Source organism: Anas platyrhynchos, chromosome 13, assembly GCF_047663525.1.
Source record: "Anas platyrhynchos isolate ZD024472 breed Pekin duck chromosome 13, IASCAAS_PekinDuck_T2T, whole genome shotgun sequence".
NCBI lineage: Eukaryota > Metazoa > Chordata > Aves > Anseriformes > Anatidae > Anas > Anas platyrhynchos.
Window position 1 is genome coordinate 24478012 of NC_092599.1, and position 71711 is coordinate 24549722.

Sequence of the window (71711 nt, forward strand, 5' to 3'; positions counted from 1 at the left end):
GACTGTGTGGATTCGATGGCCTGGCACATCACGCGCACAGAAGTATAAGGCTTTAGTAGACACCGGTGCACAATGTACTATAATGCCATCGAGCTATAAAGGACCAGAGCCCATCTATATTTGTGGAGTGACAGGAGGATCTCAGCAGTTGACTGTATTGGAGGCTGAAGTGAGTCTGACTGGGAATGAGTGGGAAAAGCACCGTATTGTGACTGGCCCGGATGCTCCATGTATCCTTGGCATAGACTATCTTAGAAGAGGATATTGCAAGGACCCAAAAGGGTTCCGGTGGGCTTTTGGTATAGCTGCCTTAGAGACAGAGGGCATTAAACAATTATCTACCTTGCCTGGTCTCTCAGAGGACCCCTCTGTTGTGGGGTTGCTGAGGGTCGAAGAACAGCAAGTGCCAATCGCTACCACAACTGTGCACCGGCGGCAATATCGCACTAACCGAGACTCCCTGATTCCCATCCATAAGCTAATTCGTCAATTGGAGAGCCAAGGAGTGATCAGCAAGACCCATTCACCTTTCAATAGCCCCATATGGCCAGTGCGAAAGTCTAATGGCGAGTGGAGACTAACAGTGGACTATCGTGGCCTGAACGAAGTCACGCCACCACTGAGTGCTGCAGTGCCGGACATGCTGGAACTTCAGTATGAACTTGAATCGAGGGCAGCCAAGTGGTACGCCACAATTGATATCGCTAATGCATTTTTCTCCATCCCTCTAGCAGCAGAGTGCAGGCCACAATTTGCCTTCACTTGGAGGGGAGTCCAATATACTTGGAATAGGCTGCCCCAGGGGTGGAAACACAGCCCTACCATTTGCCATGGGCTGATCCAGTCTGCGCTAGAGCAGGGGGAAGCTCCTGAACACCTGCAGTACATCGATGACATTATTGTGTGGGGTGACACAGCAGAAGAAGTTTTCGAGAAAGGGAAGAAAATAGTCCAAATCCTTCTGAAAGCCGGTTTTGCCATAAAACAGAATAAAGTCAAAGGACCTGCACGAGAGATCCAGTTTTTAGGAATAAAATGGCAAGATGGACGTCGTCAAATCCCAATGGATGTGATCAACAAAATAACAGCTATGTCTCCACCAACTAACAAAAAAGAAACACAGACTTTCCTAGGTGTTGTGGGGTTTTGGAGAATGCACATCCCAAATTACAGTCTGATTGTAAACCCGCTCTACCAAGTAACCCGTAAGAAGAATGAGTTTGAATGGGGCCCTGAACAACGACAAGCCTTTGAACAAATCAAGCAGGAAATAGTCCATGCAGTAGCCCTTGGGCCAGTTCGAACAGGACCAGATGTAAAGAATGTGCTCTACACTGCAGCCGGGGAGAACGGCCCCACCTGGAGCCTCTGGCAGAAAGAACCTGGGGAAACTCGAGGTCGGCCCCTGGGGTTTTGGAGTCGGGGATACAGAGGATCTGAGGCCCGCTATACTCCAACTGAAAAGGAGATATTGGCAGCATATGAAGGAGTTCGATCTGCTTCGGAGGTGGTCGGTACTGAAGCTCAGCTCCTCCTAGCACCCCGATTGCCGGTACTAGGCTGGATGTTCAAGGGAAGGGTCCCCTCTACGCATCATGCAACTGATGCTACATGGAGCAAGTGGGTTGCACTGATTACTCAGCGGGCTCGAATAGGAAACCCCAGTCGCCCAGGAATATTGGAAGTGATCATGGACTGGCCAGAAGGCAAATACTTTGGGATATCATCAGAGGAGGAGGTGGGTCGTGCTGAAGAAGCCCCACTGTACAACCAGTTGCCAGAGAATGAAAAGAAATATGCCCTGTTCACTGATGGGTCCTGTCGTATTGTGGGGAAGCATCGGAGATGGAAGGCTGCTGTATGGAGTCCTACGCGACGAGTTGCAGAAGCTGCTGAGGGAGAAGGTGAATCGAGTCAGTTTGCAGAAGTGAAAGCCATTCAGCTGGCTTTAGACATTGCTGAACGAGAAAAATGGCCAGTTCTCTATCTCTACACCGATTCATGGATGGTAGCAAATGCCCTGTGGGGATGGTTACAGCAATGGAAGCAAAACAACTGGCAGCGTAGGGGCAAACCCATCTGGGCTGCTGCATTGTGGCAAGATATTGCTGCTCGGGTAGAGAACCTGGCTGTGAAAGTACGCCACGTAGATGCTCATGTGCCCAAAAATCGGGCTACTGAAGAACATCAAAACAACCAGCAGGTGGATCAGGCTGCTAAGATTGAAGTAGCTCAGGTGGACTTGGATTGGCAGCATAAAGGTGAATTATTTATAGCCCGATGGGCCCATGACACCTCAGGCCATCAAGGCAGAGACGCAACATACAGATGGGCTCGTGATCGAGGGGTGGACTTGACCATGGACGCTATAGCACAGGTTATTCATGACTGTGAAACATGTGCTGCAATCAAGCAAGCCAAACGGTCAAAGCCTCTTTGGTATGGAGGACGATGGCTGAAATATAAATATGGAGAGGCCTGGCAGATTGATTACATCACACTCCCTCAAACTCGCAATGGCAAGCGCCACGTACTTACAATGGTGGAAGCAACCACCGGATGGCTGGAAACATATCCTGTGCCTCATGCCACCGCCCGGAACACCATCCTGGGCCTTGAAAAGCAAGTCCTATGGCGACATGGCACCCCAGAAAGAATAGAATCAGACAATGGGACTCACTTCCGAAACAACCTTATAGACACTTGGGCCAAAGAACATGGTATTGAATGGGTGTATCACATCCCCTATCATGCACCAGCCTCCGGGAAAGTTGAACGATACAATGGCCTGTTAAAGACTACCTTGAAAGCAATGGGCGCTGGGACGTTCAAAAACTGGGATACGCATTTAGCAAAGGCCACTTGGTTAGTCAATACTAGGGGATCTACCAACCGAGCTGGACCTGCCCAATCAAACCTGTTACGTACTGTAGATGGGGATAAAGTTCCTGTAGTGCATGTAAAAAATATGCTGGGTAAAACAGTCTGGGCTACTCCTGCCTCAGGAAAAGGCAAACCTATTCGTGGAATTGTTTTCGCTCAGGGACCTGGATACACTTGGTGGGTGATGCAAAAGAACGGAGAGGTCCGGTGTGTACCTCAAGGAGATTTAATACTGGGTGAGAATAGCCCATGAACTGAATTGTACCATGTTAAATAGTATATTATACTGTATGTTATCACTACCATGATTACTATAGGTGACTAATTAGAATGTATGGAAAAGAGTGTAACCTGAGCATGACATAAATGGTATGGAATAAGGGGTGGATAGATGTCCTGGTTTCATTTAGCACAGAATTAATTTTCTTCCTAGTAGCTGGTGGAATGCTGTGTTTTGGCTTAGGATGAGAAGAGTGCTGATAACACCCCGATGCTTTAATTGTTGCAGAGCAGTGCTTATACTAAGCCAAGGACATCTCAGCCTTTTGCTCTGTCCTGCCAACGGGCAGGCTGGGGGTGCAGTAAGAGCTGGGAGGGGACAGACCCAGGACAGGTGACCCAAACTAGCCAAAGGGGTATTCCATACCATCTGACGTCATGCTAAACAATATATAGGGGTGGCTAGCTGGGGGGGAAGGGGCCGGACTGCTCGGGGTTAGGCTGGGCATCGGTCAGCGAGTGGTGAGCAATTGCATTGTGCATCACTTGTTTGTACATACTATTATTACTTTCCTATTATCACCATTGTATTATTATTGTTATTATTTTTATTATTATTTTGTTATTATTATTTTCCTGTCTTATTAAACTGTCTTTATCTCAACTCACGGGCTTCACTTTCCATTTCTCTCCCCCGTCCCAGAGAGGGAGGGGGGAGGGTGAGCGAACGGCTGCGTGGTGTTTAGCTGCCGGCCGGGTTAAACCACGACATGAGGTCACAATGCTGAGGTCACAATGCTGAGGTCCTATTGCTGAGGTCCTATTGCTGAGGTCACAATGCTGAGGTCCTATTGCTGAGGTCCTATTGCTGAGGTCCTATTGCTGAGGTCCTATTGCTGAGGTCCTATTGCTGAGGTCCTATTGCTGAGTTCACAATGCTGAGATCACAATGCTGAGGTCCTATTACTGAGGTCACAATGCGGAGATCATATTGCTGAGGTGCTATTCCTGAGGTCCTATTCCTGAGGTAACAATGCTGAGGTCCTATTGCTGAGGTCACAATGCTGAGGTGACAATGCTGTGGTCCTATTGCTGAAGTCACAATGCTGAGGTCCTATTGCTGAGGTCCTATTGCTGAGGTCCTATTGCTGAGGTCCTATTGCTGAGGTCCTATTGCCGAGGACACAATTCTGAGGTCACAATGCTGAGGTCCTACTGCTGAGGTCCTACTGCTGAGGTCTTATTGCTGAGGTCCTATTGCTGAGGTCCTATTGCTGAGGTCCTATTGCTGAGGTCACAATGCTGAGGTCCTATTGCTGAGGTCACAATGCTGAGGTCCTATTGCTGAGGTCCTATTGCTGAGGTTCTATTGCTGAGGTCACAATGCTGAGGTCCTATTGCTGATGTCCTATTGCTGAGGTCACAATGCACAGGTCCAATTGCTGATGTCCTATTGCTGAGGTCCTATTGCTGAGGTCCTATTGCTGAGGTCCTATTGCTGAGGTCCTATTTTTGAGGTCCTATTGCTGAGGTCCTATTGCTGAGGTCCTATTGCTGAGGTCCTATTGCTGAGGTCACAATGCTGAGGTCCATTTGCTGAGGTCTCAATGCTGAGGTCCTATTGCTGAGGTCCTATTGCTGAGGTCCTATTGCTGAGGTCCTATTGCTGAGGTCACAATGCTGAGGTTCTATTGCTGAGGTCACAATGCTGAGGTCACAATGCTGAGGTCCTATTGCTGAGGTCCTATTCCTGAGGTCACAATGCTGAGGTCCTATTGCTGAGGTCCTATTGCTGAGGTCACAATGCTGAGGTCGTATTGCTGAGGTCGTATTGCTGAGGTCGTATTGCTGAGGTCACAATGCTGAGGTCCTATTGCTGAGGTCCTACTGCTGAGGTCACAATGTTGAGGTCACAATGTTGAGGTCACAATTCTGAGGTCCTATTGCTGAGGTCAGAATGCTGAGGTCCTATTGCTGAGGTCCTATTGCTGAGGTCCTATTGCTGAGGTCCTATGGCTGAGGTTCTATTGCTGAGGTCACAATGCTGAGGTCCTATTGCTGAGGTCACAATGCAGAGGTCCAATTGATGAGGTCCTATTGCTGATGTCCTATTGCTGAGGTCCTTTTGCTGATGTCCTATTGCTGAGGTCCTATTATTGAGGTCCTATTGCTGAGGTTGCAATGCTGAGGTCCTAGTGCTGAGGTCCTAGTGCTGAGGTCCTATTGCTGAGGTCCTATTGCTGAGGTCCTATTGCTGAGGTCACAATGCTGAGGTCCTATTGCTGAGGTCCTATTGCTGAGGTCACAATGCGGAGATCCTATTGCTGAGGTCCTATTGCTGAGGTCCTATTGCTGAGGTCACAATGCTGAGGTCCTACTGCTGAGGTCACAATGCTGAGGTCCTGTTGCTGAGGTCACAATGCTGAGGTCCTATTGCTGAAGTCACAATGCTGAGGTCCTATTGCTGAGGTCCTATTGCTGAGGTCCTATTGCTGAGGTCACAATGTTCAGGTCACAATGCTGAGGTCACAATTCTGAGGTCCTATAGCTGAGGTCCTATTGCTCAGGTCCTATTGCTGAGGTCACAATGCTGAGGTCACAATGCTGAGGCCACAATGCTGAGGTCACAATGCTGAGGTCACAATGCTGAGGTCCTATTGCCGAGGTCCTATTGCTGAGGTCTTATTGCTGAGGTCCTATTTCTTCGGTGACAATGCTGAGGTCCTATTGCTGAGGTCCTATTTCTGAGGTCCTATTTCCGAGGTCCTATTGCTGAGGTCACGTTGCTGAGGTCCTATTTCTTCGGTGACAATGCTGAGGTCCTATTGCTGAGGTCACAGTGCTGAGGTCACAATGCTGAGGTCCTATTACTGAGGTCACAATGCGTAGGTCCTATTGCTGAGGTACTGTTGCTGAGCTCACAATGCTGAGGTCCTATTGCTGAGGTCACAATGCTGAGGTCCTATTGCTGAGGTCCTATTTCTGAGGTCACAATGCTGAGGTCACAATGCTGAGGTCCTATTGCTGAGGTCACAATGCGGAGATCCTATTGCTGAGGTTCTATTCCTGAGGTCCTACTGCTGAGGTCACAATGCTGAGGTCCTATTGCTGAGGTCACAATGCTGAGGTCCTGTTGCTGAGGTCCTACTGCTGAGGTCACAATGCTGAGGTCCTGTTACTGAGGTCCTATTGCTGAGGTCCTATTGCTGAGGTTTTATTGCTGAGGTCCTATTGCTGAGGTCCTATTGCTGAGGTCCTATTGCTGAGGTCCTATTGCTGAGGTCACAATGCTGAGGTCCTATTGCTGAGGTCACAATGCTGAGGTCACAATGCTGAGGCCACAATGCTGAGGTCACAATGCTGAGGTCACAATGCTGAGGTCCTATTGCCGTGGTCCTATTGCTGAGGTCACGTTGCTGAGGTCCTATTTCTGCGGTGACAATGCTGAGGTCCTATTGCTGAGGTCCTATTGCTGAGGTCCTATTGCTGAGGTCCTATTGCTGAGGTCACAGTGCTGAGGTCACAATGCTGAGGTCCTATTGCTGAGGTCACAATGCTGAGGTCCTATTGCTGAGGTACTATTGCTGAGGTCACAATGCTGAGGTCACAATGCTGAGGTCCTATTACTGAGGTCACAATGCTTAGGTCCTATTGCTGAGGTACTGTTGCTGAGCTCACAATGCTGAGGTCCTATTGCTGAGGTCCTATTGCTGAGGTCACAATGCTGAGGTCCTTTTGCTGAGGTCCTATTTCTGAGGACCTATTCCTGAGGTTCTATTGCTGAGGTCACAATGCTGAGGTAACAATAATGAGGTCCTATTGCTGAGGTCCTATTGCTGAGGTTTCAATGCTGAGGTCACAATGATGAGGTCCTATTGCTGAGGTCACAATGCTGAGATCCTATTGCTGAGGTCCTATTGCTGAGGTCACAATGCTGAGATCACAATGCTGAGGTCCTATTGCTGAGGTCCTATTGCTGAGGTCACAATGCTGAGGTCACAATGCTGAGGTCCTATTGCTGAGGTCACAATGCTGAGATCACAATGCTGAGGTCCTATTGCTGAGGTCCTATTGCTGAGGTCACAATGCTGAGGTCCTATTGCTGAGGTGCTATTGCTGAGGTCACAATGCTGAGGTCACAATGCTGAGGTCACAATGCTGAGGTCAAAATGCTGAGGTCCTATTCCTGAGGTAAAAATACTGAGGTCCTACTGCTGAGGTCCTACTGCTGAGGTCCTACTGCTGAGGTCCTATTGCTTAGGTCACAATGCTGAGGTCCTATTGCTGAGGTCCTATTGCTGATTTCCTATTGCTGAGGTCACAATGCTGAGGTCCTATTGCTGAGGTCCTACAGCTGAGGTCTTATTGCTGAGGTCACAATGCTGAGGTCCTATTGCTGAGGTCCTATTGCTGAGGTCACAATGCTGAGATCACAAGGCTGAGGTCCTATTGCTGATTTCCTATTGCTGAGGTCACAATGCTGAGGTCCTATTGCTGAGGTCCTACAGCTGAGGTCTTATTGCTGAGGTCACAATGCTGAGGTCCTATTGCTGAGGTCCTACTGCTGAGGTCCCAATGCTGAAGTCTTATTGCTGAGGTCACAATGCTGAGGTCACAATGCTGAGGTCCTTTTGCTGAGGTCACAGTGTTGAGGAACTATTGCTGAGGTAACAATGCTGAGGTGACAATGATGAGGTCCTATTCCTGAGGTCATAATGCTGAGGTTACAATGCTGAGGTGTCCTGGTTTCATTTAGCACAGAATTAATTTTCTTCCTAGTAGCTGGTGGAATGCTGTGTTTTGGCTTAGGATGAGAAGAGTGCTGATAACACCCCGATGCTTTAATTGTTGCAGAGCAGTGCTTATACTAAGCCAAGGACATCTCAGCCTTTTGCTCTGTCCTGCCAACGGGCAGGCTGGGGGTGCAGTAAGAGCTGGGAGGGGACAGACCCAGGACAGGTGACCCAAACTAGCCAAAGGGGTATTCCATACCATCTGACGTCATGCTAAACAATATATAGGGGCGGCTAGCCGGGGGAGGGGGCCTGACTGCTCGGGGTGAGGCTGGGCATCGGTCAGTGAGTGGTGAGCAATTGCATTGTGCATCACTTGTTTGTACATATTATTATTATTTCCCTATTATCACCATTGTATTATTATTGTTATTATTATTTTGTTATTATTATTTTCCTGTCTTATTAAACTGTCTTTATCTCAACTCACGGGCTTCACTTTCCATTTCTCTCCCCCGTCCCAGAGAGGGAGGGGGGAGGGTGAGCGAACGGCTGCGTGGTGTTTAGCTGCCGGCCGGGTTAAACCACGACAGGTCCTATTGCTGAGGTCCTATTGCTGAGGTCACAATGCTGAGGTCACAATGCTGAGGTTCTATTGCTGAGGTCCTACTGCTGAGGTCTCAATGCTGAGGTCAGAATGCGGAGGTCCTATTGCTGAGGTCCTATTGCTGAGGTCCTATTGCTGAGGTCCTATTGCTGAGGTCCTATTGCTGAGGTCACAATGCTGAGGTCACAATGCTGAGGTCCTATTGCTGATGTCCTATTGCTGAGGTCACAAGGCTGAGGTCGTATTGCTGAGGTCACAATGCTGAGGTCACAATGCTGAGGTCCTATTGCTGAGGTCACAATGCTGAGGTCACAATGCTGAGGTCCTATTGCTGAAGTCCTATTGCTGAGGTCCTACTGCTGAGGTCCCAATGCTGAGGTCTTATTGTTGAGGTCCTATTGCTGAGGTCACAATGCTGAGGTCCTCTTGCTGAGGTCCTATTAAAGAGGTCCTATTGCTGAGGTCACAATGCTGAGGTCGTATTGCTGAGGTCCTATTGCTGAGGTCACAGTGCTGAGGTCCTATTGCTGAGGTCACAATGCTGAGGTCCTATTGCTGAGGTCCTATTGCTGAGGTCCTATTGCTGATTTCCTATTGCTGAGGTAAGAATGCTGAGGTCCTATTGCTGAGGTCCTATTGCTGAGGTCCTACTGCTGAGGTCCTGTTGCTGAGGTCACAATGCTGAGGTCCTATTGCTGAGGTCCTATTGCTGAGGTCCTATTCCTGAGGTCCTACTGCTGAGGTCACAATGCTGAGGTCACAAATCTGAGGTCCTATTGCTGAGGTCCTATTGCTGAGGTCCTATTGCTGAGGTCCTATTGCTGAGGTCCTATTGCTGAGGTCCTATTGCTGAGGCCACAATGCTGAGATCACAATTCTAAGGTCCTATTGCTGAGGTCACAATGCTGAGGTCCTATTGCTTAGGTCCTATTGCTGAGGTCACAATGCTGAGATCACAAATCTGAGGTCCTATTGCTGAGGTCCTATTGCTGATGTCCTATTGCTGAGGTCACAATGCTGAGGTCTTATTGCTGAGGTCCTACAGCTGAGGTCCCAATGCTGAGGTCTTATTGCTGAGGTCACAATGCTGAGGTCCTATTGCTGAGGTCACAATGCTGAGATCCTCTTGCTGAGGTCCTCTTGCTGAGGTCCTAGTGCTGAGGTCACAGTGCTGAGGTCACAATGCTGAGGTCACAATGCTGAGGTCACAATGCTGAGGTCCTATTGCTGAGGTCACAATGCGGAGATCCTATTGCTGAGGTGCTCTTCCTGATGTCCTATTGCTGAGGTCACAATGCTGAGGTCCTATTGCTGAGGTCCTATTGCTGAGGTCCTACTGCTGTGGTCACAATGCTGAGGTCCTATTGCTGAGGTCACAATGCTGAGGTCCTATTGCTGAGGTCCTATTGCTGAGGTCCTATTGCTGAGGTCCTATTGCTGAGGTCACAATGCTGAGGTCTTATTGCTGAGGTCCTATTGCTGAGGTCACAATACTGAGGTCACAATTCTGAGGTCCTATTGCTGAGACCCTATTGCTGAGGTCACAATGCTGAGGTCCTATTGCTGAGTTCCTATTGCTGAGGTCCTATTGCTGAGGTCACAATGCTGAGGTCCTATTGCTGAGTTCCTATTGCTGAGGTCCTATTGCTGAGGTCACAATGCTGAGGTCACAATGATGAGGTCCTATTGCTGAGGTCCTATTGCTGAGGTCACAATGCTGACGTCCTATTGTTGAGGTCCTATTGCTGAGGTCACAATGTTGAGGTCACAATGCTGAGGTCACAATTCTGAGGTCCTATTGCTGAGGACCTATTGCTGAGGTCCTATTGCTGAGGTCACAATGCTGAGGTTACAATGCTGAGGTCACAATGCTGAGGTCCTATTGCTGAGGTCCTATTGCTGAGGTCACAATGCTGAGGTCACAATGCTGAGGTCACAATGCTGAGGTCCTATTGCTGAGGTCACAATGCCGAGATCCTATTGCTGAGGTTCTATTCCTGAGGTCCTATTGCTGAGGTAAGAATGCTGAGGTCCTATTGCTGAGGTCCTACTGCTGAGGTCACAATGCTGAGGTCCTACTGCTGAGGTCACAATGCTGAGGTCCTGTTGCTGAGGTCACAATGCTGAGGTCCTATTGCTGAGGTCCTATTGCTGAGGTCCTATTGCTGAGGTCCTATTGCTGAGGTCCTATTGCTGAGGTCACAATGCTGAGGTCCTATTGCTGAGGTCACAATGCTGAGGTCACAATGCTGAGGTCTTATTGCTGAGGTCCTATTGCTGAGGTCCTATTGCTGAGGTCCTATTGCTGAGGTCCTATTGCTGAGGTCACAATGCTGAGGTCACAATGCTGGGGTCACAAATCTGAGGTCCTATTGCTGAGGTCCTATTGCTGAGGTCCTATTGCTGAGGCCACAATGCTGAGATCACAATTCTGAGGTCCTATTGCTGAGGTCCTATTGCTTAGGTCCTATTGCTGAGGTCACAATGCTGAGGTCACAATGATGAGGTCCTATTGCTGAGGTCCTATTGCTGAGGTCCTATTGCTGAGGTCCTATTGCTGAGGTCCTATTGCTGAGGTCCTATTGCTGAGGTCACAATGCTGAGGTCACAATGCTGAGGTCAAAATGCTGAGGTCCTATTCCTGAGGTAAAAATACTGAGGTCACAATGCTGAGGTCCTACTGCTGAGGTCCTATTGCTGAGGTCCTATGCTGAGGTCCGATTGCTGAGGTCACAATGCTGAGATCACAAATCTGAGGTCCTATTGCTGAGGTCCTATTGCTGATGTCCTATTGCTGAGGTCACAATGCTGAGGTCTTATTGCTGAGGTCCTACAGCTGAGGTCCCAATGCTGAGGTCTTATTGCTGAGGTCACAATGCTGAGGTCACAATGCTGAGGTCCTATTGCTGAGGTCACAATGCTGAGGTCCTATTGCTGAGGTCCTATTGCTGAGGTCCTATTGCTGAGGTCCTATTGCTGAGGTCACAATGCTGAGGTCACAATGCTGAGGTCACAATGCTGAGGTCCTATTGCTGAGGTCACAATGCGGAGATCCTATTGCTGAGGTGCTCTTCCTGATGTCCTATTGCTGAGGTCACAATGCTGAGGTCCTATTGCTGAGGTCCTACTGCTGTGGTCACAATGCTGAGGTCCTATTGCTGAGGTCACAGTGCTGAGGTCCTATTGCTGAGGTCCTATTGCTGAGGTCACAATGCTGAGGTCACAATGCTGAGGTCCTATTGCTGAGGTCACAATACTGAGGTCACAATACTGAGGTCACAATACTGAGGTCCTATTGCTGAGACCCTATTGCTGAGGTCACAATGCTGAGGTCCTATTGCTGAGTTCCTATTGCTGAGGTCCTATTTCTGAGGTCCTATTGCTGAGGTCCTATTGCTGAGGTCCTATTGCTGAGTTCCTATTGCTGAGGTCCTATTGCTGAGGTCACAATGCTGAGGTCACAATGATGAGGTGCTATTGCTGAGGTCCTATTGCTGAGGTCACAATGCTGAGGTCCTATTGCTGAGGTCCTATTGCTGAGGTCACAATGTTGAGGTCACAATGCTGAGGTCACAATTCTGAGGTCCCATTGCTGAGGACCTATTGCTGAGGTCCTATTGCTGAGGTCACAATGCTGAGGTTACAATGCTGAGGTCCTATTGCTGAGGTCCTATTGCTGAGGTCCTATTGCTGAGGTCACAATGCTGAGGTCACAATGCTGAGGTCACAATGCTGAGGTCACAATGCTGAGGTCCTATTGCTGAGGTCACAATGCCGAGATCCTATTGCTGAGGTTCTATTCCTGAGGTCCTATTGCTGAGGTAAGAATGCTGAGGTCCTATTGCTGAGGTCCTATTGCTGAGGTCCTATTGCTGAGGTCACAATGCTGAGGTCCTGTTGCTGAGGTCACAATGCTGAGGTCCTATTGCTGAGGTCCTATTGCTGAGGTCCTATTGCTGAGGTCCTATTGCTGAGGTCACAATGCTGAGGTCACAATGCTGAGGTCACAATGCTGAGGTCACAATGCTGAGGTCCTATTGCTGAGGTCACAATGCCGAGATCCTATTGCTGAGGTTCTATTCCTGAGGTCCTATTGCTGAGGTAAGAATGCTGAGGTCCTATTGCTGAGGTCCTATTGCTGAGGTCCTATTGCTGAGGTCACAATGCTGAGGTCCTGTTGCTGAGGTCACAATGCTGAGGTCCTATTGCTGAGGTCCTACTGCTGAGGTCCTACTGCTGAGGTCCTACTGCTGAGGTCCTATTGCTGAGGTCACAATGCTGAGGTCACAATGCTGAGGTCCTATTGCTGAGGTCCTATTGCTGAGGTCCTACTGCTGAGGTCCTATTGCTGAGGTCACAATGCTGAGGTCACAATGCTGAGGTCCTATTGCTGAGGTCCTATTGCTGAGGTCCTATTGCTGAGGTCCTATTGCTGAGGTCACAATGCTGAGGTCACAATGCTGAGGTCCTATTGCTGAGGTCCTATTGCTGAGGTCCTACTGCTGAGGTCCTATTGCTGAGGTCACAATGCTGAGGTCACAATGCTGAGGTCCTATTGCTGAGGTCCTATTGCTGAGGTCCTATTGCTGAGGTCCTATGCTGAGGTCCTATTGCTGAGGTCACAATGCTGAGATCACAAATCTGAGGTCCTATTGCTGAGGTCCTATTGCTGATGTCCTATTGCTGAGGTCACAATGCTGAGGTCTTATTGCTGAGGTCCTACAGCTGAGGTCCCAATGCTGAGGTCTTATTTTTGAGGTCACAATGCTGAGGTCCTATTGCTGAGGTCCTATTGCTGAGGTCCTAATGCTGAGGTCCTATTGCTGAGGTCCTATTGCTGAGGTCCTATTGCTGAGGTCCTATTGCTGAGGTCACAATGCAGAGGTCACAATGCTGAGGTCCTATTGCTGAGGTCAGAATGCGGAGATCCTATTGCTGAGGTGCTCTTCCTGATGTCCTATTGCTGAGGTCACAATGCTGAGGTCCTATTGCTGAGGTCCTATTGCTGAGGTCCTACTGCTGTGGTCACAATGCTGAGGTCCTATTGCTGAGGTCACAATGCTGAGGTCCTATTGCTGAGGTCCTATTGCTGAGGTCACAATGCTGAGGTCACAATGCTGAGGTCTTATTGCTGAGGTCCTATTGCTGAGGTCACAATACTGAGGTCACAATACTGAGGTCACAATTCTGAGGTCCTATTGCTGAGACCCTATTGCTGAGGTCACAATGCTGAGGTCCTATTGCTGAGTTCCTATTGCTGAGGTCCTATTGCTGAGGTCACAATGCTGAGTTCCTATTGCTGAGTTCCTATTGCTGAGGTCCTATTGCTGAGGTCACAATGCTGAGGTCACAATGATGAGGTCCTATTGCTGAGGTCCTATTGCTGAGGTCACAATGCTGAGGTCCTATTGCTGAGGTCCTATTGCTGAGGTCACAATGTTGAGGTCACAATGCTGAGGTCACAATTCTGAGGTCCTATTGCTGAGGACCTATTGCTGAGGTCCTATTGCTGAGGTCACAAAGCTGAGGTCCTATTGCTGAGGTCACAATGCGGAGATCCTATTGCTGAGGTCCTATTGCTGAGGTCACAATGCTGAGGTCACAATAATGAGGTCCTATTGCTGAGGTTTCAATGCTGAGGTCACAATGATGAAGTCCTATTGCTGAGGTCACAATGCTGAGGTCACAATGCTGAGGTCCTATTGCTGAGGTCCTATTGCTGAGGTCACAATGCTGAGGTCCTATTGCTGAGGTCGTATTGCTGATGTCCTATTGCTGAGGTCACAATGCTGAGGTCCTATTGCTGAGGTCCTACAGCTGAGGTCCCAATGCTGAGGTCTTATTGCTGAGGTCACAATGCCGAGGTCCTTTTGCTGAGGTCCTTTTGCTGATGTCCTATTGCTGAGGTCACAATGCTGAGGTCCTATTGCTGAGGTCACAATGCTGAGGTCACAATGCTGATGTCACAATGCTGAGGTCCTATTGCTGAGGTCCTATTGCTGAGGTCACAATGCTGAGGTCCTATTGCTGAGGTCCTATTGCTGAGGTCACAATGCTGAGGTCCTATTGCTGAGATCCTATTGCTGAGGTCCTACTGCTGAGGTCACAATGCTGAGGTCCTATTGCTGAGGTCCTATTGCTGAGGTCCTATTGCTGAGGTCCTATTGCTGAGGTCCTATTGCTGAGGTCCTATTGCTGAGGTCACAATGCTGAGGTCACAATGCTGAGGTCTTATTGCTGAGGTCCTATTGCTGAGGTCCTATTGCTGAGGTCACAATACTGAGGTCACAATTCTGAGGTCCTATTGCTGAGATCCTATTGCTGAGGTCACAATGCTGAGGTCCTATTGCTGAGTTCCTATTGCTGAGTTCCTATTGCTGAGGTCCTATTGCTGAGGTCACAATGCTGAGTTCCTATTGCTGAGGTCACAATGCTGAGGTCACAATGCTGAGGTCACATTGCTGAGGTCACAATGCTGAGGTCCTATTGCTGAGGTCCTATTTCTGAGGTCACAATGCTGAGGTCACAATGCTGAGGTCCTATTGCTGACGTCACAATGCTGAGGTCCTATTGCTGAGGTCCTATTGCTGAGGTGCTATTGCTGAGGTCACAATGCTGAGGTCCTATTGCTGAGGTCCTATTGCTGAGGTCACAATGCTGAGATCACAATGTTTAGGTCCTATTGCTGAGGTCCTATTGCTGAGGTCCTATTGCTGAGGTCACAATGCTGAGGTCCTATTGCTGAGGTCACAATGCTGAGGTCAAAATGCTGAAGTCCTATTCCTGAGGTAAAAATGCTGAGGTCACAATGCTGAGGTCCTACTGCTGAGGTCCTACTGCTGAGGTCATATTGCTGAGGTCACAAAGCTGAGGTCCAATTGCTGATGTCCTATTGCTGAGGTCTTATTGCTGAGGTCCTATTGCTGATGTCACAATGCTGAGGTCCTTTTGTGGAGGTCACAATACTGATGTCGTATTGCTGAGATCCTATTGCTGAGGTCCTCTTGCTGAGGTCACAATGCTGAGGTCACAATGCTGAGGTCACAAGGCTGAGGTCCTTTTGCTGAGGTCCTATTGCTGAGGTCCTGTTGCTGAGGTCACAATGCTGAGGTCCTATTGCTGAGGTTCTTTTGCTGAGGTCACAATGCTGAGGTCACAATGCCAAGGTCCTATTGCTGAGGTCACAATGCTGAGGTCACAATGCTGAGGTCGTATTGCTGAGGTCACAATGCGGAGGTCCTATTGCTGAGGTTCTACTGCTGAGGTCACAATGCTGAGGTCCTATTGCTGAGGTCACAATGCTGAGGTCCTATTGCTGAGGTTCTACTGCTGAGGTCACAATGCTGAGGTCCTATTGCTGAGGTCACAATGCTGAGGTCCTATTGCTTATGTCCTATTACTGAGGTCCTATTGCTGAGGTCACAATGCTGAGGTCCTATTGCTGAGGTCCTATTGCTGAGGTCCTATTGCTGAGGTTCTTTTGCTGATGTCACAATGCTGAGGTCACAATGCTGAGGTCCTATTGCTGAGGTCCAGTTGCTGAGGTCCTATTGCTGAGGTCCTATTGCTGAGGTCACAAGGCTGAGGTCACAAGGCTGAGGTCACATTGCTGAGGTCCTATTGCTGAGGTCCTATTGCTGAGGTCACAGTGCTGAGGTTCTATTGCTGAGGTCCTACTGCTGAGGTCTCAATGCTGAGGTCAGAATGCGGAGGTCCTATTGCTGAGGTCCTATTGCTGAGGTCCTATTGCTGAGGTCCTATTGCTGAGGTCCTATTGCTGAGGTCCTATTGCTGAGGTCACAATGCTGAGGTCACAATGCTGAGGTCCTATTGCTGAGGTCCTATTGCTGAGGTCACAAGGCTGAGGTCGTATTGCTGAGGTCACAATGCTGAGGTCACAATGCTGAGGTCCTATTGCTGAGGTCACAATGCTGAGGTCACAATGCTGAGGTCCTATTGCTGAAGTCCTATTGCTGAGGTCCTACTGCTGAGGTCCCAATGCTGAGGTCTTATTGTTGAGGTCCTATTGCTGAGGTCACAATGCTGAGGTCCTCTTGCTGAGGTCCTATTAAAGAGGTCCTATTGCTGAGGTCACAATGCTGAGGTCGTATTGCTGAGGTCCTATTGCTGAGGTCACAGTGCTGAGGTCCTATTGCTGAGGTCACAATGCTGAGGTCCTATTGCTGAGGTCCTATTGCTGAGGTCCTATTGCTGAGGTCCTATTGCTGAGGTGTCCTGGTTTCAGTTAGAACAGAATTAATTTTTTTCATAGTAGCTGGTGGAATGCTGTGTTTTGGCTTAGGATGAGAAGAGTGCTGATAACACCCCGATGCTTTAATTGTTGCAGAGCAGTGCTTATACTAAGCCAAGGACATCTCAGCCTTTTGCTCTGTCCTGCCAATCGGCAGGCTGGGGGTGCAGTAAGAGCTGGGAGGGGACATACCCAGGACAGGTGACCCAAACTAGCCAAAGGGGTATTCCATACCATCTGACGTCATGCTAAACAATATATAGGGGCGGCTAGCCGGGGGGAGGGGGCCGGACTGCTCGGGGTTAGGCTGGGCATTGGTCAGCGAGTGGTGTGCAATTGCATTGTGCATCACTTGTTTGTACATACTATTATTACTTTCGTATTATCACTATTGTATCATTATTATTATTATTATTATTATTATTGTTATTATTATTTTCCATCTTATTAAACTGTGTTTATCTCAACTCACGGGCTTCACTTTCCATTTCTCTCCCCCGTCCCAGAGAGGGAGGGGGGAGGGTGAGCGAACGGCTGCGTGGTGTTTAGCTGCCAGCCGGGTTAAACCACGACAGTCTTTTTGATGCCCAACGTGGGGCCCGAAAGGTTGAGATAACGGCAGATCTGACCAGAGTGTGTTAAACTAAAACTGGTGTAAGGATTAGACCTGCTTAATAGTCACTTGTCATAATGCTGATTGCTTTAATCTCAACTCTGCTGCGCCTGTTTTCCAAATTGAGTATTATAGTACATTATTTTCCGTATTTGCTCTCTGTCGTGTTGTTTATCCTCTCCGGGCCCTGGTTTCAGATCATTATGGTACTGTGTGTTGTAGCAATGGCTTATGAGACGATGAAATATGTGGTCATGACTCTAACTTGTTATTTGTATTCAGTAACATCGTCGACTCTGTACTTTGGAAACTGTATCTTGGAAACTATTAGCAATTATTCCTATTGTTTTTTTCCATTAGGGAGTCAATCTGTGGAGGGGAAAGGGGAGGATATTTTTCCTTACTTGCTTACTCTCCCTTTCTCCTTCACCACCCCTGTATCCTCCTGGATCACTCTGCCTTCCTCCTTCACCACCCTCTTATCCCCTGAGCTTGTCACAATAGCTCTCCAAGATACTGAATATTCTTGGGATACTCAGACCACCATAGTCTTGTTGTTCTGCCTCCTGAATGCACTTCAGGTTCTGCTTAAAGTTAAACAATTACTTAGGAAGCTCATCCGGAGATCTGCCCGGAGGCAGTATAGTTGTGGGTTGCAGGGAGTATGGGTGGATATGGGCAGGCATCTAGAGCAGTTGGCACCCCCAGTGTGTTGGAAATTCACCCCTGAACAATGGCAAAATCCTCAAAAACTGGCAGAATGCTTGAAAAAAAGGTGTCATGATTCTGGCAGTTCCAAAGTAACACAAATCATTGTAACGTGCTGGGGCCTGGCTCATGCCTATCGAGCTGCCATTGATACTGCTATCAACTTAGTGACAGACCCTGCGGCCACTCCAAGCCCTGTGACAGATCCAACGGCCACTGTGACCCCTACGGTGGATTCTGCAGCCGCTCCAGTCCCAGCTCCTGCACCCGCTCCAGCTCCAGCTCCTGCACCCGCTCCAGTTCCAGCTCCGGCTGCTACTCCAGTCCCAGTTCCTGCAACTGCTCCAGCCCCAGCTCCTGCAGCCGCTACAGCTCCGGTTCCTGCAACTGCTCCAGCTCCTGCAGCCGCTCCAGCTCCTGTGGCTGTGTCAGAGAAACGAGCTGTAGCAGTGCAAGTTGACCCTGCAGAGGGTATTCCAACCTCTGTGGCAGACCCTGTAACAAAGTCAGAGAAACGAGCAGTAGCAGTGCAAGCTGCCCCTGTAGAGAAGGTGAAAAAATGGTATAGAGAGTCAGGTCGTTTAGAACGCAGAGAGTCTTCTGCCAATCCAGGTGAGGCTTCTGCCAAAACTAGGTATAGAGATGACGAGGATGACGACGATGCTGGGCCATCAAGGATTCAGGAGGAGGAAGATGAGGATGCCGAAAAATCAACAGTAACTACCCGAAGCCTAAACGAGCGCGAGCTACGAGATGTGCGAAAAGATTTTGGTCGCTGTATAGGTGAGCAGCTTGTCACCTGGCTGCTCCGGTGCTGGGACTCTGGAGCCAATTGTGTGGAATTAGACGGCAGGGAAGCCAAGCGGCTGGGATCCCTTGCTCGAGACGCCGGCATTGACAAAGCAATTGCAGATGGAGCACAATCCACCAGCCTCTGGAGGCGTCTCCTCTCAGCTGTGAGGGAAAGGTATCCCTTCAAGGAAGATATTTTATGTCTACCAGGCAAGTGGACCACTATGGAGAAGGGAATCCAGTACCTGAGGGAATTAGCCGTACGGGAAGTGATTTATGAGGATCCAGACCTCAGACAAACATCCAAAGATCCAGATGAAGTCAAGTGTACACGACCCATGTGGCGGAAGTTTGTACGGAGTGCACCATCATCATATGCCAGCTCATTGGCAATAATGGCCTGGAAAGAGGATGAGGAACCCACAGTGGATGAAGTGGCTAAACAACTCCGGCAGTACGAAGAAAGTCTCTCCTCTTCCTTACAGGCCTGCGTCTCAGCTGTGGAGAAACTTTCTGAAAAGGTTCACCAACTTGAAGAGAATCTATCTTCCTCCCCACCTGAACCAACCAGTGTCCAACGACCGAAAGAGAACACCTGGGAGAAAACACTTTCTGAAAAGTTTCACCAACTTGAAGAGAGATTATTCTCCTCTGTACCTGTACAGAGCAGTGTCTCAGCTATCAGGGGTAGGCGTTCATCTACACAAGGAAGACGGTATGGTGGGTACTCACCCCGTGCCACCCTGTGGTTTTACTTACGAGACCATGGAGAGGACATGAGAAAATGGGATGGAAATTCTACCGCGACCCTAGAGGCACGGGTACGTGAGTTGCAAAAGAAAACAATCAGGAAAAAGGGATTCTCTGAAAAGTTTGCTGCTCCAACTTCCAGCAGACAGTCCTTCAAACACAGAAACGAAGAAGATTCTGACCAGGATTAGGGGGGCCCTGCCTCCAGCCAGGGGGAGGAAAGGGACAATCGAGTTTATTGGACTGTGTGGATTCGATGGCCTGGCACGTCACACGCACAGAAGTATAAGGCTTTAGTAGACACCGGTGCACAATGTACTATAATGCCATCGAGCTATAAAGGACCAGAGCCCATCTATATTTGTGGAGTGACAGGGGGATCTCAGCAGTTGACTGTATTGGAGGCTGAAGTGAGTCTGACTGGGAATGAGTGGGAAAAGCACTGCATTGTGACTGGCCCGGATGCTCCATGTATCCTTGGCATAGACTATCTTAGAAGAGGATATTGCAAGGACCCAAAAGGGTTCCGGTGGGCTTTTGGTATAGCTGCCTTAGAGACAGAGGGCATTAAACAATTATCTACCTTGCCTGGTCTCTCAGAGGACCCTTCTGTTGTGGGGTTGCTGAGGGTCGAAGAACAGCAAATGCCAATCGCTACCACAACTGTGCACCGGCGGCAATATCGCACTAACCGAGACTCCCTGATTCCCATCCATAAGCTAATTCGTCAATTGGAGAGCCAAGGAGTGATCAGCAAGACCCATTCACCTTTCAATAGTCCCATATGGCCAGTGCGAAAGTCTAATGGCGAGTGGAGACTAACAGTGGACTATCGTGGCCTGAACGAAGTGACGCCACCACTGAGTGCTGCAGTGCCGGACATGCTGGAACTTCAGTACGAACTTGAGTTGAAGGCAGCCAAGTGGTACGCCACAATTGATATCGCTAATGCATTTTTCTCCATCCCTCTAGCAGCAGAGTGCAGGCCACAATTTGCCTTCACTTGGAGGGGAGTCCAATATACTTGGAATCGGCTGCCCCAGGGGTGGAAACACAGCCCTACCATTTGCCATGGACTGATCCAGTCTGCGCTAGAGCAGGGGGAAGCTCCTGAACACCTGCAGTACATCGATGACATTATTGTGTGGGGTGACACAGCAGAGGAAGTTTTCGAGAAAGGGAAGAAAATAGTCCAAATCCTTCTGAAAGCCGGTTTTGCCATAAAACAAAATAAAGTCAAAGGACCTGCACGAGAGATCCAGTTTTTAGGAATAAAATGGCAAGATGGACGTCGTCAAATCCCAATGGATGTGATCAACAAAAGAACAGCTATGTCTCCACCAACTAACAAAAAAGAAACACAGACTTTTCTAGGTGTTGTGGGGTTTTGGAGAATGCACATCCCAAATTACAGTCTGATTGTAAACCCGCTCTACCAAGTAACCCGTAAGAAGAATGAGTTTGAATGGGGCCCTGAACAACGACAAGCCTTTGAACAAATCAAGCAGGAAATAGTCCATGCAGTAGCCCTTGGGCCAGTTCGAACAGGACCAGATGTAAAGAATGTGCTCTACACTGCAGCCGGGGAGAATGGCCCCACCTGGAGCCTCTGGCAGAAAGAACCTGGGGAAACTCGAGGTCGGCCTCTGGGGTTTTGGAGTCGGGGATACAGAGGATCTGAGGCCTGCTATACTCCAACTGAAAAGGAGATATTGGCAGCATATGAAGGAGTTCGATCTGCTTCGGAGGTGGTCGGTACTGAAGCGCAGCTCCTCCTAGCACCCCGATTGCCAGTACTAGGCTGGATGTTCAAGGGAAGGGTCCCCTCTACGCATCATGCAACTGATGCTACATGGAGCAAGTGGGTTGCACTGATTACTCAGCGGGCTCGAATAGGAAACCCCAGTCGCCCAGGAATATTGGAAGTGATCATGGACTGGCCAGAAGGCAAATACTTTGGGATATCATCAGAGGAGGAGGTGGGTCGTGCTGAAGAAGCCCCGCTGTACAACCAGTTACCAGAGAATGAAAAGAAATATGCCCTGTTCACTGATGGGTCCTGTCGTATTGTGGGGAAGCATCGGAGATGGAAGGCTGCTGTATGGAGTCCTACGCGACGAGTTGCAGAAGCTGCTGAGGGAGAAGGTGAATCGAGTCAGTTTGCAGAAGTGAAAGCCATTCAGCTGGCTTTAGACATTGCTGAACGAGAAAAATGGCCAGTTCTCTATCTCTACACCGATTCATGGATGGTAGCAAATGCCCTGTGGGGATGGTTACAGCAATGGAAGCAAAACAACTGGCAGCGTAGGGGCAAACCCATCTGGGCTGCTGCATTGTGGCAAGATATTGCTGCTCGGGTAGAGAACCTGGCTGTGAAAGTACGCCACGTAGATGCTCATGTGCCCAAGAATTGGGCTACTGAAGAACATCAAAACAACCAGCAGGTGGATCAGGCTGCTAAGATTGAAGTAGCTCAGGTGGACCTGGATTGGCAGCATAAAGGTGAATTATTTATAGCCCGATGGGCCCATGACACCTCAGGCCATCAAGGTAGAGATGCAACATACAGATGGGCTCGTGATCGAGGTGTGGACTTGACCATGGACGCTATAGCACAGGTTATTCATGACTGTGAAACATGTGCTGCAATCAAGCAAGCCAAATGGTCAAAGCCTCTTTGGTATGGAGGACGATGGCTGAAATATAAATATGGAGAGACCTGGCAGATTGATTACATCACACTCCCTCAAACTCGCAATGGCAAGCGCCACGTACTTACAATGGTGGAAGCAACCACCGGATGGCTGGAAACATATCCTGTGCCTCATGCCACCGCCCGGAACACCATCCTGGGCCTTGAAAAGCAAGTCCTATGGCGACATGGCACCCCAGAAAGAATAGAGTCAGACAATGGGACTCACTTCCGAAACAACCTTATAGACACTTGGGCCAAAGAACATGGTATTGAATGGGTGTATCACATCCCCTATCATGCACCAGCCTCCGGGAAAGTTGAACGATACAATGGCCTGTTAAAGACTACCTTGAAAGCAATGGGCGCTGGGACGTTCAAAAACTGGGATACGCATTTGGCAAAGGCCACCTGGTTAGTCAATACTAGGGGATCTACCAACCGAGCTGGACCTGCCCAATCAAACCTGTTACGTACTGTAGATGGGGATAAAGTTCCTGTAGTGCATGTAAAAAATATGCTGGGTAAAACAGTCTGGGCTACTCCTGCCTCAGGAAAAGGCAAACCTATTCGTGGAATTGTTTTCGCTCAGGGACCGGGATACACTTGGTGGGTGATGCAAAAGAACGGAGAGGTCCGGTGTGTACCTCAAGGAGATTTAATACTGGGTGAGAATAGCCCATGAACTGAATTGTACCATGTTAATTAGTATATTATACTGTATGTTATCACTACCATGATTACTATAGGTGACTAATTAGAATGTATGGAAAAGAGTGTAACCTGAGCATGACATAAATGGTATGGAATAAGGGGTGGATAGATGTCCTGGTTTCAGTTAGCACAGAATTAATTTTCTTCCTAGTAGCTGGTGGAATGCTGTGTTTTGGCTTAGGATGAGAAGAGTGCTGATAACACCCCGATGCTTTAATTGTTGCAGAGCAGTGCTTATACTAAGCCAAGGACATCTCAGCCTTTTGCTCTGTCCTGCCAACGGGCAGGCTGGGGGTGCAGTAAGAGCTGGGAGGGGACAGATCCCGGACAGGTGACCCAAACTAGCCAAAGGGGTATTCCATACCATCTGACGTCATGCTAAACAATATATAGGGGCGGCTAGCCGGGGGGAGGGGGCCGGACTGCTCGGGGTGAGGCTGGGCATCGGTCAGTGAGTGGTGAGCAATTGCATTGTGCATCACTTGTTTGTACATATTATTATTATTTCCCTATTATCACCATTGTATTATTATTGTTATTATTATTTTGTTATTATTATTTTCCTGTCTTATTAAACTGTCTTTATCTCAACTCACGGGCTTCACTTTCCATTTCTCTCCCCCGTCCCAGAGAGGGAGGGGGGAGGGTGAGCGAACGGCTGCGTGGTGTTTAACTGCCGGCCGGGTTAAACCACGACATTACTGCATGGGATCAATCATGCACGAGGAAGAGAGATTCCTTTTGAAGCTCCTGCTTAGAATAACAGTAGGCAGCGCTTCAGAAAGCCCAATGGATGTAGCTGTAGGGGGAAGGAGCTGAGCCTAAAGCCTTCCTGCCTCCAGCAGCGGCAAATCCTGAGCTCAGTTCCCACCAAGGTATCAAAACATGTAGTGAGCCAAGCTGAGTGTGGTCTGGTTGTAAGGTTAGCAATGAATATGGTCAACTGCTGTCCTGCCGGGCGGGCTACCCTCCTGGTGCTGCAACCACTGGGGACAACACGGTGCCAGTTCCACAGAGATGCTGACCAGCGTCAAGGCGCTTGACCTGGTCTGCATGAAGGCAATTTCACATCACGAAAAGCAAAGATTTCCTCCAGTGACTCCCGAGCCAGCTCTCAGGTTCTCCTCTGCACCAGCGCTAAGACTTTTAATCCTCAGCCTGGCAGGTGTTGACAAACTTTGTAATCCTCGTCATTTAAAAAGAAGAGGGGAAAAAAATGCTGTTTCTTCTTATGGAATTAAAGCCAATGTGTAAAGAAATCCCCATTAATAGGGCAAATAATAAAACAGAGGGTTAACTCCGGCAGGGTGTCAGGTGGCTGCTGCTTACAGAAACAAGGTGGATACTGATTAAGGAGGTATTGGGGAGGCATTGGGGAGGCAAGGACAATCCCCAGACAAGGACTGTATATCTCGAAACAAGACACTGGAACTCATGATAAGGAAGCGGCAGACGGACAGAGAAACAAACGTAAGGACTATAAATCTCAAAATTGGACATTGGAATTCATTATAAAGATACAACAAACGGAAGAATTGGCAACAACCAGCTCTCGCAATTAAGAAACGTGCCAATTCAGCAGATTCCTGACCAAAGGTGAAAAGTACACTGTGAGGAAGACTCGGGGTCTTCCTCCCAAAGACCCCTGCCCACGTCCCAAAGACCCCTGCCCACAATTCTTGGGAGGCTCTACGCAGGCGCAAGGTGCCAAAAGGCTAATTAGCATGAGAAGCGAGGGAAGGCGGGGATAGGTAATGCATATGTATAGGCGCTTGTAGAATATTGATAGATTGATTGTATAAATTCAAGACTGCTTTCCGCTTTGGGTATGCACGATAGGTGGAGAGATCCCCCGTGCATCCAGCGCTGCAATAAAGAATATACCACTTAAAGGAATTTCAGCTTCGATCTTTGAATCAATCTGGCACCCCAGATGGGACTACCTCTCTGCCGGACCGCAGGACCCGCTGGGGACAGGACTCCCTAGGGTACCCCCGGGATTTCCCGGAGGGACTCCTCGACTCACCGGATCACTGCGGAGGCAGACAAGGACCCCATCATTGTAAGTGAGTATATTCTTTATTCTGGTTTGGTTTTCTGGTAGACCGGTCATCTGGGACTGTCCAGTAAGTCGGAAGGTGACTTCTGCAGGACAGTATTTGGTATATACTTTGTGGTTAGTACCACAAGTATATCTGGGGACCTTGAGGTCCATCTGTATCTGGAACTGTCTGTAAGTCGGAAGGTGATCTTCTGCGAGGCAGTGTTTGGTATATACTTTGTGGTAAGCACCATAAGTATATTTGGGGACCTTAAGGAAAGAGCTCGCTTTAAGGTCCATCTGGAATTGTGTTGTTTATTTCGGTTTTCTGACTCATGGAGTATGGTATTTAACTCTGGTTATTGTTACTGTGATTTTGGCTATTTTTCTGGTGGTAATAGTAGGTTCGTGGCATTGTTATAAGAAAGATATCGTTATGGTGTTACACAGTTCGGTTTTCTGAGTTATCGCATGTGGAATTTGACTCTGACTATTGTTATTGTGATTTTAGCAATATTGCTGGTAATAGTAGCTTTGTGACATCGCTACTGAAAGATATTGCGTGCCTGTAATTTTGTGAGTGATACGTTTTTGTGATACGCTTTTGTAAGTAACACGTGTATTCTGAAAGTGTAAACTGGAAAATGGGGGGGCGAGTAAGCAGTGAAATTCCTAAGAAAAGTGCGTTAGGATGTGTTTTGAGTCACTGGAAGGATATTGGAGGATCTGCCGGTGGAAGTGTGAACAGGAAAACATTGATAAAATATTGTAATCAATGGTGGCCGCTTTATAAGCTGGAATGTGGAGAAAAGTGGCCCCTAAATGGAACTTTAAACTCTAATGTTTTGCTACAGTTAATGTTGGTTTTGAGAAGGAGAATAGGATGAAATGTTGTATACTGATGTTGTTTCAGCATCTTGGTGGGAAAAGGTACGGAATTAAGTTGGCCCCTGACTGAGCCTTTGATGTTGGCATTAGAGAAGTAGAGGCTGGAGAAAGATAAAGGAAGTGTTAAAAGGGTTGTTGAAAGTGTTAAAGGTGTTTGAAGTTGAATGAGCAGGGAAAGAGGATGTAGGAATGTTAATAGTTCTGCCTCTGCTCTAGGCAGAGATCTTAAAATCATGGGTGTTAGCCCTTCGGGGCAAATGGATCATGATGGGTCCGAGAGAGAGTTGTTATGGAAACAGAAAAACAGTTAACTCTTAAAACAACCTGAGTTCATGTGCGAGCTCAGATTACCGATGGGACCGCTCAGGGAACTGTGGACAACTGCATTCCCCTGACCGACCCCACTGAGACCCTAATCATCCCTAAAATTATGAACGGCTAAGTAAATACTAAAATCTGGATGAATTGGGAATTGAGAATATGCTTCCAACAAGGTCTAAAAGAAACCCCTATGGAATTTTTGGACCAACTCTGAAATGTAATGAAAATAAAATAAATAAATAAAACAAAACGGTTTGGACCTGGCTTCGGAGGACAAATTGACTAGCCTTTTTCTAGGGTAATCATTGGTCCCTGATTTCAACAGGAATAACGGGGACCTGGGGAATCTACCCTAGCGGATCCTCCACTGATTATAATGAAGCTAGGGGAGGAATGGAAGTGAAATTTCTTATTGATATGGGGCAACGTATTCAGTTCTAAATCAAGCATTAATGCCTTCACAGAATTATTATATTAGGGTAAAAGGTGTGTTGTGGTTTAACCCGGCTGGCAGCTAAACACCACGCAGCCGTTCGCTCACCCTCCCCCTCCCTCTCTGAGACGGGGGAGAGAAATGGAAAGTGAAGCCCGTGAGTTGAGATAAAGACAGTTTAATAAGACAAAATAATAATAATAATAATAATAATAGTAATAATACAATGATGATAATAGTACCACTACTAATAATATGTACAAACAAGTGATGCACAATGCAATTGCTTACCACCCGCTGACCAATGCCCAGCCTAACCCCGAGCAGTCCGGCCCCCTCCCCCCGGCTAGCCACCCCTATATATTGTTTAGCATGACGTCAGATGGTATGGAATACCCCTTTGGCTAGTTTGGGTCACCTGTCCTGGGTCTGTCCCTTCCCAGCTCTTACTGCACCCCCAGCCTGCCTGTTGGCAGGACAGAGCAAGAAGCTGAGATGTCCTTGGCTTGGTATAAGCACTGCTCTGCAACAATTAAAACATCGGGGTGTTATCAGCACTCTTCTCATCCTAAGAAAAAAATTAACTCTATTCTAACTGAAACCAGGACAAGGTGTAACCAAAAAGGCTTATTTTTGTGAACCTTTGAAGTACAAGTTAGGGAAACAATGGGGCATACACAGATTTTTATATATGCCTAACTCTTCATGGGCACTCTTAGGTAGAGATTTATTAGAGCAATTAGGAGCAGAAATTGTCGTTGAAAAAGGGAAAATGAAGTTAAGAATAGGAGAAGAACAACTAACAAATGTGTTAAGCTTGGCACTCATACAAACTGACCCTAAAAGTGAAATACCTTTAGAGATCACAGATCAATATGTCCAGGAGTTTGGGCTACCGAAGTCCCTGGAAGAGCAAAAAAATGTGACCTTAATAATTATTAAATTAAAGCCAGGAGAGAAACCCGTTAAGGTTAAGTAATATCCTTTGAGGATAGAAGATAGGAAAGGAATTAAAGAGATAATTGATAAATTTTTACAGTATGGATTATTGATTGAATGTGAATCAGAATACAATACACCCATATTGCCAATTAAAAAGGCAGATGAAAAAAGCTATAGGTTAGTTCAGGATTTGAGGGCCATAAGTAAAATCACTGAGGATATACATCCAGTAGTGGCAAACCCTTATACTTTGCCGACTAAATTAAAGAATAGTCAAGTCTGGTTTACCGTACTGGATTTAAAAGACGCCTTCTTCTGCCTAGGCTTAGCCACAGAAAGCCAAAACCTATTTGCCTTTGAATGGGAAAATCCCAATTCAGGCAGAAAGACGCAGCTTACGTGGACATTACTACCTCAAGGATTCAAGAATAGCCCCACTATTTTTGGAAACCAATTAGCAAGGGAACTCGAAACATGGATGCCTCCGGACACTGAAGGTGCTTTGTTACAATATGTAGATGATCTCTTAATAGCTACCGAGACTAAAGGGAGCTGTATTCAATGGACTATAAGTTTTCTTAATTTTCTGGGTTTAAAATGGATATCAAGTCTCTTGACAGAAAGTCCAGCTGGCTCAACAAAGTGTGACCTATCTGGGATTTGAAATTTCGGGAGGACAACGAGAACTAGGAACTGAACATAAGGAAGTCATTTGCCGGACTCCAGAACCTCAAACGGTAAAGGAGCTACAAACCTTTTTAGGAATGACAGGTTGGTGTCGCCTTTGGATTTATAATTATGGACGATTGGTAAAGCCTCTATATGAATTGATAAAGAGTAATCAGTCAAAGTTAGTCTGGACTGGAGAAGCACGAAACGCCTTTAAAAAAACTTAAACAAGAATTGATGCAAGCTCCAGCTTTGGGATTACCGGATCTCTCGAAACCCTTTTGGTTGTTTTCTCATGAGAGACAAGGGATAGCTTTGGGAGTACTAGCACAAAGACTGGGTCCCTATAAACGAGCAGTAGCTTACTTCTCTAAACAATTAGATGAAGTAAGTAAAGGATGGCCCGGATGCCTTCGAGCTGTTGCAGCTGTTGTTATCAATATACAAGAAGCTCGGAAGTTTACAATGGGACAGAAAATGACAGTGTTAGTCTCCCATACGGTCTCAACAGTTTTGGAACAAAAAGGAAATCATTGGCTTTCACCACAAAGATTTTTAAAATATCAAGCAATATTAGTAGAACAAGATGATGTGGAAATTGTGGTCACTAATGTCGTAAATCCAGCTTCTTTCCTTAGCGGAACTCTGGATGAACCTATAACTCATGATTGTATAGAAACAATGGAGACTGTGTATTCTAGTCGACCCGATCTTAAGGAAGAACCTTTAGAAGATGCTGACGAATCTTGGTATACTGATGGGAGCAGCTTTGTGAAACAAGGACAACGTAAGGCAGGGTACGCCATTACAACCACTCAACAGGTAATCAAGTCCAAACCATTACCCCCTGGGACGTCCACCCAGAAAGCAGAGATAATTGCTCTTACACGAGCACTGGAACTAGCAGCAGGAAGGAAAATAAGTATTTGGACAGACTCTAAATATGCATTCGGCGTGGTACATGCTCATGGAGCGATATGGAAAGAACGTGGATTGCTGACTGCTCAGGGAAAACAAAAAGAAAACATGCTGAAGAAATTTTAAAATTGTTACAGGCTGTAAAACAATCAGAAAAGGTAGCTATGATGCATTGTCAAGGACACCAAAAGGGAAACTCTGATTTTGAAATTGGAAATCGATTGGCAGATCAGGAGGCTAAACAGGCAGCTGAAATAACTGAGGTGAAGGCATTGTCTTTAATACCAGACGGTAAAATCCAAACTATATATATGAACCAAAAAGCCAAATTATACAAAAGAAGACTTAAAATTAATTGAAGATTTGAAAGGTAAAATGAAACCAGATAGATGAGTATATTTAAAAGATAACTGTGTAATAATACCCTCTAATTTGATATGGCCCATACTTCTTACAGAACACAATAAAACACATCGGGGAGCTGACACATTGCATAAGAGCCTGAGTCAGACATTAGTGGAACAAAATTTATATACAACAATAAAACAAGTAACTCAACAATGTAGCATTTGCTTACACAATAACCCCAATACCAAGAATAGAATAAAATTTGGAATAATCAGTAAAGGAAATTATTTGGGGCAACTGTGGCAAATTGATTTTTCAGAACTCCCTAGAAAAGGGGGGTATTGTTATTTACTGGTTCTGACTGACATGATTTCAGGAAGGCCTGAAGCCTTTCCCTGTTGAACAAACAAAGCAAGAAGAAGTGGTTAAAGTCTTGTTAAATGAAATAATACCATGCTTTGGGATTCTAGTAGCAATGTCTTCTGAGAGAGGTTCACATTTTTGTGTGCAAGTGGTACAACAGATAAGTAAGATTCTAAAGATATTCTAAAGACAACTGCATACTCTTTATAGACCGCAGGCAAGTGGACAGGTAGAAAAAATGAAACATTTAATTAAACACTAAAATCGGACAAGAATCTAATTTGTCATGACCTCAATCCCTCCCTTTAGCATTACTTAGAATTTGAGTTAAACCTAGAATAAAAGGGAATTTGAGTCCCTTTGAAATCTTATATGGAAGGCCGTATCCATTTCTATTTAGTGGAGAGGATCGAACGCAGTTAGGATTAGAATATTTATATGCATATATAACTGCACTTCAGAAATAATTAAATAAAGTACATAAATTTGTTCTCAGGACCTGGGCTAGACGGTTGGATCAACCAATCCACCCTTTTAAGCTCAGGGATTATATATATAAAGACTTTTTCAGGACAACCCCTAGAGGAAAAACGGAAGGAAAGTGGACGGGACCATACCAGGTATTACTGACAACACACACCGCCATTAAGATTAAGGAGCAAGCAGCTTGGATCCACGATTCAAGGGTGAAGAAGGCCCTGGCGAGGATATGGACCACCACTCCAATTGGACCAACAAAATTATGGTTTTCCAGATCCTAATGATTGCAGGGGTGTGGTTCTCAGATTCGGGGTGGGCAGTTTGGGACGAGAACTTACACCTGACCTTAATACAAACTGTATCTCAAGTGATTAATAAGACGAACTGTTGGGTATGCACCCATCTGCCACAGCATGGGAATAAGGGTGTATCGTTAATCAGGATTCCCTTGCCTGCAAACTTACCTTGGACTAATTTGTGGGAAAACACATCTTGGGGTCAAAAATATGAAGAAGTTTTGGAACTAGAAGTTAGTAGCTTCGTGCCATTGGAATCTTACTATGTATGTGTACAAAGGCGTAACCTGCCTAAGGGTATGGGAAAACAGGATTGTATAAATACGGGTACTACTTATGTGGGAAATCAGACATCTTGTAATCAAACGATTGATATTAGTACAACTAGCAGTTGGGCAAATTCAACCAGCTGGACGGTTCCAGAAGGAAAAGGGTGGTATTGGTTATGCAATGATACAGCCTGTAAGGTCTTGCCCGAGAATTGGAAGGGAACTTGCACTCTTGGAGCAGTAGTCCCCAATTTGACCATACATGATGTAGCGCCTCGAGGTTATTTGAGAAATCATATCCAGAGAATTAGACAAAAAATTAACAATCCATTGATAGAGAGACACACTGCTTTTCATAGTTTTGTTCGATGGTTTATCCCATGGTTAGGAGTGAGTGAATTGGAAAAGGCGATAGTTAATATTTCTGCAATTATAGAGAAGTTAGAAAACAAAACTCTGGATGCTATAAAGGCTCAACAAGAAGAGATATCTAGTTTATCACAGGTAGTATTACAAAATCGGATGGCCCTAGACTTGTTACTGGCCGCTCAAGGGGGAGTCTGTACAGTAATAAATACAAGTTGTTGTATGTATGTAGATCAGAGTGGAAGGATCTCTACCGACCTGGAAGAAATATGGAAGCAGACAAGGGTCCTACATGAGATCAGTAAAGATGATCTTTCATGGAGTTTTAGTGAAATATGGAAAAAGTTAACCTCCTGGTTGCCCAATTTCCAATGTTTGAAACAAGTGTTCATTGCTCTATAACATTAGTAGTGTTAGGAATATTTGTGTGCATGTTGTTTAGATGCCTGCTTTGTTTTGTTACTGTAAATAATGAAAGTATCTGATGCAAAAGAATTTGCATGGGAAAAGAAAAGGGGGGATTGATTAAGGAGGTATTGGGGAGGCATTGGGGAGGCAAGGACAATCCCCAGACAAGGACTGTATATCTCGAAACAAGACACTGGAACTCATGATAAGGAAGCGGCAGACGGACAGAGAAACAAACGTAAGGACTATAAATCTCAAAATTGGGCATTGGAATTCATTATAAAGATACAACAAACGGAAGAATTGGCAACAACCAGCTCTCGCAATTAAGAAACGTGCCAATTCAGCAGATTCCTGACCAAAGGTGAAAAGTACACTGTGAGGAAGACTCGGGGTCTTCCTCCCAAAGACCCCTGCCCACGTCCCAAAGACCCCTGCCCACAATTCTTGGGAGGCTCTACGCAGGCGCAAGGTGCCAAAAGGCTAATTAGCATGAGAAGCGAGGGAAGGCGGGGATAGGTAATGCATATGTATAGGCGCTTGTAGAATATTGAGAGATTGATTGTATAAATTCAAGACTGCTTTCCGCTTTGGGTATGCACGATAGGTGGAGAGATCCCCCGTGCATCCAGCGCTGCAATAAAGAATATACCACTTAAAGGAATTTCGGCTTCGATCTTTGAATCAATACTTTATTATTATTTTTTTTTTTATAAAGGCGGGAGGAGTTGTGGAGATGTGGGTAGTGCTTAGGTCCAGCAGGAAACTTGTGCATGTCAGTGGGACGCTAGAGACTGAGGAGGGGATGAATTTTTAACGCAGCCTGTCCACAGAGATATCACACCATTTGGGGACAGCCCAGTGGCCTCCATTTGACCAAAGTGCCTGGAACTTGCAGAAAAGCGAGAGGGGCACACCTCCAGCAAGCCGCGGGGTAACCGCCTTACGGCTTACAAAATTAAATCAATCAATCCAAAAGAATAAGTTACAGCTCGTGTCTCAAACTCTGCAGCCTGCGCGTCTTCAGGGCTGCTCCCAGCTACTTTCTGAGGGACCCTTTGCAAACTCAGTTCCTAAAGCCCTGTCAGGGAGCCCCAGCGGCCGCCCCGCGCATGCGTCACAGCCTCGCCCTTCCCCTCCCCGCACTGTGGCAACGGCTCCTGCGCATTCAGCGGGGGCGTGCGCAGTGTGCGTAGCGCGCTGCGTGCGCGGCGTTCCTAGGGCGCGGCCGGTGCCCCGCCTGGAGCTGTTTGTTTGTGCCGCTGCGGCGGCGCGGCGCGGCACGGGAGCGGAGCGGAGCCCGGCCGGGCTCGGCGCTGCTGCGGTCGCCATGTTGAGGCGCAGCAAGGCCGAGGTGGAGCGCTGTGTCGCCTCCGTGCAGGCCTCTGCGGCTTCTCGGAGAGAGGTGAGCGAGGCCTCGCCGCTTCCCTTGGCCGGCGGGGGGGGAGGCGGAGGGGGTCCCGGTGGGGTCCCGGTGGGGTCCCGGGTGGGGTGGGGGGCTAGGGGGGTGGCCGGCGTCGTGAGGGGAGGGTTGGGGCTGCAACACAGAACAAGTGTGTTCAAGCTATCTCAGACTGATGACGTCAGAAATAAATTACTGTATTGATGCATTTTGTATATAAACTGAGAGTAGGTGGGATTTCTTAGGTGGGAAGAAAACATTTTACCTATCTTGAAACAGTTGTGAGTGATATGTACTAGACCAGGACTAAGTACCATCTTTTTTGTTTACTCTGTCAGATTTTAGGGGTTCTTTTTGCAACATTGTTACATTGGGGGAAAAAAACAGGCTGTACTTTAAATGTAGCAGACTCTCTTCTTCTACTTCTTCTACACTCTTCAGTAAGAAGTGGTTGTGAAATGTCGCAAGTATTAAGGCTTGTTGCTTGCTTCACCAGTAACCTCAATTTCACGTTTGTAGCCTTGGCCAGTTACAGGAAAAGCATTGTTTTCCAAATCCCACATCTTTGAAAAACAAAACTTTGGTTATGAGGAGCGGACTGGAGCTGATAACTAGTTATCAAATTCAGTCTCTCAAAAAGTATCCCCATAATTTCTGAAGGCATAGGAGATCGGTATTGATATAGTATAAACTCACTTTAGAATAAAACTTGTGGTTAAACGTTAGCAAGGACAAAGTAAACGACATCTTGTTATCTGTAGACCTTTTGTTATGTTTAAGCATCTTGTTATTTGAAAACATCCCAGTATCTGTTAACTGTTAGTCAGGCTGAGACTTGAGATAACTTGAGTCAATTGTCTTGTCTTGTTAACTGAGACTTCCTGTTATCTGCCGACCCTCAGTTAAACTGAAAGCCAACTCAGCATTTTTACAGCTTGGAAAACAACTGATTAAGCAAAGGTGAAAAGTGCATTACGAGGAAGACCTACGGCCTTCCTCCCAAAGACCACTGCCCACATCCTGGAGACCCCGGCCCACAATTCTTGGAAGGCTTTGCGCAAGCGCAAGGACTGATAAGCTAATTAGCATACGAAGCGAGGGTAGGCGGGGTTAGGTGATGAATATGTATGCATGCTAATTGAATATTCATTGTTTTGCTGTATAAATATGAGATATTTTGTCACTTCGGACATGCACGATAGGCGGAAGGATCCCCCGTGCATCCAGCGCTGCAATAAAGAATATACCACTTAAGGAAATTTCGGCTTTGATCTTTAAATCAATTTGGCACCCCAGATGGGACAACCTCTCTGCCGGTCCGCAGGACCCGCTGGGGACAGGACTCCCTAGGGTACCCCCGGGATTTCCCGGAGGGACTCCTCGACTCACCGGATCACTGCGGAGGCAGACAAGGACCCCATCATTGTAAGTGAGTATATTCTTTATTCTGGTTTGGTTTTCTGGTAGACCGGTCATCTGGGACTGTCCAGTAAGTCGGAAGGTGATCTTCTGCAGGACAGTATTTGGTATATACTTTGTGGTTAGTACCACAAGTATATCTGGGGACCTTGAGGTCCATCTGTATCTGGAACTGTCTGTTAAGTCGGGAGGTGATCTTCTGCGAGGCAGTGTTTGGTATATACTTTGTGGTAAGCACCATAAGTATATTTGGGGACCTTAAGGAAAGAGCTCGCTTTAAGGTCCATCTGGAATTGTGTTGCCTATTTTGGTTTTCTGACTCATGGAGTATGGTATTTAACTCTGGTTATTGTTACTGTGATTTTGGCTATTTTCTTGGTGATAATAATAAGTTTCGTGACGTTGTTATAAGAAAGATATCGTTACAGTGTTACATATTTTGGTTTTCTGACCTATCGCTTGTGGAATTTGACTCTGACTATTGTTATTGTGATTTTGGCAATATCTCCTGGTAATAATAGTAGTTTTGTGACATCGCTATTGAAAGATACCTGTGTGCCCACAGTTTTGTAAGTGATACATGTATTCTGAAAGTGTGAACTGGAAAATGGGGGGACGAGTAAGCAGTGAAATTCCTAAGAAAAGTACGTTGAGCTGTATTTTGAGTTATTGGAAGGATATAGGGGGGGCTCTGGGTGGAAGTGAAAATAAGAAAACTCTGACAAAATATTGTAATCAATGGTGGCTGCTTTATAAGCTGGAATGTTGAAAAAAGTGGCCTTTTAATGGAGCTTTAAACTATAATACTTTGCTACAGTCAATGTTGTTTTTGAGAAGGAAAATAGGATGGAATGTTGTATACTGATGTTGTTTCAGCATCTTGGAGGGAAAAGGTACGGAATTAAGTTGGTCCCTGACTGTGCTTTTGATGCTGGCATTAGAAAAGTACAGGCTGGAGAAAGATAAAGGAAGTGTTAAAAGGGTTATTGCAAGTGTTAAAGGTGTTTGAAGTTGAATGAGCAGGGAAAGAGGATGTAGGAATGTTAACAGTTCTGCCTCGGCCTGGGGCTGAGACCTTAAAATCTTGGGTGTTAGCCCTCTGGGGCAAAGGGATCATGATGAGTCCCAGAGAGTTGTCACAGAAACAGAAAAGCAGTTAACTCTGAAAACAACCTGAGTTCATGTGTGAGCTCAGATTGCCGATGGGATAGCTCAGGGAACTGTGGACAATTGCATTTTCCTGACCGACCCCCACTAAGACCCTCATCATCCTGAAAATTATGAACGGTTAAGTAAATACTAGAATCTGGACGATTTGGGAATTGAGAATATGCTTCCAACAAGGTCTAAAAGAAACCCCTGTGGAATTTTTGGACCAACTCTGAAATGTAATGAAAATAAATAAATAAATAAAACAAAACGGTTTGGACCTGGCTTCGGAGGACAAATTGACTAGCCTATTTCTAGGGTAATCATTGGTCCCTGATTTCAACAGGAATAACAGGGACCTGGGGAATCTACCCTAGCGGATCCTCCACTGATTATAATGAAGTTAGGAGAGGAACAGAAGTGAAATTTCTTATTGATACGGGGCAACGTATTCAGTTCTAAATCAAGCATTAATGCCTTTACGGAATGATTATGTTAAGGTAAAAGGGTGTAACCAAAAAGGCTTATTTTTGTGAACCTTTGAAATACAAGTTGGGGAAATGTTATATCTGGAGTGGTAATTCGTGTTGAGAAAATGGTTGATATTAACAAAGAAGGGTGATTCAGGAGACTCCATGCAGTCTGGGGTTTCTTGTTCTCCAGCCATTAAGGCATGGATGTTTCTGGGTGTTTGCTGTTGTTGTTACATTCAAAGTTGTTTGACTAATTAAACAGTTGTTTTGAAAAGAACTGCTGTGGAGAGAAGGGTATTAGAGGGGAGCCTGCTTCTAAAAAAAAAAAAAAAAAAAAAAGGCAACACTATGAAGTTACATCAGTACAGAAGCAGGAAAAAGAAGTGAAGAGGAACAGGCTGGCAGAATGGGGACTGTTAAGTTATGGAACTCAAAGGATTGTTTGTTACCTATCCTGATTGTATGTATGTATAGGCATACTCAGGTTATTATGTAAAGCAATGTTCTGTATACATGTATTTAGAACGTTTGATGTTTGTGTGTGCATGTTGGTGGAGCGTAGACTCCCTGCACACCCAGCGCTGTTTACTTGCCTTTTATATACCTTTTAGAAATATTTGTTTTATAAATATTACAAAATTCAGACCTCATTTATAACAGGAAACAAATGGGGATACATAGGTTTTTATATCTACCTGGATCTCCAAAATCTCTATTAGGTTGAGATCTGTTAGAACAATTAGAAGCAGAAATTATCTTCGAAAAAAGGAAAATGGAATTAAGGATAGGAGAAGAACAACTAATAAATGTGTTAAGCCTGGCACTAATACAAACCGACCCTAAAAAGTGAAATACCCTTAGAGATCATAAATCAAATATATCCAGGAGTTTGGGCCACTGAAGTCTCTGGAAGAGCTAAAAATGTGACCCCAATAATTATTAAATTAAAGCCAGGAGAGAAACCCATTAAGGTTAAGCAATATCCTTTGAGGATAGAAGATAGGAAAGGAATTAAAGAGATAATTGATAGATTTATACAGTATGGATTATTGATTGAATGTGAATCAGAATACAATACACCCATATTGCCAATTAAAAAGGCAGATGGAAAAAGATATAGGCTAGTTCAGGATCTGAGGGCCATAAATAAGATCACTGTGGATATACATCCAGTAGTGGCAAACCCTTATACTTTGCTGACTAAATTAAGGAATAGTCAAGTCTGATTTACCGTACTGGACTTAAAAGATGCCTTCTTCTGCCTACCTTTAGCCACTGAAAGCCAAAACCTATTTGCCTTTGAATGGGAAAACCCTGACTCAGGCAGAAAGACACAGTTAATGTGGACAGTGCTACCACAAGGATTCAAGAATAGCCCCACTATTTTTGGAAACCAATTAGCAAAGGAACTTGAAACTTGGATACCTCCGGACACTGAAGGGGCTTTGTTACAATACGTAGATGATCTCTTAATAGCTACCGAGACTAAAGAGAGTTGTATTCAATGGACTATAAGTCTCCTTAATTTTCTGGGTTTAAATGGATAACGAGTCTCTCAACAGAAAGTCCAGCTGGTTCAACAACACGCGACCTACTTGGGATTTGGAATTTCGGGAGGTCAGCGAGAACTAGGAACTGAACGTAAGGAAGTCATTTGCCGGACTCAGAACCCCAAATGGTAAAGGAGCTACGAACCTTTCTAGGAATGACAGGTTGGTGTCGCCTTTGGATTTATAATTATGGACTAATGGTAAAGCCTCTATATGAATTGATAAAGAGTAATCAGTCAAAGTTAGTCTGGACTAGAGAAGCACGAAACGCCTTCAAACAACTTAAACGAGAATTGATGCAAGCTCCAGCTTTGGGATTACCGGATCTTTCGAAACCCTTCTGGTTGTTTTCTCATGAGAGACAAGGGATAGCTTTGGGAGTACTAGCACAAAGATTGGGTCCCTATAAACGAGCAGTAGCTTACTTCTCTAAACAATTAGATGAAGTAAGTAAAGGATGGCCCGGATGCCTTCGAGCTGTTGCAGCTGTTGTTATCAATATACAAGAAGCTCGGAAGTTTACAATGGGACAGAAAATGATAGTGTTAGTCTCCCATACGGTCTCAACAGTTTTGGAACAAAAAGGAAACCATTGGCTTTCACCACAGAGATTTTAAAATATCAAGCAATATTAGTAGAACAAGATGATGTGGAAATTGTGGTCACTAACGTCGTAAATCCAGCTTCTTTCCTTAGCAGAACTCTGGATGAACCTATAACTCATGATTGTATAGAAACAATGGAGACTGTGTATTCTAGTCGACCTGATCTTAAGGAGGAACCTTTAGAAGATGCTGATGAATCTTGGTATACTGATGGGAGCAGCTTTGTAAAACAAGGACAACGTAAGGCAGGATATGCTGTTACAACTGCTCAACAGGTAATCGAGTCTAAACCATTACTCCCTGGGACGTCCACCCAGAAAGCAGAGATAATTGCTCTTACGTGAGCACTGGAACTGGCAGCAGGAAGGAAAATAAATATTTGGACAGATTCTAAATATGCATTCGGCGTGGTACATGCTCATGGAGCAATTTGGAAAGAACGTGGATTGTTGACTGCCCAGGGATAAAACATGCTGAAGAAATTTTAAGGTTGTTAGAGGCAGTAAAACAACCAGAAAAGGTAGCTATCATGCATTGTCGGGGACACCAAAAGGGGAATGCTGATTTTGAAATTGGAAATCGATTGGCAGATCAGGAGGCTAAACGGGCAGCTGAAATAATTGAGGTGAAGGCAATGTCTTTGATACCAGACGGTAAAATCCAAACTATGTACAGGGACCAAAAACCAAATTATACAAAAGAAGACTTAAAATTAATTGAAGATTTGAAAGGTAAAAGGAAACCAGATGGATGGGTATATTTAAAAGATAACCGTGTGATAATACCCTCTAATTTGATACGGCCCATAGTTCTCACAGAACATAATAAAACACATTGGGGAGCTGACACATTGCATAAGAGCATGAGTCAGACATTAGTAGGACGAAATTTATACACAACAATAAAACAAGTAACTCAACAATGTAGCATCTGTTTACGTAACAACCCCAATACTAAGAATAGAATAAAATTTGGAATAATTAGTAAAGGAAATTATCCAGGACAACAGTGGCAAATTGATTTTTCAGAACTCCCTAGAAAAGGGGGGTTTCGTTATTTACTGGTTTTGACTGACACATTTTCTGGTTGGCCCAAAGCTTTTCCCTGTCGAACAAACAAAGCAAGAGAAGTGGTTAAAGTCTTGTTAAATGAAATAATACCACGCTACGGGATTCCAGTAGCAATGTCTTCTGATAGAGGTTCACATTTTTGTGCACAAGTGGTACAACAGATAAGTAAGATCTTAAAGATAGATTGGCAACTACATACCCCTTATAGACCACAGGCAAGTGGACAGGTATAAAAAATGAACCATTTAATTAAACAACAAATAGCTAAAATCGGACAAGAGGCTAATTTGTCATGGCCTCAATCCCTCCCTTTAGCATTACTCAGAATTAGAGTTAAACCTAGAGTAAAAGAGAATTTGAGCCCCTTTGAAATTTTATATGGAAGGCCATATCAATTTCTATTTAGTGGGGAGGATCTAACGCAGCTGGGATCAGAATATTTATATACTTATATAACTGAACTTCAAAAACAATTAAATAAAGTACATAAATTTGTGTTAGGGACCAGAGCTAGAGGGTTGGATCAACCAATCCACCCCTTTAAGCCTGGGGACTATGTATATATAAAGATTTTTTCAGGACAACCCCTAGAGGAGAAATGGAATGGACTGTATCAAGTGTTGCTGACAACTCACACTGCTATCAAGATTAGAGAACAAACCGCTTGAATCCACTATTCCCGAGTGAAGAAGGCTCCAGGAGCTCCTTGAAAAGTAACACTAGGTGACAATGAACTGAAACTAAAGCTTAGTCGATCAAGATGAGGACATTATGGTCGGGAGTATTTGGTAATATAGTTGGTAGAAAATTTGTTCATAGAATTGTTTTGTTTTTATGGCTTATAGTTGTAATTGTGATTCAAGAAGGTGCCTCTGTGATAATAGAGAATGGTGGGTGGCCTTGAACTAAAGCCGTAACAACAGAGGATAAGAACTTTAATGGAAAGTTATCAGTTATGGTCATCTAGCGAACAAATGGTAACTATTTATAAAAACCATCAGAATGGTGAAAATTAGGAGAAGAGTGGACACAAGATAATGTATCCTGAGCTCTTAGTTGTATGCAAGCACAGTTATGGTTGCAGGCAACGGCTGCCTTGATCATTAGGGAAGGAAGTAAAGGCATTTTTCCGGCTGAAGTCCAAAAGGCAGTCTGGGACAATGCCAATGATTTTGAGAAGTTCCAGTCCTCGTGGACCCTGGTAAATTGTACTTATGCCCATTATTAACATGGCTACTGCCTTCGTGCTTACTATACGGATGGAGAATGGGAAACGGCAGTCTGTAAATCTAGAATCATGTGTTACCGGGGAACAACGAGGATTTATTTGTGAAAGCAATACAATTGAGGCTCAGGATGTATGTTTTGACACGGAGCAAGGTATCTGCCACTTTGAAATTCATCCAAATACCAGTCAAAAGACTGTGCTTGTATATGTTGGTAAAGGGTGCATGTGTTTAAGAACTGCTTGTGATTTTGTAGAAATAGACAAGGAGAATATAACTCTCCATAGCAAAAATCATTCTAATTTTTGTATTTGTAACTTTGTTAGAATCATCGGGTGTGATTTTCTATATTTAGCACCAGTGGTATCCCACCAGCTGATCAAGTCTAACAACACAATGTATCATAAGTTACTACCTACACCTATTGGGATGAACCTCACACTAGTGAAGCAACTAGTTAAACACCAAGACCTGATTAGAATTTTAAAAGGTATTCAGGAAAATGGAGAGAAGACTCTAATTACTGTCCATCATGATACAAAGGAAATAAGCAGAGTTTTGCAGAGAGTGAAACGAGACACAAGTCACAACTGGTGGGATACACTTTTTGGATGGTCGCCAACTGCAACTGGGATTTTGAACACACTGAGTCACCCAATTATTGTTTTATTGATATTGGTTGGTATAAGTTTAATATTGTCTTTTGTATTACTTGTTTGGAATTGGAAATTGTTACAACGAATGTCCATGTTAGCCTCCTTGACAAATGTGCATGGTAAAGTATTGAGGGGTACATATCATAAAGACTGGGAAGAAAATTTCCGTATTAAGTAAAAGAATTTACTAGATTTTCCAGAAAAGGGGGGAATGATATAGTATAAACTCACTTTAGAATAAAACTTGTGGTTAAAAGTTAGCAAGGACAAAGTAAACGACATCTTGTTATCTGTAGACCTTTTGTTATGTTTAAGCATCTTGTTATTTGAAAACATCCCAGTATCTGTTAACCGTTAGTCAGGCTGAGACTTGAGATAACTTGAGTCAATTGTCTTGTCTTGTTAACTGAGACTTCCTGTTATCTGCCGACCCTCAGTTAAACTGAAAGCCAACTCAGCATTTTTACAGCTTGGAAAACAACTGATTAAGCAAAGGTGAAAAGTGCATTACGAGGAAGACCTACGGCCTTCCTCCCAAAGACCACTGCCCACATCCTGGAGACCCCGGCCCACAATTCTTGGAAGGCTTTGCGCAAGCGCAAGGACTGATAAGCTAATTAGCATACGAAGCGAGGGTAGGCGGGGTTAGGTGATGAATATGTATGCATGCTAATTGAATATTCATTGTTTTGCTGTATAAATATGAGATATTTTGTCACTTCGGACATGCACGATAGGCGGAAGGATCCCCCGTGCATCCAGCGCTGCAATAAAGAATATACCACTTAAGGAAATTTCGGCTTTGATCTTTAAATCAGTATCTGCTCACGTATACCTTCCCTTCGTTCCTAAAAGTCTTCCAAATATTCAGTAGGAGGTATAATGACTTAAAACAGGTAAAATAAACTGAATTCCTTACATGCTACAAGAATGCTTTTGCATAATGCTACATCCCTCAAGGCAGGGCACAATCGTTTCCAAATTCAGAAATGGATAGCAATATACAAATGGCTTGTCATCAGAGTGAAAAACTCTCCAGTCTTGACTGGGTATTAAGTGAATCTGAAGTATGACTCTCGTTGTTCTTTTCTTTAAACTTTCTGCACAAAAGCAGGAAAGTTCTGATCAGTGGTACCATGACTTTTTCTGGGTGGTCAGTTTTGTGCCTGCAGGGACTGAGTGAGAATAGAGATAATCGTGGTTGCCAGTTGTAAGGGCCGAGTGAAGCAGGAAGCAGAAAGTGGGAATGACCCGCTTAGAGTAGTTGCCATGTGGAACAAAGATAAAATGCTGTGTTCAGGATAAACGAGGAACATTCCAGTAATGCTTTGTTACCACGAGCAAATCTGCTGAAGGTGGAAAGCCTTATATCCAAGTAACTATAGTACTTGTGATAACTAAGAATGAGGTTTTACCTGTGTTTTTTGCACAAAACCTCTTATTTTGGAAAGAATGTAACTGTGCTATTGGTCGATGTTCTTGAACATCACGATGTTCGTGATGATCTTGTTCTTTGGGACTTGAAAGTAAACGCTGTGCTTTTTTTTTAAGGGAGGTGATGTAACTAACCATGATGGAACAGGTGGACGGTCAATTTATGGAGATGCATTTGAAGAAGAGAGCTTTGAAGTGAAGCACACGGGTCCTGGATTGCTGTCGATGGCAAATAGGGGTCGGGCTACGAATAACTCTCAGTCCTTCACAACACTCAAAACAGTAGAAGCCTTGGACTTTAAACACGTGGTGTTTGGTTTTGTGACAGATGGAACGAATGTTGTGAAAAAGCTCGAATCCTTTGGTTCTCCCAACGGGTTAGTAAGTGGAAGAGTTGTCATTACAGACTGTGGGCAAATAGAGAATTCTGGCTTTTGAGTATACAGATGTTCTAGCAGTATAAATCAGTATTTAGATGTTATTGATTAATTATTTCCACTTCCTTAAAAAGGACACTTCTGATGTATAAATGTAAAATTGCAGCTTATGGTTGTTTTTTATGTGTTCTAATTGATTTTGTTTGCATGTTAAATAAGTTCAGACACTGGCATATTTTGGGTGTATTTGTGTTATGACATATTTGTATGGAATGTCAAATTTTACAAATTAAATCTTAGTCTTGTCAAAATAACTATTGTCTTCACTTTGGCTTGCTGAAGAGCAATTTGCATCGCGTTGTGTACTTATTTTGAACGTGCTAATTGATGTTGATGGTCAGTAGACGGAAGGCCTTTGAAATGTCATTCTTCCTCTGATGAGCAGTGAGGAAGCTGAGGCAGCTGGGCAGGTGCTGGTCAGGTGGATGCTGTTTTGTGCTGTCTGCAGGCTCTTGGGCACTTGAGTACTTTGAAAGGTAAAGAGCAGTTCTTATGTGCAGTCTGCCACAGGATTTAGTTCATACTTGCTCGGGAGATTACCTTCCAGACCCACGTTGTTTTTGTACATGGTATGTTAAAGTGGCTGGTAACTTTTCGTGACAACCATCTCCTGGAGTGTTATCTGGGAAGCTGTGGTGCAGAGGGGGAACGTGCATGGGTAAGTTCTTTTTAACTTCTCTCTTACAGCTCGGCGCCAGGACTATCAGTATTTTTTTCAGAACAGCCGACTTGCTGTTCATATATGCAGTTAGAGATGACTATAGACATCACATGTTTCTGTCACGCGCTATATCTTCATATCATGCTTTACTTCTGAGGCTAGCGAGAGCAACCCTTCCCTCAGCCTCTCCAGGGAACGCTGCTTACACAAGCATTACCCTGCACGCCCCTAGCGCACAGATTCGACCCGTGCCTGCGTTACACGGAGCTGTAACCCAACAGCGAGCCTCTCCCCTGCTCGTCCCCGTTTCAGCTCCACAGCACTGGACGAGGCCCCGCCGTTGTTCCCGTTAACCCCCTCCGCCCGCCCCGGTCCCTCAGCGCAGCGGCCGCCTCGATTTCACGTTGGTAGCCTTGGCCAGTTACTGGAAAAGCATTGTTTTCCAAATCCCACATCTTTCAGAAACAAAACTTTGGGTATGAGGAGCGGACTGGAGCTGATAACTAGTTATCAAATTCAGTCTCTCAAAAAGTATCAGAAGGGTCTTCCTATGCAATTACTTTGAAAGTGTTGTACATCTAAAATGTGCTTGTTGTGTGTTTTCCGTTCAGAAATCGTTGAAAGGATTCCAGTTCGCTAAGCTGTATTTTGAAGTAAAGGAGTATGAACTTGCTAAAAGGTAATACGCGTTGCTGTATTCTGCTATTCTGTTCTCTAAAGTACTTTAGAAAAGCTAAGTGAATATGAAGTAGACTGGAGAAATCAAGATCACTATCATGCTGCTTTACAGTAGCAGTAGATGTGGGTATCAAGTGCTGTTTAAATCTTTATAAAACAGCAACTTAGATAATTAGTTGTGTGATATTGAAAAACTTGCTGTTTGAAATGGCTTTTATTCCATTGTATTATGAAGTAATTACAGTTACAGTTTCTTTCTTTTTTTTTTTTTTTTTTTTTTTTTTTTAGTAAATACCAATACTTGGTGGCAAATAAGTAGCGTCTGTACATGTAAAAATAATGTTGTTCTGTACTTTAAGATCCAGACCAGGTATCTGGAACCAACCATGACTGCATTTCCTGTATCACATGTTAAATTCCTGCCCCGCTTCCGTGGACACTGGGGGGGGGCGGGGGAGGACAGAGGGACTCGTATTATTGAGGAATATTGATCCTTTTTTTCCTGCTCCATAGGTATATATCTACATACCTCAGTGTGCAAAAGAGAGATGCGAGAGCACACAGATTTCTTGGACAAATTTATGAAGCTGAGGACAACATAGAAAAAGCTTTTGGATGTTACAGGGTAAGTACTCCACCGACCTCCGATGTCCTGCTTTAATCCATTGTAAAGGGACTTTTAAAATCATTCTGTTCTGGACTTTTCTTAAATGCATAGAAGAAAACATGTTTGTGGAAGAAGTGTAATATGTATGCTTTCTGTTGCCAAAGGTGTATATGACGTACTGCAGAGGGGATTCTTCATTTGATGTGTTTTGCTTCATCAGTATTTTTTTTTAAGATGATTCTTTTGTGACCTAGACTGGGTCTTTGTGCTAGCTGCTACTAAATTCTTTCCATATCTTACATTGCCCTTTGGATTAGGGAATTTGACAGCAGTGACAGATTCTTAGCAAGGGCTCAGGTGACAGCAGTAATCTAGTTGCTACTGGAAGACTAGACCTAGGGTGTTTTCTAGTTGTTCGTATTTATTGCTTTTTTGGGGGGTTTTGTTTGGGGGGGTGTGAGATGGGGCAGGGCGAACATAATTGACATTTATTTGTATGATTGCCCAATGAAAAATTCACCATCAGAATGCCTTTGTTCAGGTTTTGGGGAGGGAGAGGATGTGCTCAAAAGTTTTGCTGCCAATACATCCCAGCTTGTCGTAGGGTGTGACTTAATTATATATTTCTTCAAAAATGTCTATATGGAGTTAGACTAAAGGTACGTAAGAGTCCAGCTGCCTGTGTATAGCTGGTGATGGGGGCAGAGTAGCTGGCTTCTGCATTTTTTCCCTTGGAAATTCTTTCTTTTCTGAATTTTTGCTCTTTTGAGTTGCAGCAGATGTATCTGGGTGCTGTAGACTAGTGATGCATTTAGCAACTGAGGTCTTTCTTAACTCATTCAAAAAGTATTTACTAATAGATCTGTCTAATTTGAATACCTGTGTCTTTTCAATGACAGTTATAATTTTCTTTCCCATTCTGTGTGGATTGCAAGATCAAGTTACCTTTTTTTTCCTGCCTTTTTTTCCAGTGTGCGTGCATGGGGAAAACTAGCGTTCTGTGGAGTTGAACCCAATGCAGAAAGATCTAGTACTGAAGATAGCGGAGTTACTGTGCAATAATGCCGTCACTGATGAAAGAGCAAAATACTGGGTTGAAAAATCTGCTAAGTTGTTTCCTGGAAGCCCTGCTGTTTACAAGTTGAAGGTAAATGCCAATTTCCAACCTCTGTTCTGTGACGTTCAGAAGCTTCTAGCGTCTGACTGGAGGAGCACTTTTCCCGTGTCATCTTCTGTAAAACTTCCTGGCTAAATTATTTTAGAATCTTGAGTATTAAATCTAATGGAATTAATATTCTTTAGATGTAATTCTTCTAGAATGTATTCTATTTTTCTAGATTTCCTATTCTTCTATTTAAAGAAATGTTAATTTCTCTGCCATTTGACACTTCGGTCTAGCTTTCAAGAAAACTGCAACTGCAGGCTTTCGTACACTTGTCAAGGTTTCAGGGTTGACAGTCTTCAAAAATGCAGGAAAATCATGTTAGTAGTCACATCCAAGAAGTTAAGACTAGGTAGGCAGTTCTCTATTTATTGTGTGACTGGCAGGAAGGTATCAGGCCTGAGAACTCAGACTTCCTTGCCCTCTATGCTGCTTGTTTGTTTTCTAAATTTGGATTAAATAGAGCAGAAAGTAAGGAATGCTCTAACTCTCGATTGCTGCGTAAAAGCCTTCAGTCGCACAGTCTGACTTTTGCACAGGTATTAGTTTTGTGTAACACAGCAGCAATGACACTTAGTCTTAAGATGTTTGTTTTAGACAGGCTATTCTGTGGCAGGGTATGCTGCCTTTGAACCAAATGGTTTCACAAGCTGAACATGCCATCCATAAGAGACAAATTCTGATTTTTTTTCCCTATTTTAAATGTTTGAGTGTTTCATTAAGCTTCGTAATAACTGGAAGCTTTTCAGTTTTAATAGCTTAAGTAATGTAGTTTGTGTGGTGGAGGCAAGAGTTGTCTGTTAATATAGTTGTTGAAAAGGCCCACATGCAAGATGAAATATTAATGCGTTGCCTTCATGTTCAATAGGAGCAGTTGCTGGATTGTAAAGCACCATCGCTAGCGGAACTTCATAAATATGATTTTGGTAAGAGGTGTTACTCTCTGAAACTCAGCATAAACATGACTGTCTGTACCAGAGGTTCTTCTAGAAATACTTCGTATTGCAGTAAGAGACAGATAGCAACACTGAACAGCTAGTATGGCCCTAATCACTCCAAAAGAGGAGTGAATATGTAAGGAGTTTCAATTTATGCTGTAACATGTTGCTGAGAAGCAGTATTGTTATGCTTGGTTCTTAAGAATCTGTCACATACTTCCCTACTTCTATCCTTTCTGTGTTCTCTAGTCTGTTCTGATCCATTTTCATTTGCTGCTGCCTGTTTAGCTCTTTGTGTTTGGACATCGGTAAGCGTCAATGGGAAGGCAGGTCTGTCTTCCTATGTGACCTATGAATATAGGCTCCGAATATGTTTCTAACCACCTAAGAATGAATTCAGCTCTGTAATAATGGCAGTGTCGGACTAATACTGGTTTGGAACAATGGGCAGTAATGTTTGTGTTATCGTCATTTGTGCCAAAGATGTACACTTGGGTCTTCAAGACAGAACAAGGGAGGACCAGGAATGACAAAAAGGAATTTGCATTGGGGCTATATGGGTGCTCACGCTCATTGCTAATGTAGTCGGTTAGGTAGGACTAAATATTCGAGCAAGAGGCGTATCTATTAGTATTTTTAGAGTCGAGTGTGAGGCAGCCTTTATCAGAAATGAAAGTGCTCAGGTTCCCTAAATGGTGGACTGGCTTCTCTTTATTCTAAACTAAATTCTTAACAGAGAAACTGTGACTATTGTACATCAATTCTCATTGTATACAACTAAATTCCTCTTAATTTACTCAGTAGCAATTTGTTAAATTGCAGTTCTGAAGTGTTTCACTCAATGGGAAATAGGAGAGGTCCGGGTCTATTCAGCAGTTAATCACTTTCCTGAAGCCATAACAAAAAGGAAACTTTGGCTACCTCATGTTTCAGTCCGTGCATAGATTGATTCAAACAAGTCATGGAACAAAACTTTGAGCATTTCTCCGTAATTCTTTAGGAGATTACTTTTTCATTTCAATATGTCTTGCTTTATGCTGGTCGCTGTAAACGCTTAAAATACACTTTCGCTGGTTTGGATAAGCAGTCTTTATTTATTTAAGACTATATTTTTAATGTAAAGTGTGTTCTTTTTCTCCACAGATAACACCTTACCATCCCATTTGGGTAAAAGTCAGAGTAATAGCGAACTGCAAGTCGCCCGTCAGAATCTCCAGGTAGGAACTGTAATGGCCTCAGACATTTTGTAATGATCAGTAATGTTACAAAGATTCTCACTTTTGACAGAGAATTCAGAAATTACTAACTATATCACTGTCATCATCCACCTCTTCCCCTAAATTAGTTCACTGACTTGGTAATGACATGGGTAGTGGTTAGATCAGATATTTGCTCTGCTGAAGGGAGTTTGAACACAGTGCTATTATTCCAAGAGTTGTGTCTTGTGATGCGGTGTTGGCATGGAGAGAAACACCTGCAAGCACTGCTTTTCCTGACAGCACCTGAAACTATGCTCTTCACTCTGGGCATTCAAGAGCACTTGCCCTCTTGACTTGATCTTCTGTGAAGACCATCCCTTCTGCCTTTACTTTTCTGCTGCTGGTGACTCCCAATAGTTTATCCACCAGCAGGCTTGGGCCACTAACTAAAGAGCTCCCAAACCTGCGTTGGTTTTATTCTGTAACAGCTTCTGTGCTTCTGCTAGATTTCCTGCTGGGACTGTCTTTTGCACCATCCAAGATGAAAAGAGTTGTGCGTATCTTTTTTCTCACCACTTTCCTAGAGGTGCTTTCCACTAACTGAAGAAACAATACAGCAATCTAGTGTTTAGGGCACTGGACTCTTTTGTCTTACAGATAATAGCATTATCCAAAACTTCTGGAAACAAAATCCTACTTTTAATTGTCTATGCTGTTACTTGAACAGCCATGCAGAGTTGAATTCTGCATTTTGGAAGGCCAAGCAGTCCTGCCGCAAATCCAATTGAATGTAGATGGCCATTAGGATACTTCTAATTAGTCAGCTATTGTGTAACACTATAATTAAAAACAAAACCTAAGCATATCTGCAGAGGAAAGAATTCTAGTTCACTATAAATCGGTAATTTCATGTGTTTCGAAGGCGTTTCAACATTTTTTTTCCTTGGTATAGAGGGAGCGTTCAGCACAGGAGAAATATGCACTGCAACTTGAGAGACGAGAACGTGCTCTAGTTGAGCGAGAAAAATTGCTTCACAGATGTGAAGCAGCTTTCGCTGCAATAAAAGATGCTGATGAAGACGTTTAGGCAGTACTTGGAACTATGAAAAAGGTACAACTACTTACTTAGTGATTCTTATTGCTCCCCATACATTTTAACTTGCTTGTAGTTTTCTTAAGCCATCATATGTTTGCTGGATATAATGCTTATTTCTTTAAAGTGTTTGAAACCCCCAAATGAAAGATTTAGCATAAAAAGTGCCAAACTGTTGTTAGTGAGTTTGGTGTGGTTTCCAGTTCAGAATGGTGCAATGAATTGTGGGATGTGTAGGTACAGATTACTGTTGAAATTTGGGAAAACTAGATTAAAATGAAGCAGTTAACCACTGGGTTAGAGAGGTCAGTAAGACTGGTGCTTCCAGTATTTGCAGGTCTTCGGAACAGACTAGACAAACATTTGGCAGGAATGAAGTGATGCACTTTATTATGATACAGATGGTACCCGATTTGATAATGGAATTGGATGGTTTAGACATCCTGGCACCACCTACAACAGCCCTGTGGTCTGTGAAATTATTGCCAAATCCCTGAAGAACTGTGAAATTATTGTCAAAACCCCAAATATGCAAGCCTTATAAAGCATTGTGTAATGTGGTTTGGAGAAATTGAGAATATTAATTCTTTTTTTTTTCCTCTCAAAACCTTTCACTTATAATTCTGCTGTCCCTGACTGTTTTGAAAGTTTATGGTCAATTTCAAGCCACCTTGCTCCTGTTCCATCCCAAGCTGGGCAAGCTTTTCCTAGGCTTGGTTAACTCTAAAGGTTTGGCCTTTTCAATGGAAGTAATTGAGCACTCCGTTTGGAGCCTATCTGTAGCATTTTCTTTGTTGATGAGATCATTTGAACTTTTGGGTAGACCTGTGCGGTGTCAAGAGTTGGACTTGATGATCCTTAAGGGTCCCTTCCAACTCAGGATATTCTATGATTCTATGATTCTATGATTTCTATATTTACCGCTTAAGTCCTTTTTGCAGCATGATAACAGTCTGAGAGTGAGGCTTAAGAAAATGTAGTGGATGGTTGAATTCCTAGTGCAGAAGACAACACTTCTGAACAAAAAGCTATTTTCACATAGAAGATTCTCACGGTTTCTGAGAAATGGAATGTTATTTTCTGAAAACATTTGTTTTATACTCGGCTTCAAAGCCTCAGTATTGTTTTTTTTTTCAGAATCTGCTGGAAAATATTTAATTATATTTCAAATTTCCAGTGAAGGGGAAAAAAGACATATTCCTTGGTTTCTTTTTCAAGGCACACAGGTTTTTGACTGTTACAAGTAATTGTCACTTCAATTTTCCTTTGTTGCAGTTTCTTTTGTCTGTTTTTGCTTATATTTTAATGGTATGTACTGGTATTAAATTATATTATGGACTAATAATAATAACAAATATTAAAAGATTACTATCTTGAGTTTCACAATTATTTTTTTCCAATTCGATGAAATGTAGCACGTATTGGATACATTGCTGGACATTGCAGGACAGGTGTTTAAGTACAGGTGAACTAAAGCGTCTTAACTATCAGCAGTGAATAGTTAGAATATTTGAAAGATTCAAAAAAAGGGAGAATTGGGCATATTTGTGGTTAAAATGGATGCTAAAAAAAAAAAAGAGCTAAGTGTAAACAAAAGCTTTGACATTTGTTTTCATTCACAATTCTTTCCCACACCTGACTTAACTGAGGAATGTACAAGAGGATCAATGAGAAGATCTAGGTATTTTCTGAAAAAAAAAACAAGATCCATAGGCTGTACACCATGGCTCCCATTTTCTTTATATTTCTTCTTAATATGTGGTGTGGATGTTGCTTTCTTCACTACTGGTGGTATGTGCAGATTGGACCATGAAGAATTACAAATTTGATCTTTGAAAGTTTGTCCTGTTTTTTAACACTGAAATGGAACTTAGTTGAGAATTATTTCTACAAAGACTCTCTTGTTAATCACGTTTTAAAATTTGATATTTCTCTAGCAGCATGAGACAAAAATGAGCCAACTGAGAGAAACCTTGAGAAAAATGACTGATGAAAATAATGAACTGAGGTCATCGCTTAACTCTCTGAGGGAAAATAACGAATTGCTAAAAACCCAGACAAGATTAATTATTTCCTGTTACTAGCTTTACGAGTTACAGTCAAGTAGTCAAGCAGTACAGTCAAGTTTGTAAGTAGCTTTGCAAGTTACAGTCAACAATTTTAAATGTTTGAACAAGTTGTTTGCAAAATTGCTGATTTTGTTTCTTTAAGACAAGAATTGTGTGAATGGTTGTAAATACTTTCTGCTTCGTTTTCTAGTACATGAAATTTAGTCTCTCAGAGCTTTTGCAGTATTAAAGACTTTAGAGTTAGTTATTTTTGAAAGTGTTAATTAAAGGAGTATTTTCTCTGTTCTTAAAGGCACGCTGAGACAGTGGTTCACAAGAATACAAAGTTAAAGTTTTCTTCTCACTTGACTTAAATCTGACCTAAGTGCTGACAAGCAAATTGCTGCCTAAACTCTTTTGACCGTTGCTCCTTCAGTGAATTGCAGTTCTGATGCTCTTGAGTATGATTAAAATCATCTGCTTCCTAGTCTCAGTAAAATCTTTCTTTCTCTTTCTCTTTTGTGCAAACTGAAGTATTCATAGAGGACTTACATGATGATCAGGATGCTTGTTGTATCCATAGAGTATGCTACTTATATTTAAATGGTGGTTATAGTTTGCCCCATATTCTTTTCTCACAGTCGCAAGTGATATATGAGCAGTATCAGTAGTTAGAATTCTGAGTGAAGAGAAGAACAGTTGTCTGAAGGTAGATACAAGAAAACTTGTGAAGGTTTTAGAGAGATGTTCGTGTAGTTTGTCTTCAGGAACGTCTGGATACCTTTCACAGAGCTTTTCTGTACAGTTGTAGCAGAGGGACAGCATGACAATTTCACGAAATCTTTATTCTTCCAACAATGCTAGTTACACAGTTAAAATTTAGCCTAAGTAGATTGTATGAAATAAAGCAAAGGAGTGTATTAAATGTATTAAAATGAGGATCATGCACAGATCATTAAATATTTTCTTTCTCCTATGATCCATTTAGTTAGAATTATAAAATAGAGTGATTTTGTATGTGAAAATCTCTTCCCAAGGCTTTCATAAACATTTGTTTAAGCACAAAATAAAGCATGTGCGTATTACTAATGTACTCGTATATTTTAGTCTATTGGTATTGTGGTTTAGAAAATCATAGACTTGAAAACTGAAATAACTGATGTTGTGGATGTGTTACAGTTACTACGGATTTCAAAAGTTTACGACCCCTTAACTATTCTTATGGACTGGATCTCAGACCAACACCTTAGCAAAATAGAAATACAAGAAGAGAGAGAGGGCAGTGAGAAACCTCAGTGTGCTAAAGAAAACTACACTCTAGAAAATTGTATGAAGGTAAAGGCATTTGAATTTGTTTAGGTTGAAATGTTAAGATTCTTTGTATTATTTCTGAGTGTAACAGGTCTGCCTGTTTTACACACGCTTTGAATACATGAATTAAAAGAAAACAGCAGTTAATCCTTCAGTATTAATTCCAACAGTGAGATGTAATAGATAATTTTTCATACAGATATTTATACAGATCATTTTTAAGGAAATGTGTAGTGTGCAGTCTGACCTTGAGATTCCACCTGTCTTTCTATTTTAAGTCACTTTTCTCAGCTGATAATTTATCTCGTGTTTTATCTGTAATACTGTATGTAATTCCTTTTTCCTAAGGAGATACACACGTCTAATTTAAAGTATTTTAGTGCTGATACTAGGTATTAAAAGTTCAAGTTATGTCTTATAAAAGATGATACCGTGCTATACTTGTAACGCTTTTTTGGGATACCGAGGCTTGGAAATCAGTGAAGCGTTCAGGAAATCTGCTTTTTCTGTTTGTTTAATTATTATTCTATCTAAAATTTGTAGCCCTTGGTATTAGACTTCAGAGCTTGAGCTCACACAATGTCTTTCCACTTTTTGTGTAAACCTGTGTAAAATGTAAATTCAGTATATAATTCTGTTACCTGTACCAGATCTGCCCAGTGAGTATTTGTACATGTAGTCTGTTAAACTCCGGGAATACGTTGATTTTAGTTTGGTTTAGTTTTGCTTAGTTTGCTTTTTACTTGTGGTTAGCTTGTACTGTAAGTTCGTATACTGCACGTAACTTTGCCATTCTGTATTTTTACAGCTTTTGCCTATGGTCACTGGACAGCTCCAGTGGATGCCATTTGTGGATCCTAAACTACATATGTCTGTGATTCAATTTATCTACTGGTCTCTAAGGCAGATAGACACTGGTAGTCAGGTAAATTCCCAAGAGATATTTTGTATTATAAATGAGTATGAAAAGTAGATATTTTCAGGGAGTATATATAAAAGAAACTTTGCTGTCTTTGCAAAGCATAAATGCCTACCACAGATACATAGCAAATGAAAAACTAATTCTCACCAAATTAACTTTCTCACATTCGTTGTAATATTTTGCACCGTGTCTGTAAACATATTTTTGCACACATATGTGATCTTTGTTGCAGTAGTTTGTAGCATCTCAGAAATGGTATTTTCCATATGTGCTTACAAAACGTGTGAACTAGGAAAAGAAATATATTTTTGTTCGCTTTATGCATGAGATTTGTTGAAATTGATGGCAACGTGTGGCAAAGTAGCAAAGGTATTTTGATTTCTTTGTTCTCTACTCAGTGTCTAACTGAATAGAACTAAGCTGGTGGTTCCAGTGCTAATGAGAACGTATTTTAAATGAGCATGTTATTAAGTTTGATTCTGAAGTAATATTTCTGCACCGGTTTTTGAAAAGTCCAATACATCTTACCTGTACAGTATTCTTAAGGGTCATGTTTAGACCTTAGTTCTGTAAATGCTTTTGTAGGACCTAGCTTCAGGCATCTTCACAAAAGAGGGTAGTGTAGTAGGCAGCACTGATTAAAGCTGAGTCTGAACTGACTTTATTCTGGAACCAGAGGCAAATTAAATAATGTCAGCATATCAGGGGCCCTGACTACCTTGTTTCTTTGTGAAGTGTGTGTTGACTAGGCCCTGTGCTAATGTTGTTCAACTGCTTGTGGAACGCAAAGTAGTATCCCATGTACAGACTATATTGCAATACACGGTCACGACATCTGCTATTTAATATTTAATCCTTAGGGGAACATACGTACTTAGCAGACAGGATTTTCATGTATTTTAATGTTTACGCTAAATGTGCACGTTGTTTGAAACAGGATGCAAGCATGACAGCAACAATGGAGAGACTTGCAGAAGTTATTCTCAAAGGCGCAGTACAAAAGGGAAGCATGCAAAAATGGACTAAAAAGTCTACACGGAGTAAACCAAAAGCTGCACATTTCTTTAAAAGCTCCTCTATGCCTTTGAGGTTTCTGTCAACTTTAGTTGTGCTTAGAACAGCAAAACGAAGTAAGTTCTGGTTTTTATTATGTCTTTTTTAAATTATCTTTTTCTTTTTCTTTTTTTTTTTTTTTTAAATCTTGTTTTCAGGTATGTGCCCGGACAAAAAAACAAATGTACAAAATGCAGCAGTTCAATGATACTGTAGCATCTGTAATGCTTTAGTAGTAAAGGATGTTTTATTTGAATTTTACCACCTGATGAAGCATAATATAGGGAAGCAAGTATGAACCTTGCTATTATTCATGTCATAATTTGTGTGGTCATTTTAATATGCTTTATTTATGTCGGTGAGATCAACGTATTTTGTGACAAAGGGGAAAAGAGATGTTGGTAATTCTCTCAAGCAATCACCGTAGCAGTGATTTGTTTGTCAAGATCTGCACTGCATATAATGGTACAGCTAATTGCTCCTCAGTAAACTGAAATCAGTAGCAAATTCAGAACAGTTCTAGAATTTCATTGCTTTGTCAAAGTTTAATGTAAAGCTCATACTCTATCTAGCTCTTACCTCTCTGCTGTCTCCCCTTTTCTCCTACCAAGTCTGTCACTGCAAGTGGCTACCCATAAACATTATCAGCATTGAAGAATGCTACCATATGCTGATGCAGTATAGTAATGTATTTTGTTAACAGGCAAAAGCAAACGAGGTCGTACTTGTCTGGAGATATCGCAGTTCTTAGTGACTTTTGCTTCAGTTCATGAGAGTTACTCCGCTTGTGCAATTTCCAGGATGCCGTAGTATCTCTTCTCAGCAGCAGTTTCTTTAAAAACAAACAGGGCCTGAAAAGACAAAAAACGTTTTCTTTGAAGTGATGACAAAAATACTGACCTGTGCAGTATTTATACTGGTAGTACTTAGAATAAGTAGGATTTAAACATTCTGGAAGACCACCCTGTCACCATTAATAAACAAATACAGTATTTCAGCTGTTGGAGGGAAGAATCAGTGTATTTTCAATTTCAGTATCATATAGTTTCAGTCAGAATATTTTGGTGAAGCATGATTACCCTGAAATTGAAACTCACATTTCTAGAAATGTTTGATGAAAATGATGCAAATGAATTACAATACAAAAAAAGTACTTATTGCAGAGATTAACTATAAGCAGATGAAAGCTGTTGATCAGAATGAATCAGTTTAGCTTCTCATGGTCGGTTTTTACTGCGAGCCTATAGAACATGGAAAAAAATTACCTGTTAAATTTATGTTGAAACTTACCGTGTATGAATTTTCATCACTGACCACATGTCTAATGATCTAGCGATGACAAAGCAGCACATTCAGTTTAAACATATATATCCTGTTCCCTTCAAGATGCTAATATCCAGCAGATGGCACTGTAATTAAACTTTTGCTATGTGATAAATTTTTCCCTTACTCTTAATTTTCTGTGCTCCAGATGATCAATGCTATTCCAAGATACTGAGGAAGATTTGACATCATGAAATTAAGAAAACTGAATTGATTCACTTAATCTAAATTCTCTGAATAATTTAGTGTTCTCCAAAATGGATGCATATATAACGTGGATGCATATATAACGTGGATGCATATATAACTTAAACTACAGCTTTTTATGGAAAGGAATGTGAATAGTTGCTGTCATGACAGTAATTGCAGTTATTCAGATGAATGAGCCTTTTACTCCTTTATTAGAGGCTTCCCAGATGTTGAAACCAATATAGTCCCAAACTATGCAGCTTGTGATTTCTTTTCTCTCTTAAGGAAGAGATTAGAAAGGTGTTATATTTGCAAATATATTTTGCTCAATTTGTGAGTTGTAACTTGTCTTTTTTTCCACTCACAACAATTTTTGTAAGGAATAAAAATAGGCAGAAGATGCATTTAAACAAATAAGTAAATTAATATTTTCAGCCATTTAATTTTTTTTTTTTAATTAGTATATATCTGCAACAGTAACTCTTAGGATAAATATTCATGTATTTGTGATCATCTAATGGAACTGTGATTACATAATTTTTATTCCCTGTTTTCTGTTATCTTTCAGTGAATTACCTGACTCAGGCATTTCGTTCCCTTTGCGTGGACTTGAAGACAGATGAAGGAAAGATCTTATTTTTGCAATACCGATGTGTGCCTATCATACTAAGCCACTTAACTATATCCAAAAAATGTCTCCTTTTTATTGCACTTAATGCATTAGTTGAGATGGCCATGAACAACGATAAAAGTGAGTAATTGAAAAAAATACATACAAAGTTATGATGAAAGTAGGTGAGGTAAGCATAAATACCAAATCAAAAATAACGTGCTGCTTCTCTATAAATAACCTGATCTAGCATTAGCATTCATTTGTGTCATTTAAATTCATTAGAGATATAAAGTATGTTTCTGAATTGTCCGTCTCTTCTCACTGTCAGCATCCAAGCTTTACATCTTGTCCTGGTTGCTTTCTTAGTGGTGTGATTTTTTTTGATGTTTAGTTTAGCTTTTCTGTTTATTCCACTGGTTTACCTTGCTGATGTTTTGCCAATGAGTAATTTTCTTTTGAAGTAAGGCTGTGCCAGGGCAGCCATTTCATGAAATCCTGTTAGCAGGTGGAGATAAAATAAATAAATAAATAAATAAATAAATAAACTTTTATCTTTTTTTACCCCCCTAATGTGAACAGCTCACCCCTAGCCATTTTTCACTTTAAAGTAATTGGAAATGGCACATCTGTAAGGGATGGTTATGTTTCAATGAGTTGTACTGTGGTGTGGTCCTATAAAAGGGTTAATAGTCTCCTTCACAGTGGTTTTCCAGGTGACACAGGCAAAGAATCAGTTGATAACAATCTGGATGAACACACAAGTAGTGAGCCATTCCAGTGTCATGTGGAACAATCCTTGTTAATTTTCTTAAAATAAAAAGTATTCATTGTTTTTTGGAACAGAAAAGGGAAGGAGAAGGGACTGCTGCTATTTGTGAAATGTATATTGTTGGCTTGGGGTATTTTGTTACCATGTACTATAGGGGCAAAAACAGAAAGCGTGTTTGACTTGGGATGGAACAACGTTGAGTTAGAAGGCATTTTGTAGTGAGATAAGTGGCAGAAAGATTTACCTGATGTTGTTTTCATCCTTTCAGACCGTGTGGTTAGTTTATCTATTTGTTTTTTTTCCACTAAAGTATTTCTAATCATCATAATTTTGATCGGTATAGTAACTGGGAAAGAAAAACCTAAGCAGGGTTGATGGTATCTGACATTACTTTGAAGAAAAATTCCACTAACAGTACATGTTCTGTTATCTAGTAGTAGTCATTTCGATCTGCTGGATGCCTAGATTTGGAAGAATAATGGAGATAAATTGTGACAAGTTCACATTTTGCCATGTTGCTTGTAACCTTGTTGCATGTCAAATGTAACCGTTCAGGTATTGGTACCATCTGTTTCCTATCTATACGTAGTATCTTAATGACAAATTAGAATTAATAGTCTTATTGCTGTTCATCTTTACTGGCACGCAGCTTTTCATGTACCCCATCCCTGTTTGGTTCAGGTGTTTCACATCCAGAATCCTGTCAGTCTGTCTTGTTATAAAGGTAGTTCCTGGCCTCCAAGGTGTAGGTTTTTGTTCTGGTCTTTTCTGATCTTTGTAAACTTCTGTTCAGTCCAACTTAGTTCTGTGACATAAGGAATCCTGTTCTATTTTTAACCTTTTTTATTGCTTTTTTTTGTGTGTGTATGTTTGTGATGGTCATTTAAGAATGATGGTGGCCTCCCGTACATCCTGTGTCATAGCTGCGTGAAGGTCTTGCACATCTAGGAAGCTGAAGAACAATTGATACCATCCTGAGGTCAACATGTACTGGGTGATGGGCTGGACCTGTCCTTGGGCTCTCTTAACTCGGGGTCACCCACGAAGGCATCCACACTCGAGGGGCCTTGCACTGACTGTTACCTCGCCTGCCCTCCGTTGTGCTATAACCACTGGCTCTTAGCAGGCCCAGCTGTTGACGACGAGAATCAGTTAAACTCAGCAAATGGTTCCAATCTTGCCAGTGACTGTGTAAGAGACAGCAGCTCATCAGCAAGCTGTTCAGTGTAGTTACTGGTTCTTTTTCTGTGGTCCTTATGTAACTTTTCCACGAGCTAACTCTCCATCACTCTGTTGGGTTGGTCCGCTCTCCTGGCAGATCCACATGCAATTAGAAACGAGGCAAAACCGTAATGGTTAATTTGTTAAAACATGAACTTCAAGCTGGTGTTCCTGACAGTCTTCATTTTCTGAGGTGACAGAGCTTTAGCTATAAAACAGAAATTTCTGAATGACAATAGCTGGTGAGACTTGATGCTGTGAGTGACTGATCACTTTGAGGGTAAATTTCAGATGAGTTCTGTCAACAGTGATAAATTGCTCATTGTTCATTACAGTCTACCAATGAAGTTAAGTTAATGTAACTACCAAATGCTGCAATTTTTTATGGCTCCTATGGGATATTTTATGACAGAATGACCAAAAGAACCCTTAAGACCCCCTGTATTTTGATCCACGGAGGACGGGGTCTGTCAGGCTTTGAACACTAATAGTAGAATACCTGTGGATCCAGAAAAGAGCAAGCTGAAACATTGGAATTAGAAATTAGAGAGCAATTGATTAAGAATGAATATGTGCTCCATTTGTGCCTGTGCTGCGCTTATACCACCAGATAACAGGAGCCTCTCGGACCCCGAGAACCAGATCAAAAACAACCTCATGGTTCAGACTTTAACCAAGGGGTCTAAGATAAGGAGGAGTGTTCACAAAGGGACAGGTTATGCATATGTATAGGAATGTTTATGTATATGTAACTTTTTACTAAAGCAACGTTAGGCCTGCACGACTTTGGGGGGGACTACCCGCCCCGTGCTGCACGGCACTGAGTAAACATACCTACTTTACAATCCTACTGATTGTGGAGTCAGCTTTCTGAGAGTCATTTTGGTGAGCCAGGCAGGAGACACTCTGCTCGGCTGCGGGATCGGCTGCAGCGTGGACGCCCCTAGGTGCACCCTGAGCGTTTTTGCTCGGAGGGGACTCCACTCTCGGCTGCTCACCGCAGGAGCAAGGATCTCCTGAAACTGCAGACAAACGGTATGTTTTCGGCTGCTGGAGGGATACTAACTGGAGTGTTAATAATTGTATGTGTTTTTATGTATGTATTTTGTGTTGAAAGTATTTGTGTAAATGTAAGGGTTTGAAACAGTGTTACAAGTCACTTCACGAAGAACACAGTCAGAGACAATTCTTGTTTGGTTGGTTATCATTCTAAATTATATTCCTGTGGTATGAATGAGATGTGCTGGAGGCCTCCGTGTGCGATGGTGCTGTGTGAGTGAGACGCAGCGTTGCTGCAAAGCGAGTGCAGAGTTCCGATCCGTTGTTCCGTACTCTCCGCAAGGGGAGTGGGCAGAGACGAACGAAGTGCTTGACAGACTGAAAAGAAGTGCTGTTTTATCCAAGTTTTGAGTGGTGGTGCCTAATATATGGGCCCGGTGTATCTTGTGTATCTTGTGTATCCTATTTTTGCTCTTAAATGTTTTGACTGTGACAAGAAAAAGGCAGGAGCATGACATGACATGCTTCCTGCAACATATGAGGCCCGCACAGGCCGAGACCTGGACTCGCTGAGACCTGAACAGGCCGAGACCAGAGCAGTGCTGGGAGACCCGAGACACTACGGAGGGAACTACCGCTGGACGGAGAGAGCCCTGAGAGATGCTGCGGAGCCACGGACGGCTCTGAGAGACACAGAATAGACCTGACAGAAGCTGCAAAACGCGGGGAAATTGAAGTAATTACGGAACATCCGAGATCGAGTTGCTACGGGAGACCAGAGGCGTCAGTGGACACCGGTAGCCGACCTCACTGTGAGGCGAGTCGGCACAGAGCAGAGGGGCGGACATCAGGACCCTGCAGCCTGTCTGACATAACCATGGAGGCAGCAGCAGCAGCGGCTGTGCTGCTTCGCTCTGGCATTCTTTTTATAAAAGGTTTATCTTGCAATGCAAAAAAGACTATTCGTCCCCAGATCGGTGTTATAACTATTACTAATGACGACTTAGCTCTATTGCAGGGCAGGAGTGCAGAGACGCAGATCACACTGCCAAATGACCACCGGCAGGCTCTTTCACAAACCTAAGGTTGCAGCTGGCACTGCCTGCAGCCGTATAGCAGACGTTACACTCTCTTTCCTAACTAGTAATCATGTGTCTCATCCATTTGTGGTGAATGGTCAGTGGCAAAAAGAAAAGGAGGATGCCACTGACACTAACAGCATGGGTAATAGGAGTAGTATAAGTGACACAGGTGACGGTGCGGGGTGCTGGGTGCTCTGCCTGCTGCTCGCCTTCGCCTGACTGTGCACTGCTGCCAACGGTGCTAGAGTAAAATGTGAAGACTGCTCAGATGGCAGTGATGAGAGTGCTTGTGTGAAGAAGATATGTGAAAAAGATGTGTGCTGAATCTGATTTTGTGTGCAACAGTGGTCAGTGTGTGCTAAACAGATGGCAGTGTGATGGGGATCCGGATTGTGAAGATGGGTCTGACAAAAGTGCTGAGCTGTGTCATATGAGAACAGTGTCATGGAAATGTGATGGTGAAAGAGACTGTGACAGTGGAGAGGATGAAGAGAATTGTGGCAATGTGACTTGTAGTGCAGCAGAGTTCACATGCAGTAGTGGACAATGTATTTCCAAAAGCTTTGTCTGCAATGGTCAAGGTGACTGCTCCGACCCCTCGGATGAATCTTTGGAGCAGTGTGGCCGCCAGCCTGCACCTCCGGTGAAGTGTTCTGTGAGTGAGGTGCAGTGCGGCTCAGGTGAATGTATCCACAAGAAGTGGTGATGTGACAGAGATCCTGATTGCAAGGATGGAAGTGATGAAATTAACTGCCCTTCTTGGACCTGTGGACCAGACCAGTTCAGATGTGAAGATGGGAACTGTGTCCATGGGAGTAGGCAGTGCAATGGTGTGAGAGACTGTCTGGATGGCACTGATGAAGCAAACTGTAACAATGTTATTCAATGCTCTGGACCTGGCAAATTCAAGTGCAGAAGTGGAGAATGCATAGATATCAATAAAGTGTGTAACCAGCAGAGAGACTGCAAGGACTGGAGTGATAAGCCCCTGAAGGAATGCAACAAAAATGAATGTGACTGTCCAGCTGGGAAACTGTGGAGTTAGTGATGAATGCCAAAACCCTGGTATCTGTAGTCAAATCTGTATCAACCTGAAAGGCTATCAGATGAATCCTGCTACAGGAACCTGGAAAGGGCCATACGGCAAAGCAAATTAGATAACTGTTATTTAACTTGTCAGAAGATAAAAAAGAAAGTGTTTCAACAAGCAGCCACGGGAGGGAAGAATCACTGAACCCTCGGTGTGAGGGACTGTACCTTGTTTTACTGACTACTGAAACAGCTGTGAGAACCGCAGAAAGGGACCCATGCATCCAGAATAAAAGGATCAGTAACTACTGAAACTTGGAGGGTTGAGTCTGCTCCTGGGAAACTGAAACTCAAGCTAAGGAAGAACTAATATTCTGGCAACGAGGCTCTGCATGAATTAAGGATGCCAAATAAAGGGGACAAGCCTGAAGGCAGGAAAGGGAGAAGTCAAGACCAGGGCAGGACCCTCCACTGCGGTGTGTATGGTCTCACGAGGGAGGCAACCCCTATGGGTATTGACTGCCGAGTGAGAGGGCCTCGACTGGACTTCTCCCACACTAAGGTTAGGTTGTCCTGAGAAAATAACATAAGAACCTTTATTTTAACCTATATAAATTTGTGATTCGTTTTCCAGGAGCTGGATCACCCTGACAGGCCGAACGGTAACACAAGCCTGAATCAACCCTGAAGGTGTTTGCCTATTATGATCCAGATACGTGGGCAGAAGACAGATCGTGGGACTATAGGACCCCAGTATATATATTTAATAGAATAATTAGGTTATTAGCTGTAATAGAAATAGTTATAAATGATGAGAACTGCTTTGTATCAAAATTGCCTAGCTTTGGATTATTTACTAGCACAAGAAGGAGAAGTCTGTGGAAAATTTAGCTTTAGTAATTGCTGTTTAAAGATTGATAAAAAGGGTGTTTCTTCCTAGTAGCTGATAGAATGTTATGTTCTGGTTTAGGATGAGAAGAATGTTAATAATATGCTGATGTTTTAATTGTTTTTAATTGTTACAGAGCAGTGCTTACACCAAGCCAAGGACCAAGCCAAATTCAGCTTCTCACTGTCCTGCCAGCAGGCAGGCTGGGAGGAGGGCCGGACTGCTCGGGGTTGGGTTGGGCATCGGACAGCAGGTGGTGAGCAATTGCATTGTGCATCACTTGTTTCGTATACATTATTACTAGTAGTAATATTATCATCATTATTATTGTTATTATTATTATTATTTTCTTGTTATCTCAACTCACAGGCTTCACTTTCCCATTTCTCTCTCCCATCCCAGAGAAGGAGAGGGGGGAGGTGAGCGAGCAAACACAAACCTGGAAGGATATGGAATGGGATTTATTTTCATGGCTGCCTGGTGGACCATGGGTTAAAAGAGTGTTATTTTTATTGTTATGTGGTGTAAAGATGTTATTGTCTATACCTTGTATGATACCTTGTCTTACATTATCAATACACCGGGTGATAAATAGTACATTGGTAATAACTTCATTAAAAAAGGAAGGGAATATGTCAATTATGATGCTTAAGGATTGGACCCTCCAAGAACAAACTGATGAAATCCAATTATTAATAACAGAAGAGACACGAATTGGGGATATTAAAAAGAAGATAAGGGATTGTGAGGAATGTTTTAACAATTCCAATTCGTGTCCATAAATTCGTGTCCATAAAGAACAATTCTGTTTGAATCCTGTCTGCCTGGGCCCTGCACTGGCAATTTAATTCTTGAACCACAGATGCAGTGTATCCCAGTCTCCCCCTCATTCCAGTCAATTTATCACGTCTTCAGAAAACACTCCCTAAATGTATGAACCTGTTTGCTTTTGTTATTCCGGACTTCTATTTCTAACAGTTACAGCCTTTTTTTCCTGTCTTCTTCGAGATTAACTTAACACTGCTATAGATGTGTCTGTGAATGGCTGGGGAAGAAAGTTTTAATTACTCGTGAAGCGTCAAATAAGAAGCTGTTTGTGTTTGATGTCTGGGAGTTTCAGAACAACTGATAACAACTAGTGACTGTTATGGGATACTATGAGGATCCTTGGTATCTGGCCAGGGGGGCCAAGAGATTAAGAGGAAGAAAAAAGAAGCTGAAGGACGGTTGGGAGACAAGACCTGTGGAGAGTGTACAGAGAGTGTTCCATAAACTTGGAATAGTGCCGAGTAAGTACAAAGGGTAAGAGGAAGACTACAAGCCTTCAGCATGAAAGACCCCTAGAGACCCCCAGAGGAGACTGATGCGCATGCTCCAGTAGGAGGGAATGGACCCTGGAACCTAATTATAATAATCTATTTTTTTTTAGAAGTTGTAATAAAAATGTATTAGTCCAGGTGCATAAAAATCAGCTGCTTGATGTAACTGGTGTGCGTCCTGGTGGAGCAGAGACTCCCGGTGCACCCAGCGCTGTTGGCTTACCTCTATTCCTTTATATTTTTTAAATAAATCCTATTTTCTTATTTAATCCTAATTTGAATCCTGAGACATTTATAACACTGAGGTCCTATTGCTGAGGTCCAATTGCTGAGGTCCTATTGCTGAGGTCACAATGCAGAGGTCCTATTGCTGAGGTCCTATTGCTGAGGTGACAATGCTGAGGTCCTATTGCTGAGGTCCTATAGCTGAGGTCCTATTACTGAGGTCACAATGCTGTGGTCACAATGCTGAGGTCCTATTGCTGAGGTCACAATGCTGAAGTCCTATTGCTGAGGTCCTCTTGCTGAGGTCACAATGCTGAGGTCCTATTGCTGAGGTCAAAATGCTGAGGTCCTATTGCTGATGTCCTATTCCTGAGGTCCTATTGCTGAACTCACAACGCTGAGGTCACAATGCTGAGGTCTTATGGCTGAGGTCCTATGGCTGAGGTCCTATTGCTGAGGTCACAATGCTGAGGTCCTATTGCTGAGGTCACAATGCTGAGGTACAATTGCTGAGGTCACAAGGCTGAGATTACGATGCTGAGGTCCTACTGCTGAGGTCCTACTGCTGAGGGCCTATTGCTGAGATCACAATGCTGAGGTCCTATTTCTGAGGTCCTATTTCTGAGGTCACAATGCTGAGGTCCTATTGCTGAGGTCCTATTGCTGAGGTCACAATGCTTAGGTCCTATTGCTGAGGTCCTATTGCTGAGGTCACAATGCTGAGGTCCTATTGCTGAGGTCCTCTTGCGGAGGTCACAATGCTGAGGTCCTATTGCTGAGGTCACAATGCTGAGGTCCTATTGCTGAGGTCCTATTGCTGAGGTCCTATTGCGGAGGTCCTATTGCTGAGGTCCTATTGCTGAGGTCCTAATGCTGAGGTCCTATTGCTGAGATCCTATTGCTGAGGTCACAATGCTGATTTCACAATACTGAGGTACTATTGCTGAGGTCACAATGCTGCGGTCACAATGCTGCGGTCCTACTGCTGACGTACTGTTGCTGAGGTCACAATGCTGAAGTCCTCTTGCTGAGGTCCTATTGCTGAGGTCCTATTTTAGAGGTCCTATTGCTGAGATGGTCTTGCTGAAGTCCTATTTCTGAGGTCCTATTGCTGAGGTAACAATGCTGAGGTACTATTGCTGAGGTCCTATTGCTGTGGTCCTATTGCTGAGGTGACAATGCTGAGGTCCTATTGCTGAGGTCACAATGCTGAGGTCCTATTGATGAGGTCCTATAGCTGAGGTCCTATTCCTGAGGTCCTATTGCTGAGGTCACAATGCTGTGGTCACAATGTTGAGGTCCTATTGCTGAGGTCCTATTGCTGAGGTCACAATGCTTAGGTCCTATTGCTGAGGTAACAATGCTGAGGTCCTATTGCTGAGGTCACAATGCTGAGGTCCTATTGATGAGGTCACAATGCTGAGGTCCTATTGCTGAGGTCCTATAGCTGAGATCCTATTGCTGAGGTCACAATGCTGATTTCACAATACTGAGGTCCTATTGCTGAGGTCACAATGCTGAGGTCCTACTGCTGAGGTCCTACTGCTGAGGTCCTACTGCTGAGGTCCTATTGCTGAGGTCAAAATGCTGAAGTCATATTGCTGAGGTCCTATTGCTGAGGTCAAAATGCTGAGGTCAAAATGCTGAGGTCCTATTGCTGAGGTCACAATGCTGAGGTCCTATTGCGGAGGTCACAATGCTGAGGTCCTATTGCTGAGGTAACAATGCTGAGATCACAATGCTGAGGTCCTATTGCTGAGGTCACAATGCTGAGGTCCTATTGCTGAGGTCCTGTAGCTGAGATCCTATTGCTGAGGTCACAATGCTGATTTCACAATACTGAGGTCCTATTGCTGAGGTCACAATGCTGAGGTCCTACTGCTGAGGTCCTACTGCTGAGGTCCTACTGCTGAGGTCCTATTGCTGAGGTCACAATGCTGAAGTCATATTGCTGAGGTCCTATTGCTGAGGTCCTCTTGCTGAGGTCAAAATGCTGAGGTCCTATTGCTGAGGTCACAATGCTGAGGTCTTATTGCTGAGGTCATATTGCTGAGGTCCTATTTCTGAGGTCCTATTTTTGAGATGGTCTTGCTGAGGTCCTATTTCTGAGGTCCTATTGCTGAGGTGACAATGCTGAGGTCCTATAGCTGAGGTCACAATGATTAAGTCCTATTGCTGAGGTCACAATGCTGTGGTCACAATGCTGAGGTCCTATTGCTGAGGTCCTATTGCTGAGGTCACAATGCTTAGGTCCTATTGCTGAGATCACAATGCTGAGGTCCTATTGCTGAGGTCACAATGCTGAGGTGACATTGCTGAGGTCACAAGGCTGAGGTCACAATGCTGAGGTCCTATTGCTGAGGTCCTATTGCTGAGGACACAGTGCTGAGGTCTTATGGCTGAGGTCACAATGCTGAGGTCAAAATGCTGAGGGCCTATTGCTGAGGTCACAATGCTGAGGTCCTATTTCTTAGGTCCTATTGCTGAGGTCACAATGCTGAGGTCCTATTGCTGAGGTCACAATGCTGAGGTACAATTGCTGAGGTCACAAGGCTGAGATTACGATGCTAAGGTCCTACTGCTGAGGTCCTACTGCTGAGGTCCTACTGCTGAGGGCCTATTGCTGAGGTCACAATGCTGAGGTCCTATTTCTGAGGTACTATTGCAGAGGTCACAATGCTGAGGTCCTATTGCTGAGGTCCTATTGCTCAGGTCCTATTTCTGAGGTCACAATGCTGAGGTCACAATGCTGAGGTCCCTTTGCTGAGCTCGTATTGCTGAGGTCACAATGCTGAGGTCCTATTGCTGAGGTGCTATTTCTGAGGTCCTATTGCGGAGGTCACAATGCTGAGGTCCTATTGCTGAGGTCACAATGCTTAGGTCCTATTGCTGAGGTCCTATTGCGGAGGTCACAATGCTGAGGTCCTATTGCTGAGGTAACAATGCTGAGATCACAATGCTGAGGTCCTATTGCTGAGGTCACAATGCTGAGGTCCTATTGCTGAGGTCCTGTAGCTGAGATCCTATTGCTGAGGTCACAATGCTGATTTCACAATACTGAGGTCCTATTGCTGAGGTCACAATGCTGAGGTCCTACTGCTGAGGTCCTACTGCTGAGGTCCTACTGCTGAGGTCCTATTGCTGAGGTCACAATGCTGAAGTCATATTGCTGAGGTCCTATTGCTGAGGTCCTCTTGCTGAGGTCAAAATGCTGAGGTCCTATTGCTGAGGTCACAATGCTGAGGTCTTATTGCTGAGGTCATATTGCTGAGGTCCTATTTCTGAGGTCCTATTTTTGAGATGGTCTTGCTGAGGTCCTATTTCTGAGGTCCTATTGCTGAGGTGACAATGCTGAGGTCCTATTGCTGAGGTCACAATGCTGAGGTCCTATAGCTGAGGTCACAATGATTAAGTCCTATTGCTGAGGTCACAATGCTGTGGTCACAATGCTGAGGTCCTATTGCTGAGGTCCTATTGCTGAGGTCACAATGCTAAGGTCCTATTGCTGAGGTCACAATGCTGAGGTCCTATAGCTGAGGTCACAATGATTAAGTCCTATTGCTGAGGTCACAATGCTGAGGTCCTATTGCTGAGGTCCTATTGCTGAGGTCACAATGCTTAGGTCCTATTGCTGAGGTCACAATGCTGAGGTCAAAATGCTGAGGGCCTATTGCTGAGGTCACAATGCTGAGGTCCTATTTCTTAGGTCCTATTGCTGAGGTCACAATGCTGAGGTCCTATTGCTGAGGTCACAATGCTGAGGTCCTACTGCTGAGGTCACAATGCTGAGGTCCTATTGCTGTGGTGAGGTCACAATGCTGAGGTCCCATAGCTGAGGTCACAATGCTGAGGTCTTATTACTGATGTCACAATGCTGAGGTCCTATTGCTGAGGTCCTATTCCTGAGGTCCTATTGCTGAGGTCACAATGCTAAGGTCACAATTCTGAGGTCCTATTGCTGAGGTCCTATTGCTGAGGTCCGATTGCTGAGGTCCTATTGCTGAGGTCCTATTGCTGAGGTCCTATTGCTGAGGTCCTATTGCTGAGGTCCTATTGCTGAGGTCCTATTGCTGAGGTCCTATTGCTGAGGTCGCAATGCTGAGGTCCTATTGCTGAGGTCAGAATGCTGAGGTCCTATTGCTGAGGTCAGAATGCTGAGGTCCTATTGCTGAGGTCCTATTCCTGAGGTCCTATTGTTGAACTCAGAACGCTGAGGTCCTACTTCTGAGGTTTTACCGCTGAGGTCCTACTGCTGAGGGCCTATTGCTGAGGTCACAATGCTGAGGTCCTATTTCTGAGGTACTATTGCTGAGGTCACAATGCTGAGGTCACAATGCTGAGGTCCTATTGCTGAGGTCACAATGCTGAGGTACAATTGCTGAGGTCACAAGGCTGAGATTACGATGCTGAGGTCCTACTGCTGAGGTCCTACTGCTGAGGGCCTATTGCTGATGTCACAATGCTGAGCTCCTATTTCTGAGGTCATATTTTTGAGATGGTCTTGCTGAGGTCCTATTTCTGAGGTCCTATTGCTGAGGTGACAATGCTGAGGTCCTATTGCTGAGGTCACAATGCTGAGGTCCTATAGCTGAGGTCACAATGATTAAGTCCTATTGCTGAGGTCACAATGCTGTGGTCACAATGCTGAGGTCCTATTGCTGAGGTCCTATTGCTGAGGTCACAATGCTTAGGTCCTATTGCTGAGGTCACAATGCTGAGGTCCTATTGCTGAGGTCACAATGCTGAGGTCCTACTGCTGAGGTGACATAGCTGAGGTCACAAGGCTGAGGTCACAATGCTGAGGTCCTATTGCTGAGGTCCTATTGCTGAGGTCACAGTGCTGAGGTCTTATGGCTGAGGTCACAATGCTGAGGTCAAAATGCTGAGGGCCTATTTCTTAGGTCCTAATGCTGAGGTCACAATGCTGAGGTCCTATTGCCAAGGTCACAATGCTGAGGTCCTATTGCTGTGGTGAGGTCACAATGCTGAGGTCCTATAGCTGAGGTCCCATTGCTGAGGTCCTATTGCTGAGGTCACAATGCTGAGGTCTTATTACTGATGTCACAATGCTGAGGTCCTATTGCTGAGGTCCTATTGCTGAGGTCCTATTGCTGAGGTCCTATTCCTGAGGTCCTATTGCTGAGGTCACAATGCTAAGGTCACAATTCTGAGGTCCTATTGCTGAGGTCCTATTGCTGAGGTCACAATGCTGAGGTCCTATTGCTGAGGTCACAATGCTGAGGTCACAATGCTGAGGTCCTATTGCTGAGGTCACAATGCTGAGGTCCTATTGCTGATGTCCTATTCCTGAGGTCCTATTGCTGAACTCACAACGCTGAGGTCCTACTGCTGAGGTCCTACCGCTGAGGTCCTACTGCTGAGGGCCTATTGCTGAGGTCACAATGCTGAGGTCCTATTTCTGAGGTACTATTGCTGAGGTCACAATGCTGAGGTCCTATTGCTGAGGTACAATTGCTGAGGTCACAAGGCTGAGATTACGATGCTGAGGACCTACTGCTGAGGTCCTACTGCTGAGGGCCTATTGCTGAGGTCACAATGCTGAGGTCCTATTTCTGAGGTACTATTGCTGTGGTCACAATGCTGAGGTCCTATTGCTGAGGTCCTATTGCTGAGGTCCTATTGCTGAGGTCCTATTGCTGAGGTCACAATGCTGAGGTCACAATGCTGAGGTCTTTTTCCTGAGGTCCTATTCCTGAGGTCACAATGCTTAGGTCCTATTGCTGAGGTCACAATGCTGATGTCCCTTTGCTGAGCTCGTATTGCTGAGGTCACAATGCTGAGGTCCTATTGCTGAGGTGCTATTTCTGAGGTCCTATTGCGGAGGTCACAATGCTGAGGTCCTATTGCTGAGGTAACAATGCTGAGATCACAACGCTGAGGTCCTTTTGCTGAGGTCACAATGCTGAGGTCACAATGCTGAGGTCACAATGCTGAGGTCCTATTGCTGAGGTCCTATAGCTGAGATCCTATTGCTGAGGTCACAATCCTGATTTCACAAAACTGAGGTCCTATTGCTGAGGTCACAATGCTGAGGTCACAATGCTGAGGTCCTATTGCTGAGGTCACAATGCTGAAGTCCTATTGCTGAGGTTCTATTGCTAAGGTCCTCTTGCTGAGGTCAAAATGCTGAGGTCTTATTGCTGAGGTCATATTGCTGAGGTCCTATTTCTGAGGTCATATTTTTGAGATGGTCTTGCTGAGGTCCTATTTCTGAGGTCCTATTGCTGAGGTGACAATGCTGAGGTCCTATAGCTGAGGTCACAATGATTAAGTCCTATTGCTGAGGTCACAATGCTGTGGTCACAATGCTGAGGTCCTATTGCTGAGGTCACAATGCTTAGGTCCTATTGCTGAGGTCACAATGCTGAGATCACAATGCTGAGGTCCTATTGCTGAGGTCACAATGCTGAGGTCCTACTGCTGAGGTGACATAGCTGAGGTCACAAGGCTGAGGTCACAATGCTGAGGTCCTATTGCTGAGGTCCTATTGCTGAGGTCCTATTGCTGAGGTCCTATTGCTGAGGTCACAGTGCTGAGGTCTTATGGCTGAGGTCACAATGCTGAGGTCAAAATGCTGAGGGCCTATTGCTGAGGTCACAATGCTGAGGTCCTATTTCTTAGGTCCTAATGCTGAGGTCACAATGCTGAGGTCCTATTGCTGAGGTCACAATGCTGAGGTCCTATTGCTGTGGTGAGGTCACAATGCTGTGGTCCTATAGCTGAGGTCCCATTGCTGAGGTCCTATTGCTGAGGTCACAATGCTGAGGTCTTATTACTGATGTCACAATGCTGAGGTCACAATGCTGAGGTCCTATTGCTGAAATGACAATGCTGAGGTCCTATTGCTGTGGTGAGGTCACAATGCTGAGGTCCTATTGCTGAGGTCCTATTGCTGAGGTCCTATTGCTGAGGTCCTATTGCTGAGGTCACAATGCTGAGGTCACAATGCTGAGGTCACAATGCTGAGGTCCTATTGCTGAAATCACAATGCTGAGGTCCTATTGCTGATGTCCTATTCCTGAGGTCCTATTGCTGAACTCACAACGCTGAGGTCCTACTGCTGAGGTCCTACCGCTGAGGTCCTACTGCTGAGGGCCTATTGCTGAGGTCACAATGCTGAGGTCCTATTTCTGAGGTACTATTGCTGAGGTCACAATGCTGAGGTCCTATTGCTGAGGTACAATTGCCGAGGTCACAAGGCTGAGATTACGATGCTGAGGTCCTACTGCTGAGGT

General features: G+C 43.9%; 1 protein-coding gene and 2 long non-coding RNA genes across 6 annotated transcripts; all 3 read left to right on the forward strand.

Moving 5' to 3' along the window:
• The first annotated feature begins 23573 nt into the window (after positions 1 to 23573).
• On the forward strand, positions 23574 to 46936 carry LOC119713048 (RANBP2-like and GRIP domain-containing protein 8). Of its 3 annotated transcripts, none has more exons than XM_072044633.1 (4): positions 32845 to 33109; positions 44398 to 44465; positions 44978 to 45089; positions 46066 to 46936. In XM_072044633.1, exons 1-4 carry the CDS (start codon positions 33035 to 33037, stop codon positions 46321 to 46323), a joined length of 513 nt encoding a protein of 170 aa, XP_071900734.1. In that variant the 5' UTR covers positions 32845 to 33034; the 3' UTR covers positions 46324 to 46936. The 3 variants fall into 3 exon arrangements, 2 of the variants coding, with proteins under 2 accessions (XP_071900734.1, XP_071900735.1); XM_072044634.1 differs by having other exon boundaries at positions 32848 to 33109; positions 46043 to 46936; XR_011812636.1 differs by lacking the exons at positions 44398 to 44465; positions 44978 to 45089; positions 46066 to 46936 and adding an exon at positions 42806 to 43379 and having other exon boundaries at positions 23574 to 33109.
• On the forward strand, positions 33121 to 42048 carry LOC113839738 (uncharacterized). Of its 2 annotated transcripts, none has more exons than XR_005260522.2 (2): positions 33121 to 34535; positions 39952 to 42048. It is a non-coding gene; the product is annotated as an uncharacterized lncRNA (long non-coding RNA). The 2 variants fall into 2 exon arrangements; XR_005260523.2 differs by having other exon boundaries at positions 33121 to 34531.
• Positions 46937 to 47174: 238 nt separating the features above from the next.
• LOC140003572 (uncharacterized) lies at positions 47175 to 58748 on the forward strand. Its single transcript, XR_011812460.1, has 2 exons — positions 47175 to 54874; positions 56878 to 58748. It is a non-coding gene; the product is annotated as an uncharacterized lncRNA (long non-coding RNA).
• The last annotated feature ends 12963 nt before the right edge of the window (positions 58749 to 71711 follow it).

Excerpts from the sequence above, each read along its gene's own strand:
- LOC119713048 (XM_072044633.1), top strand. The coding sequence starts at position 33,035 with ATGTTGAGGCGCAGCAAGGCCGAGGTGGAGCGCTGTGTCGCCTCCGTG. Across the intron at positions 33,110-44,397 it reads CTGCGGCTTCTCGGAGAGAG|AAATCGTTGAAAGGATTCCA; the intron begins GTGAGCGAGGCC and ends TTTTCCGTTCAG. Across the intron at positions 45,090-46,065 it reads AAGCTTTTGGATGTTACAGG|CGTTCTGTGGAGTTGAACCC; the intron begins GTAAGTACTCCA and ends GGGGAAAACTAG.